This window comes from Drosophila nasuta, chromosome 3 (assembly GCF_023558535.2).
Source record: "Drosophila nasuta strain 15112-1781.00 chromosome 3, ASM2355853v1, whole genome shotgun sequence".
In the NCBI taxonomy this organism is placed as follows: Eukaryota; Metazoa; Arthropoda; class Insecta; order Diptera; family Drosophilidae; genus Drosophila; species Drosophila nasuta.
Window position 1 is genome coordinate 26,696,126 of NC_083457.1, and position 63,323 is coordinate 26,759,448.

General features: G+C 41.1%; 1 protein-coding gene across 2 annotated transcripts; it reads right to left on the reverse strand.

The window, feature by feature from the left end:
- Positions 1-783: 783 nt before the first annotated feature.
- On the reverse strand, positions 784-57,738 carry LOC132790163 (homeobox protein 13). 2 transcript variants are annotated; one of them, XM_060798613.1, is made up of 6 exons: positions 56,373-57,738; positions 30,903-31,623; positions 6,233-6,442; positions 5,906-6,135; positions 2,020-3,887; positions 784-1,933 (listed from the first exon to the last, which is right to left on the reverse strand). In XM_060798613.1, exons 1-6 carry the CDS (start codon positions 56,439-56,441, stop codon positions 1,774-1,776), a joined length of 3,258 nt encoding a protein of 1,085 aa, XP_060654596.1. In that variant the 5' UTR covers positions 56,442-57,738; the 3' UTR covers positions 784-1,773. The 2 variants fall into 2 exon arrangements, with proteins under 2 accessions (XP_060654596.1, XP_060654597.1); XM_060798614.1 differs by lacking the exons at positions 30,903-31,623; positions 56,373-57,738 and adding an exon at positions 20,066-20,093.
- Positions 57,739-63,323: the final 5,585 nt, after the last annotated feature.

Genomic DNA, 63,323 nt, shown 5'->3' on the forward strand with positions numbered 1-63,323 from the left:
GAAATGCGCGGAGCAAACTTTGGAGCTAATAAATTGTTTCATATCTCAACGCTAATATACTCATATACGCGCCTGGGCAGAGATAACTCATACGCCCGGTTGGTCGACAGGACAGCGTGGGAGCTGCTTTTTCCTTTTTAATTTTTTGCATATTTATTTCCCCTTTTGCTTATCAGCGACTAACAAAAATGAGTCTGAACGAAATAAAGCAAAGCAAAAAGTTCTGGCATATGAGAAATTGCCAAACACATTAGCCACAGCAACAGCAACCGCAGCCACAACAAGGACAGCTCCTGCAGCGACAATCGCACAGGACATGTGTAAGGTATCGCTTTCTTTTCCCCACATTTATGTAAAATAAAGTGCCAAGTGAAATGTCTATTCTAAATTTAGTTTGCAATCAATTTGCTATTTTTGGGGCCACATTATCAAATGATTGATCGCATTCGGTGCTAAACGAATTTAAATTAATATTAATATCTCCACTTAACCAAGAAGAGATTTCAATATTCGTCAAAAGTCGTTATGCACTCATTAGTTGCTAAGAAATCTAATCTTTTCTTTAATTTCATAGACTTTAAGCTGTCTCCAAGTTCGTGACGTGACATTTGTAAAGACATTTCACTACGTGCTCGTTGTCATCGAGGAAATCAAACGTAAATGCTTATCGAGCTGTCTATATCTATATACAACTATTTGACAATGCTAATTCCCGATGTCCCAATGCAGTCGCTTCCCCATTTTCCATTTTCCCCAGTGAATAGAAAGAGTTTTTTGCTCAGAGTTGACATTTAAAATTGTATTTATTTAATCATTTAATAATTGCTGGGAATACATATTATAATATAATGTTTGTATGTGTGTGTGTGTGTAGGTAATTGATGTATGTGTGTGTGTATTCATGCTTTCAATAAATTACAAGTAAATTTAATTTCATTTTATTTTCGATTGATTTTACTTAAGTGTCTAGTGGAACAATTTATTAAACATTGTTTAAGTGTAGCTATCAAAGTGAATCTATTCATTATACTCGGTAATTATTCAAACTGCTAATTTGAATTATTATTATCTCAAAAATAATTATCAACTAAAAGTTTCAGTTTTCTTTTTCAGTAATAAGAATAAAATGTGAATTTCCGAAGAATTGCAAATAGGTATTAGATACCAAGATATATTGTAGAACGGAACCCATTTAAAGGTTCTTTTTTTATTATTAATTATTTATTATTATTATTTATAGAAATACTACGCTTATTTGCTAGGCTGGAAAACGATCTAAAATAAGGCAAAATGTTTCGAAACAAGGAATTACACAATTCAAAGAAATTAGCAGAGTTCTCTCATTTAATATGCATAATAGTAAGTATTATAATAATAGTCATATATTTACACATCGGATTGGCTTTCTTTGGTTACACTTCTACGTAGCTTCGTCTTCATCTTCGAATTCAAATTCAAATAGTAGTTAAACTTATGTTTGTAGAGTGTGGATATTTATACGTTTTTTTCCTTTTTTGATTAGTTGATATTCTACAAAATATGTTCGTATATTTCTGCGATCCGTTAAATTATAGTAATGTCATCTACAACTAGGTTTCGTCTAATTTTTGCTAAATATTCCCCAAACATTCTTGGGACTGGGCTTTTAATGTTATATGTTAAACTGGGATTTGATTTTGTTGTGTCATAATACTTGGAAAGAGTTGTCTTAGGGCGAAAGGATTATGCTTATTTAGCTGCCAAGTATTTACAAAATGCTGCTAGCCGGTTGGCCTAATCCCGCTCCTCGTATTTGGGCACAAAGGAACTGAGACCACCGAGCTGGCCACACTGGCTGTTGTCATACAACGACATCTTGAGACGCTTGCACTTGGCCCGACGATTCTTGAACCAGAACTGCACATTTTTGCTCTCGAGACGCGGAAACTTTTGACTGTAGAATAGAGAAAAAGAAAAGCAATGCAAAGGAAAATTCCATTAGTGGGGTGTTGACTTTTCACTCGCGAATTTGCTACTTACCGGTAGGGCATGGTGTTCAAGTCCTCGGTGTACTTGAGGATCAGATTGTGCGAGGGATGCGTGTTCATGGCGAACCATTGCTCCAACTTGGGCACCTCCGTCACCGGATCGATGAAGGTTCGATTGCGCTTGCGTCGCTCCTCATTCGATATGCTCGACAGATTGAGTCCGGCACCGCCCATCAACGCATTCGGTTGCATGCCAGCGGCGGCTGCCGCAGCGGCCGCATGATGTGCGTGCGGATGGGCGGCGGCTGCTTGGCCAAAGGCCGGGATGTAATGACTCATGTACATGAAAGACTGCGAGAACATCGAGTTGGGGACCATGGGAAACGGCAGTTGATCCTTGTGTGGAACTACGCTGCCACCCAAGTCGGGTGATGGCGAACGAAACTCATCGAGATGGCTGGTATCGTTCTCATTGTCCTCATCGTCCTCATCCATGTCCAGGTCATCGTCCTCCTCCTTGGGTGTGCTGTGCTTCGGCGTCGAGGCGGCTTCATCGCGTTCGTTGTGACTCTGGTTATTTTCCCCATTGTTGTTGTTGTTGTTGCTGCCACTGTTGTTGTGGTTGCTGCTGTTGTTGCTGCTGCTGTTGTTGTTGTTGCTGCTGTTGTTGTTGTGTACCCCATCATTGGCATCATTGGCTGCCTCAGCATTGCCGCTGGCGTTGCCACTGCAATTGTCATTGGAGTTGTCGTTGTCATTGTCGTTGTCATGCATTTCCAACTCATCTTGAGTCTTCAGGCCAGTTGGCTTCTCATCGCGCTCCGTCACCCCATTGGCCAAGTCGCTACCAGCGCTCTTCACACGCTGTGGCTGCTGCTGCTGCTCGCTGCGATCCTCATCGTCATCATCGTCCAACATAGGCGAACTGCGATGGCGCTCGTGTGTGGTCAGCGACAACGGCAGCTGTGGCGTTGTGGGACGACTGGGCTCCTCCTCCAGTTCATCGGAGTGCTGGGACATGGTGTCAATGTCCTCGGACTTCAGGCTCATCGGACTCTTGAGATAGTCATGCGACATCGACAGATTGCCCATGCTCAACGGCTGACTTCCGGCGCTGCTGCTCGAGTTCTGACCCAACGGCGCATGCTGGCTGAGGTATCCGTTCATGGCCGCATGTCCCAAGGCAGTCATGGCATTGCCCAAGCTACCGCCACGCATCTCGGCGCGCTTCTGTGCGGCACGTGCATTCTTGAACCAGTAGACAACATTGTTGACATCGAGTGGCTTGCGACCGCGACGCGATTCCAGAGCATTCAACTGCACCACATAGGTTTGGATTTGTTGGCGCGACGGATGCGGATTCTCCTGGAACCACTTCTGTAGCTTGGGCAGCTCCATCTCCGGATCGAAGCTAGTGCGCATGCGTGTCTTCTGATTCGGATACTGTCCGCCATGCGAGGCCGCATGATGATGATGATGCATCGATGCGTGCATCGGATGCACCAGCATATTGCCATGATGCCCGGCCGCCTGGGCCTGACTAACTGCAGCATTGGGATGATGTCCCACAGCGGCAGCAGCAGCGGCTGCTTCGTTGGCCAGCAACAACGATTCGCGGCTGCCCATCGCACTCAGCGGATTGGCAGCGGCGCCAGCAGCTCCAGCGGCAGCAGCGTGAGCAGCCGCAGCAGCTGCGGCAGCCATGGCTGTGCCCACGGGAAAGTCCATTTCGCTGGGCACCACGGGCACCGCATTCGGGGCGGACATGAAGGGCAGCATCTTTGGCGTCATCGCGGACTGGGGGGAGAGTTGATTCGACCACCATTGATCGAACTTGCGACGGAGCTCATCGGAGATTTCGCCACCGGGCATTGCGTAGGTATTCTGATGGGAACTGCGACAGATCTGCGAGAGCGTCACCTGAAGGAGGAGAAAGGGAGGAAATGGAAAAAAGAATGGACATCGAATGGGATTAACTTAGAGGCCTTGATAGATAGTAAAGTGCTGTCGCCAGTCATGTTAGCTAGGTCTAAGCCCCCGGGGGTTTGCCACACACACACGCACAAACACACACACGCATTACTAAGCGGCTGTCATAAAAATCACAAGCTACAAAATGGGGGGAAATTGCAGAAAGAGAGAGAGAGGTAGAAAGAGAGTCGGGTAAGGCCCTGAAGTGGCCGGGATTTACTTAGCCATAAAATGTAGCTGACTCTGATTTGCCCTATTACGAGTACGATATCGATATACGCGATGGAGGAAGAGGGAAAAACACTGATACCACACGTTCTGCAAACTGATATTAACTTGACGCCTCGTCAGCGAACCTAACCACCTAGCTAGCCAGCTACCTAACTAGCTTGAAGCGATAAATAGATAGTCCCAAAGTCCCGAGCCAAGCGAAATGCTGATAGGCGACGACACACCAGCTTATGCGATTAAAATTGAATTTAATGTTCAGAAATAGAATCGAAATTCATTCGGTGAATGCTACGCAATGGCAATCGTAAGTATTTCTTTTTTTTGGGAGGGGGTGGGGTAAGTGTGTGGGGTTTGCTGTATACCGAATTAAATGCTCATAGATACTGCTTGCTGCTGAGTTGGCTGCTCCTCGAATAGATAGATAATGTCTCTCTGTTCTGTCGCTATCAGCTAAGGAGGCGCCCCAAATCACTTAAGCTGCTCGAAACACACGAACTGCGGTTCTGATGGGATGTCGACAGAAGGGTTGGGGGCGGGGCGGGGGGAAGTGTGTGTGTGTGTTATAGACAACTAATTGTAAATAAAATGGGTTGACGCGCAAGACGGAGGAGGAGAAGTTAGAGGCGGAGGCGGGCGCGGCAATTATTAAATTGATTTTCATATCGCGCTCGCCCCCCTTTCGCAATTTCTTGGAACACAGACCACAGAGACCCAAAGCATATTTACCACGAGACTTGCGAGAGTCACAGCTCTATAAGCACACTATGACCACAATCAATGTGATGTATGTGTGTGTGTGTGTGTGCAGAGGGAATTATCATGTGATTAGAGAAAATACTTTTGCTAATATTAATCAGGGCCCATATAAAATCAGTCGCAATATCAATTGAAGGGTATTTTGGTCGTGATTTCCGACCCATGATAGCAGACAGTGAACAACGAGTTCAGACATTGACAGACGGTGATTTATGGTAGGCAGGGATTTAACTGGACTCCTCATACGCCAGATATGTAATACTACTCGGAGTACAAAACGTATGTGGGTCATGTGGCTACCAGTTGCAACGATATCAACGCGTTTTGTAAGACTATGATCTGCCTTCAAATTGTTGCAACTATTTAATACGCAACTGTATATATATATATATATATATGTATATGTATATATGTATATACTTGAGAGTGTGCTGATGTGTGCGGCGATAAGCGCAAAGCTGATTAAAAATGAAAACTATTGCAAAAAAGGATTAGTTAAGTGAACCAAAATAAATGAACTCGGCTTAACAACATTTCTTTGTAGTCATTATCAAAACATTTTCAATGAATTTCATATGCAGACAGACAGACACAAACATTGACTGGTGTTGCTTGCTAGTCTTGAGTCGGCAGCAAGGATAACGCGGGGGTAAAGGATACGCAAAACTTTTGTTGTCAACGTGTGTGTGTGTGAGTGTGTGTGCGTGTGTTTATGCCTCAATTCACGCAAATTAGCGGTTTGGGTTTTGAGTTTACTTTTACCCCTCGTTGGCACACACACAAGTTTTAGCAAACTCTTCAAGACAAGGATAATAGCCTCGCCTCTATGTGTGTGTGTGTGTAGTGTAGTATGTAGTGTGTGTCGTAAACCGCTTATGAATCATTATAGAATTTTGTCGTCTTAGTGCAACATTTAGCGAGCCGAGCCCCGAAGTTCAAAGCGAATGTCTAATTAGCTCAACTCAATATTCGCTACTCACCTCATCCAGGGGACAGCCGGTGGAGCGCAGCAGTCCGTGCGACTGCAGGACGAGCAGCTTGAGCAGCTTGTCCTTGATCTCCCCAAAGGGAGATGTCTTCGGTCGCAAGATGACAATGCGCAGCGTTATCACCGATGTAAGCTCGCCGACAATGTCGCTAACCGGCACAGCCGGATTATCGGAGATCTGTTCCAACGGTATTGGTTTCCAGTGCTTGATGATGAGCGAGCCTAAGCACAATTAAAAGAAGGTACCAGAAGTGTGGGTATTAGTGTAAATGTTCCCAAACACGTATTATTAACTTCCGACTTCGACTCTGAGACTCACCTCTGGCTGTGTTCGCCACCTCTTGGGAGTAGCCGAGACGCTGCAGCGCCGTTTGCACTATTTCGCTCCAGGGCGTGGCCGCTGCAATGATCACGTAGCTGTCTGTCTCGATGTTCGGTCGCCGTTTCCACGGCTGGCGTGTGTCTATGGTAAGCGAGGCATGCAACGAGTGCACAGACTCCACCACGCAGTGCAGTGGAAGCGATTTCGCTGTGGAGCAAAACAAAAAAACAAAAAAGAGAGTGAAGGGGCGTTGTTAGTTGATGCGAGAGCATTTAATAATTTTCCATTTTGTTGCCGCGGTCGCTAAGTGCTTTTGAAGATTCCCAAACCCGCCCCGAACAACTCGGAACTCCACTTGGGAGGCAACTATTCAAATTAGTTGTTGCACTCACTAATACCCTACACGAATAATGATTGGGTGGCATGGGCCATAAAATATAAACTTATCTAAATGAAAGCAGTCTTTCTACTGCACTCGCGAAGTGTATTTTAATTAAAGCAGGCAAGATACCATAAAATAATAGAGTTTATTTAGGAGAGAGACTCTTAGTTTCAATGCAGTGCACAAAATATATAGATAGACTTTTAATTTAAGTGGAATACATGTATTTATCGACAAGTTTTTATTAATAAAAATATTATGAATTATGGTTCATATTATTTATCTAATGATGATGCTTTATAAGATTTAATAATCATATCTTTTTTCGTAGTAAATAAAACTGCAATAATGAAATATTGAATTTGATTGTATAAACAATTTTCTAAATTAGACAAAATCTTTATAAATTTCAAGTACACCTTATGTTCCTTTCTTGGAAGTAAATATATTTAGTTCCTTTAGTTATTTTCAATTAGTTTCAGATCATTTAACATGTTGCTGCCTTTGGCACCAATTTCTGTTTATTTTTATTGATATATACATATAATTATAAACTTTTTCAAATGTAGATCACATTAATACTATATTTTTATATATAATATTTTCCTGGAAAGCCATTGCTTACTTTATTTTTGTATAGCTTTACTTTTTGTTATATGAACTATATCATATAAATATTATTTTTATCTTTACTGTGCGTAGAATGCAATCAATCAATTTAGCTTTGAATTATGTCAGTTGTTGTTTAAGCTAATTGGCTTAACATGCCATCGAAATCAATGTAATAACAGGGTATCTAACTAATTTGTTGCCGTTGTCGAAAATGCAACTAAACTGCAACTAAACTGCCTAGCTGTATCCCTCCTTTCTCGCTCCCTCTCTTTTGTTGGTTGCAACTGTGGTTGTTGTTGTTGCTGCTGTTGCTGCAGCTGTTAATCGGTTTAGAGCTCAGTTTGGAACGCTTCAAATGGCGGCAAGTGCAAATCGGCAAATTAAAATAAGCAATTAAAACATATTTTATATATTGAGCGCCCCTCACGCACATGAGAGAGTATTTAAATAAATTATTGCTTGCTGCGGTTAGCCACAAAATGGTTTTAGCCGCTTACCCCGCCACCAAAAGCGAAATGGCCCATTCGCATTCGCATTCCCAGCCCCAGTCTCAGTCCCCCGACTATCAAGATTATGAATATGCATAGCATGCTAAATTATTACTACTATTAATGAATAATAATTGCATGACTAGTTGGCGAGTTTCCAAAGTGCAGCTCATCGGACCAGACAGCCATCGATATTAGAGTGCTCAGAATATTTTGAAGTGTGGAAATATATCTAAAAACTTCCATATTTGAGAATGCGAACATAATAATTCACCTAATGCAAACGATTGGTAAAGTATTCTTTTTTATTTTTGTGTTGTGTGTGTTCCACAACCAATTATGAACAGCTTAAAAATAATTTACCAAAAATTTCGCCAATAGCAATAGAAAATGCAAAATGCGCCCAATCCAAAGCCGAATGCAATTTCAGAAGGGGAAGGGGGTGAAGTGAGTGGCCAGGACACACGAAAAGCAAATAGGCTTAACGCCCTGCAATGTGCTGTTTCAGGGGCCAGCCATAATGGTATTATTAATTATTCCAATTATAAAAATTGTAAGCAGCAGAGATTGTCGATGGCCGATTGCCGATTGCCGCGATTCGCTTTCGCGATTGGCATTTTTGGCGCGTTTAAAACAGCGAAGAGAACGCGCCAAAAGTTCAGCGCAATTATGAGCGATTTTTGCAATAAATACACACACACAAACACACGCACACTTACATGTGTATTGATGTATTTGTTTGTGTGTTCGTGCAAATCTTTTAATTGCCATAAAATCCTCATTGGGCATTAAAACTGAATAAATCAATTGTATGAGCATATTCGCAAAAATATGTACAGCTCAAAAAAAAGAAGAAAATAATATAAAATTTACAATAATATTTGAATAAAAAGAATAAAGAATGAAATGCGGAAGAGCTACGCAATTTTAATATGATGATAGGGTATTACAATTAAAGTCAAGATATGCCGTAATCACAGTTAATTTCTCGTTAATTGATGATGCTTCTTTAAACTGGCCAACTAGTCGTATACTTGATTTAATATCATTGCTATATGCTGTTTCGTCATGTTCATTAAAGTAGCCCAGTGTTCGAATATTGTTGTGTTTTTGCGTAATAATCGCAATTACCACTTTCATCGACGAATCCTTTCGTCTGGCTCTGGCTTTGGCTTTAGCCCCGCCATTGGCATTATGTATACGCCACGTATGTCGGCCGACCAGTTATTGGCCCAAAGGTGAATTGTTGAAATGGTGGTCTGCAAAAAGCGGCCAAATAACAATGGAGCGCAAATGCTGCGTAGTGCAACCGAATAATAAACTCATTAAATCCATTATCCTGGCCCATGATTTGGGGGCTAACACAAAAGCGGATTTGCTGCCCATGCATATGTGCATATATGCAGCTCTTAATGTGTGTGTGTGTGTGTGTGTGTGAGTGAGTGTGTTTGTGCTTGTGTTGACCACTCGCACAGTGGCCACGTTGAGCTCGCTAATTGTTGCGTCACCCAGTCCCGGATTTGATGGCATTCAAAACTGTCTGTTTGCAAATGAAGAGAGGAAGGAGGAGGGAAAACATAGAGTCGACTGAAATGGGGCTGCTTTATAAATTGAACGTCTGTGCAGGCAGTGCAGCACTTAAGTGGCCCAGGACGAGGCCGCCGCGCTTATCCTTATTAGCATTATCAGTGGAAAAATAATCGAGACAGCCAAACAAATTGAATTAAAAACGTTTGAGGCATTAAATCTCAGCTTGGCAGACAGAGAGACAGACAGACAGACAAACCGAGAGACTTCGCCCTCTGTCTCGCCGCGTCTTTCGTAAGCTGACAAACGATTTGTAATGAACTCCACTTGCATAGGCTTAGACGCTGCTATCATCTTGCTGTCTGCTGTCTTTGCGTCTCATTCAATTTTCCCATTTCGCTTTCCCAGACTGCGGCTTAAGATTTATTAACCTGCGCCCAGCGTTGATGTCACTGTCGATAGCGTGAGCCGAAATATAATGAAGTTGCCAATCGACTGGAATACGCTTCGACTACCTATTTTACTTTTTCTTTGTACTCTATAAAACTGGCAATTCTGTAAACTAAGCAAAGACAATTTCAAGTGTATTTTGCAGTCGGTTTTCAGTTAAAGTTGCAGTTGCTTGGCTTGGCTTATCGCCATCTGAATTGAAAGTTCAAATAAATGGATATTTTTGATTCGCTTTGCTTGTTAGTTGCCATCCAGCTAAGCTGCTGCTGCCGAGCTCTTACGCAATGTCAAGAGATGCGGCCAATTACCAGGGCACAATCAACCCCCGATGATTTTAATCCTTGCACAACTTTTTGTGTGCATGCGAATTCAAGTGTTGTATTCAATTCAAGTTGATTTCAATTCGATGCTCTCAATAAGTGTGTGCAGAGGAGCGTGAGATACTGAGCTCGACTTTCTTCTAAGAAATTAACCAATTGGCTGACCACAATAGCCTCGGAGACAAGGACTGCAATAATTATGAATCGCCTACGCACAACATCAAAACGACTTAATCCTCACCTAGGAAAACACACACACACACTGAGAGAGAAGGGTGTGGAAGGACATCTGAAGTGACTGCTGGCAAGGATTATGTAAGTTTTACGGTTTAGTTTGCTCGAGAAAATATCTTGGCAACAAATATTTGTAGTTCTGCTTTTTTGCTTCAAGTTGACCTTAAGAGAAGGGTGGTGGAAGAGGGGGGTCAAGGCTTTGCACGGGTGGCCGAATAAATTGTGTATTGTGTTATTTATAAGGAAATGCTCATAATTTACTTATTAAAATGATTTGAGTGATTTGGGTTTGAAAATTAAAATTTTACAGAGCAAAGTTTTAATAACCGTAAAGGCCATTTGATAATATGTGTAAAGGACAACAAACAGTTAGTTGCCGGGGGGAGGGAGCGGGGGCGGGGACGGAGAGACAGAAGGGACGTGGCTTAAGCCAAGTGAACTGTTTGAATTTGCTTATCAGTGGCTGACCATTGAAATGTCTTAGTGCCAAGAGCCGCACAAAAATCTTAAGGATTTTAAAGGACTTAAGTGTCAGGCATGTTTTTGCTTTGTCTACGCGTGTGTGTGTGTGCGATTGTGTGTGTGTGTGAAAGTAAGAGTGACCGGAAATTAAGCAATAGTCTTAAGGAAATTGCCACAAGTTTTTTGGATGCCACGAAGCAGGCAATTTGATGTCTTTTCCCAAACTCCTTAAGTGTCGAAGGATGTCCGCATATATGTGTGTGTATGCGTAAATGTGTGTGTTTGCTTGTGTATGCATTTTTATTTACACTTCAACTTAAGTCCTACTTAATTGCAAACTCTTTTCCAGTAGAATTTTTAATGCATGCATTTTAATTTATAATGCCGAGCCAGCATCGGGGCTACTTAAGAACTTTCTACACACACACCCACACACACACATGTATAGACAAGGATTCACACACACAGGCACGCACACACACACAGTTACATTGGCTGGCTCATGCATCGTTTGCTGGCAGCTTCTCACACCTTTAGTTAGTTGCATATCCCTGTCTAAGTCCTGCCACTTACCCTGCCCCTTGCCCCACTTGCCCCCCGCGTGCCTTGCCACACGCTGCAAAAGAAAACATATTAAGAAGAGCTACAAAATGGAAAATCGACTTGCTTCTTCTGCCTTGAAGTCTTGAGCTGCAGGCAACAAAATGTGAGCTTGCAAAATTGCTGCAGCTTTACAAAAATATCTTATATGGAATTAATACACTCTTTATATTGAACTAGTTTAAAAATCGAATATGTAATGAAATGATAATAATATATACGAAATTAAAATCCACTTTAAATTGAACTCGCTTAGGAATCTTAAATACAATAGAATAAATATCACTTATAAACAAATTCTATTACTTTGAGTTGTCTCAAAATTTTAGAGGTAAAAGATATGCTCATTAAGTTTTTAAAAAATAGTTCAACTTGAATTTCAAATCTCATTATTAAGCTTAAACCTTAAGCTAATTATAACGAATTCTATTAGTCTAAGGTTGATATTATAGCAGACAAGCTTCAAGAAATGTCAAATGCCTTAGTCAAATATTATATATATATATATATATATATAGCTCTCTTAAAAATTGAAAATATAATAAAAGAAAATATTTTATAAAGCATAAAAATACTTCTTAAATTGCAAGACTTTTTAAAATCTGGACTGTCACATTAATGAAAGATTTGTTCATTATATTTGAAAGAAATAATTGAACTAATCATGAATTTAAAAACTCATTCTTCAATTAGTAGCTAAAAAAAAGGCTCTTTCTATATAAGAATATAAGAATACTTTCTTAGATTAATGTCATATGCCTTATGAAAAACATTATGAAATTCAGCTAATTATGTGAATTTCCCTATCGTATTTATCTACAAATTTGTCATTCTACAAAATTGCGCTTATCAATTATTATTCGGTGCTTTTTTTTATCAGTTGTCTGGATAAATTTGTTAATTCTACAATCGCATATATGCGATTTGCTTGATATTTTTTTGGTGAGTCAATGAGTCAGTCTGTGGCGTCTTTTGTGTATTTTCGTTTGGCGTATTTTCGAAAGGGCTTTCTTTGGAAAACATGTTGAAACTTTTAAGCGGATTATAATTAATGCCGCTAGGCATTTTCTTTCTCTTATCGTTTCGCTTTCGCGTTTAGCGCCCACTACATGCCACGCTGTCCCCTTTTCCCTCAACATTCCATCTCCCCTGCCACCCTTCCAGCCGCCTCCCAGTGGGGAAAAGGTAGCTTTGTTTGCTGTTTGCTGTTCTTCTCTGTTTGCAGTTTCTCAGTGTGTCAGTAACAAAAACATAACCGGAAATCAAGAAAAGTGGCCAAGTGACTCGAGAATGGATACTTCGATGCTCCGAAATAATCCTAATGAAATAAGCATGGCCCGTAGCGGTAATTTATTTAAACCCAGCCCCAAGTTTTGCACCCCAGCTGTAAAATTGGCCTCGGACTCGACTTCGTTTTTCTCCCCAAACAACACACACAGTTTTCACGCACTGAGCAAAAGGCATTTAAATTGTCTCAACTTTTCGTTTTGTTGTGTAATAAATTAATTTTTTGTCCTTAGACATGTAAAACTATGCACATGTGTGCGTCGCAATGTGTGTAGGTGTGTGTGTGTGTGTCCTGTCTTAGATTTAATCCTTTTTGTTGTTGCCCCAAACAACAACGACAACAAAGCAAAGCAAAGCAAAGCAAGTCCAAGCCACACACACACACACACACACTCCACTTCAGCCTCATCCCTGGGCTGATATGTTGATTTGGGAGGCCATCATCAGGTGAGAGGCTGGCTGCTTGGCCAGAAAAACTAAACTAGCTCCCAGCCGGAGCAGAGGAAAGGGCAGAGATAGAAAGTGAGTCCTCTGAATGGATTTTCTTAAGTGGTTCTAAGCTTTGTCTGTGAAGCAAACCAGAAAACATGCTTATACATGCGGCCAAGTGGCTGCTGCTGCTGCTTCTGCTGCTGCTGCCTCGACAGCCTCGAGTTCAAGTGCAGGAGAGCTGCCTCGAGTGAAGACTCCGGGCTCCGGCTCTAGTGGCATTAGCAGCTGCTTAAGGCACTGCAGCACTTCATTAGTTCCGACGAGGTTCGAAGACGACAGCAACAAGGACATCCGTCCTGAGACAATGGCCAACTGCGCACGATAATTGAATGCAAGCCAAGCCAAGCCAGAAACCAACTCCCCCTCTCTCCCTCCTCCCCACCTCCCCCGTTCTGCTCCCCTTCCTACACTTGAGCCCGTCGAGAGTCGACAGAAAAAGCCATGTGCAACGAAACGTGAAGGGCAAAATCACAAGAAGTTGCCAAATCCTTACAAAAGGATTATGATGTGTATTTTTGGTCAAAGCAACGTTCTTGATGAGTGCCAAACGACTTTGTTGAGAGTTGAGATTTTTCTGCATGGAAATGGCAAATGGCAAAGGGAAAAGGGCGAAACGCAAAGCGCAAAGCGATTTCAATTCCCAGTTCCCAGCAACATGAAAGTGAAGTTCATTGATTAATTGATGATTGGGACACATCATCGCATTCATTCGCCAAAACATTCTTAAAGTTGCCAATTGAAGAAATGAAATTTGCATTTACACAGATCTTGAGGCAGTTCAAAACTCAAATCAAGTAAGAAAGCTAAAGTCGAGGATGCTCGACAGTAAGATATCTGCTACACATTATGAATAAAAGGAAAACAGTGCGGTATTAGTTTTAAAGTATACCAAATTAATATATTGCAAATATATTAAAAAATACCATAGACTATATTTGGTATATCTATATAGTACATTCAAAATATACCATAGAGTGGAAAATATACCAGATTGTCAGCCAAAGCAACTAAGACCCGTAAGTTGGTATTTTTGGCCATATATTGCAAATATATTAAAAAATACCATAGACTATATTTGGTATATCTATATAGTACATTCAAAATATACCATAGAGTGGAAAATATACCAGATTATCAGCCAAAGCAACTAAGACCCGTAAGTTGGTATTTTTGCCAATACAAAAGTATTTCTTAAACAGACATGACTTTATCGTCTCGACTGTTGATATTGATCAAGAACATATATACTTTATAGGGTCGAAGATGCCTCTTTCAACAGTTATAACACCCTCTTACCCTATGGCTACCGGGTATAAATATTGTCCGATCAAAATGAGAGAATAGGAATGCAAATACACATAAAATGTAGAAAAGGATTAAAATTATGAAGCAAAGTATATGACAAACAGCACATGCAAGCTGTATGCAGTCATGTGTGATCACATCCTTACACACACACACACACACTCACACTGTAGCATTGACTTAGCCACAAGCTGAAGGCCGCAGCACAAAAGAAACGGCAAAGGCGCTCGCACAAAAGGATTTTCAATTTGTCAAAATTTTATCAAGTGGAGGACAAGCCATTGGCATTGGCTTGGCATTGGCTTGTGTTTAGTCCTTATACCAGGCAAGCAGCTCTGAGAGGGATTTAAATGTCGATAATGTCTGCAAACACAAATAACACACACACAATCGCACAATTGAGTCGGCTTGCTTGAGTTAAATGTTTGCGCAAAATGTCAAAAATCAACTCGATGTGCAGTTGAACCAGAAATAAGCGCACCAAACACAAATGTCAATGACATCCCCTTCCTCTCCTCTCCGTGTCCTGTCGTGACCCAAGCCCAACCTCAACTCCGTTGAGTGCATGTCAACTCACATTATCACACTTGCATTCTTTTCAAACAGCGAGTGCTCTTTGCCAGCTGCTCAAATCGCAGCGATCTAGAGATATGCTATTTCGTATTAAATAAAGTTTGAAGTACATAAACAAATTAAATGCATTTTACAGAATTTTGTACATCTTTGCTGTATTAAAATAAAATAATTGAAGTTCTTTAAATGAATCTTTTTGAAGATGCTTTCTTTTCTTTTACATTTCTGCTACTTAGAAATCAAATGTAATATTTGCATATATACAATATAAAATAATATCAATTTTTTTCATAAATTTCTCTTACACTTCAACTTGTTGAAAAAATAATACATTTCTCAAAAAGTGTCTTTCAGAATTCGCAACTTTTTAGATTTTCAAGTCTCATTTTCAAACTAACTTTATTAATATTCGATAAGTGAAATGAAGTTTTAAATTTCCAAAATTATCGAATAAAAAATAGATTCTTGAAGAGCATCTATTGAAATTTTTTTCAAATAGTGTTTTGTGTTTTGAAAATAGTGTTTTTTTTTAACTATAAAATAATTGATTATATTTTGAAGAATTTTCTATTTTAAAAATAAGTTCTTATCAAAATTAAATCAAATTTTTAAAATTTACTATTAAATTTAGTTGTCACTTTCATTTCTACTATTCAAACTATTTAAAGTTTATTTGTTCGTTAGTTTATTTTCTCTTTTAAAAACTGTGTTGAAATTCTTTAAAAGTATTAATTATACTTCTCGCTTTCATTTCTGCTATTTTATAAATATATTTTTATTGTGAAATGCACTATATCTGCGTTTATTTTTGAAATACGATTGCAAGTACAGTGAGTGTCAGCAGTTAAAAGTCAGTAGTCGCAGTTGCAGTTGCAGCAGTCATCGTCATCGTCACCGTCACCGTCACCGTCTTCGTCATCGCTGGTGCCACACATGGCGGCAACCTTAATCACTTTAGTTATCAATATTACTTATTTACGTTGCTCCTACTTAACGCTTAAGACGCTTTGCCTTTTATACAGCCCCAGCACAGTCCCTCGCATCTATCTCTCTCTCTCTATCTCTCTCTGTCTTCCATTCGGGGTGTGTGAGTGAATTATAGGCATATGTATGAGTGAGTGTATATGGTGCTTATAAGGTATATAGATATGTCTTGGACTGGGTGGCCCTGGCGTTGCTCTAGCATTACATTTGCGTTTAAATCTTCCTGCTTAAAGCCAAACAAAGTCACTGAAGAGAAGGGGATGGGGTTAGGGAGGGTATTCGAAAGGAGCACAACACGCGATCTGGCCCATTGATTCAATTAAGAGAGCAGCAACAGCAAAACAAAGCTACTATATAGTACTTTGTATATATGTACAGCATAAGCATAAGAAGGTGCGCTCGCTGTTTAAAGAGGAAACAGAATACGCATACGCCTAGTTGGTTATGAGACAGCGACAACGACGACGACGGCGGCGGCGGCAGCATTGATTAATATAATCCGCTTGAAGACGCCTCACGCTCGTGGCCTGGCTGCGAATTAAGTTACACCCAAGAGACAACAACAACAACGACGTCGAAGATGACGCTGCCCCGCCCCCCTCCCTCCGCCAACTGCCACCTGGCCACAGTTTTAAGTACAAGTTAATGGTGCTTATGCATATTACCCTCTCAGTCTCCCTCTCAGTGTCCCCCCCGTTCGGTTGCCATTCCAATTGCCATTCCATATCGAGGCCATTAATACCCACAACTGATTTTTCTTTTATACTTTTTTTTGTTGTGTTGTGCTCTGCTCGTTGTTAAGTATTTCGCTGTATTTTAAATCGATCCAATGGCAAAGCGTCTTTGTGTCGCTCGCTGCGAATGCGCGGCGGCTTAATCCGCTGCCAATGAACTGCGAACTGTGAGTGGAGACGCTGCTGTTGCTGTTGCTGCTGCTGCTGCTGCTGCTGAGGTCGCCAGATGAGCGGCTTTGGCTGCTTTTTGAATTTACGCTGACTGTGTGAGGGGGTGTGAGGGAGAGCGTGAGTCAGTTGGTGCCTCGCAGTTTCTTGATGCTCTCGGTTTATTAGTGCGGCAGCTCCTGCGCCTTCTTGGTTGTTGTATCGTCTCTACTCAAGCGACTGACTTGTTAGGAAGGATGTCGAGAGCTGTGGATTCCGTTGTTGGTGTCGCATTTGCCCATCCATCGTCATCGTCATCGGCATCGGCATCGGCATCATCATTGCCATTTCGCATTGGTATTTTGATATTTGGGCTTTGTCTGGTGGGGATGAAATTTGATCCTCTGCGCGGCTGCGACGTATTTGCATTAAGCGTAACCTTTTGCTGCTTTTGCTGCTGTTGCTGCTACTCGAGCAACAACCACAAAAGGCGTAAAGGGTGGCAGCGATGTCGCCAGTTGCCGATACGCTGCGCTGCCAAGGAGCTTAATTTGAGGAGGGATTTACGCTGTGGCATTATAATTCTTTCTTTCTTTCTTTCGTTCAGTTGCCTCCCGTTTTCGTTTTTTTTTTATTTTATTTCTGCCCCGGCATCTTATTGTTGGCCCTGCTTGAGCTTGAGCTTCTCGTTCTTCTCCAGTTTTTGTGTTGGATTTCGATTTTTGTTGCGCTTCACAGGGATTAAGCAAATTTCTGAACAGATTTCCATTTGCATTTTGCATTTTGTGCAGCTTGCCATTGATTAGTTCTTGGCGGATTAGTTGCATCGGGTTACGCTTTTAACCCGCAAAAGGTGCCACATTCGCATCTCTTGACACAAAGCCAAACCACAGAGGCGCACACACACACTCAAAGTGTAACCACAGACAGCTACACCACACGGCTGACAGCTTAAGTCCAAACAGTAACAAAAACTAAAGCTCGCAAAAGATACGCGCGGTTTGTCTGTCCGTCCGTCTGTCCGTCCGTCCGTCCGTCTGCTGTTTGTGTGTGGAATCCACCAACGCGGCAGCAACTTAAAATCTTAAACATTTATCCGCGCGTATTATGTGGCAACTCTGGCTAATTGCCAGGCCGCATTAAGCGTGGCCAACAAACACACAAACACACACACACAGACACAGTCTCAGATATAGATACAGGGACACAGCCACAACTAAAGCCATAGCCCCATATAGTCCATATAGCCCGTAACATTTGTTTTTGTTGTTGCTTTGTGGTGGGTCGACTTTGGGGGGAGTTGTGTGGGAGCTGCAACAGTAGTGTGCTTTAGTGTATATGTATGTGAATTGAGTGTTGGATATTTTATTTATATTTTTTTCTCTTTTTGCACCAATAAAAACAACTACAGCAATTGCTGGCGTTGTTACTCTTTGTCACTGCCATCATCAACATCAACACCATCTGCGGTATTCAATTTAAGGGGATTAACTGCTAATTTTTTGCGATTTCACTCAATGCCAGTTTGAGTATTTTTTTTCTTTCTCCTCTCCTACTATATTTTTTACACAATCTCTATGTGAGTGTGATTTCTCGCCTGCCAGCGACCAGTTGATATCAAAGAACCGCCTGTGGAGTCAACAATCCGAGTTCCTCCCCACCCAGCGGGAGAAGAACTTGAAACAGAAGCCACGAGTCGAGAATTAAATGGGCAATTGTCATGTGAGTGTATCAGGGTTGATAGTGTGGAGACTTCTATTGGATGCGAGTTAAAGTGAGAGATAAATGTTAATCTCTTAAAGGCATTAAGGATAAAGAAAATGCCATAAAATACTTATGTGAGTCTAAGCGAAAATAATAACATTGCAGGGACTTACCCCTCTTTCTCGATTGTCTTCAAGAAAAAAACCAACAATATCCCCAATACTATTATATCATTAATCTTCAATACCAAATTTGATATGCAACAATATTATAACTTAATAAACTAAACCCAAGTATCGTTTACGTTAATTAACTGTCATATTTGAAAAGAGTTCTATTTAGTATTATAATTGTCGCAATTTAAGCGATGTAACCAATTCCCAGTTTACAGTTTACAGTTTACAGTTTTCTTTTCACAGTTCTCAGTTCACAGTTTACTGGCTGTCAGATGCTTTCACTTATCATTTCAGCCTTTATTTTATTTTCACAGCCTTATTCCTGTTGAGCTTAACGTGAGTTTCTTGCTGCTGCCGTTGCTGTCGCTATTGTTGTTGCTGTGGCTTAGGACGTGGATGTGGATGTGAATGTGCCGTTAGTAAGGCGCAAAGGATGAGCGCACTTTGCTATTGCTTTGAGTGCAAAAGCGCGACGGCATTGTTGTTGCTCTAGTTGTTGCTATTGTTGCCGCATGCATTGTTGTGATTGCTCCTCTTGTTGTTGTTGTTGTTGAGCCATCTCTCGTCTGCCAGCTTTAGACTTGCTTAGTCTGCGTATGTGTGTGTGTGTGTCTCTGTGTGTGGCTGTGTGTGTGCAAGCCCCACTGGGACGCCAAACAGAAGCAGAAAACAAAATCTAGTGAACTTCATAGGGATTAGCCTGCACGAAAGCAACAGATTTAAAAGCTTTCGCTCTGCTTTTTAAGTTCATTTGTGCACTGCGTATGTATGCGAGTGTATATCTCTGTGTGTGTGTGTGTTCAAACGTGTATTTGTGTGCGAGCGTAGTCTATGCATTGTTGCTTTTGCTACTGTCCTTCTGCTCGCCTTTGTTGACAAATGCAACTTGACAGTGGTGTTGCAAATCTTGTCTGGCGACAGCAACGCAACCCATTCTCTCTCCCTCTTTCTCTCTCACTTTTTGTACACACATGCCGGTTACACATAGTCTTTACTTAGTCTTACGTTTTTAGCACACTTTGCACTTGGCATAGGTCACTTTAATGGCAGCTTGATGGAGTTAAAACTCGCGCTAGATTCAATCACTCAACACTCAGCACTAACACCAGCAACAACCAAAGCCTCAGAGTTCGAGGTGTAAACGTGCTTAACTCTGATACTAAGTTCTACCCATGCGCGCACGTTTAATCCCCATGCCCTAAAAATAATCCAATTGCACACCACCACAAGCAACAGCAACAACATCACAACAATAACAACGAACGTTTCGACCGGCGCGAGTTAAAGACGAATATTTTCAAACGGCACGAAATAAATTTCAATGGGAGAAAGAGAGCAAAATGAGAGACCAACCTTCTTCCAGCATGTTTGGCACGATACTGAAACCGAATGCGGAGCGAACGGCTCGTTTTGGCGCCCCATGTGATGAAAACATACACAGACACACGCACACTCGTGCATGGGCAAACACAGATAGCAACATGTGGCTCAGCTCTTTGCAGTAGTTGCTCTCCCAACACACACACACATACAGTGTTGGGTGAGCGCGCTCTCTCACTTCCGCTGCTGCTCCCCTCTCTCCAACCACAACTCTGCTGCTGCTGCTCTCTCTGAATGTATTTTCAGTCTCCCTTCGCATCGTTTCGTTTCGTTTCGTACGCTGTTGAGCCTGGGCCGCATTACGCTTATCAAAGTATATCTCAGGGATTATACGAAATGAATGGAATTAAGGATTAATTTCCCAAGGGATGTCATTTCGTTTTGGGATAATTCTGCGTGCGTGTCTCTCTTTATGTGTGTTGGTGTGTGTGTGTGTGTGTGTGTGTGTGTGTGTTCGGTATTGCTAACAGCTTACGCTATAATGGATTCAGGTTCGCGCTGCTGCCACAGTCACCGTTGCCGTTGCCGTCGCCATCGCCATCGCCGTGAGGTTTGGCTTGGGATATAAAAATACACCCGAGTTTATAATGCCAAAGCGGGTTATAAGACAGAGGCGGCGATAGCGCGACAACAAAATATATTATAAATCCATGCCATATATACATAGGTGTGAATAATAATAAAAAGGAAAGAAATACGAACAGGGTAAAAAATATGTAAGTAGACAAAAGATTATATTCACCTCCAAGAATGATCTTATTAAAGTATTAAATATGCATTGATTATGCTCTACTATATTTTACGGGCACCCATTCATTAAAATCCCATCACTAAACAGTTGAGTTGGCCAAATGAGGCGAATTATTGCTCATTGCCCCTGGCAAACAGAGCGTCAATGATGTGCCAACTACGCCACTGCTCATTATAATACCAAGCGATCCATAAAACGAAGAGTTAAATCCGAAATAATAATCCCGCACGAAATTAAATCCCTCGCCCACGCGGCGTCGGCGGCGACGGCAACGGCCACCAAGCGCACAAAACCCAAACCCAAAAACTGAAACGCCGCAGTTGCCGTTGCCTTCAGTCTCCACCTCGCCAGTTTTGCCTGGAAAAAAGTTAATCCCCCAGCAGCAGTCGACGACGTCGCCGTCGTCGTTGCCGTCGCAGTCGCAGTCAACGTCAACTCATCCGCCAACTCCGACTGCTTCAACTGCCAGTGGATGGCATTGCCATTGGGGGCTGTCACTGTGCGTCGCGCTGTGTGTGGCAAGTTGCCTGCTCTTCTCTTCTCCCGTCTCTCTCTCTCTCTCTCTCTCTTGCTCACCTCCTCCTACGTGGCTCAACGTGCTTTTGGGCCTCAGCGATGTTGGCAGCGCTGCCGGTTTAAGGATTAACACAGACACAAACATTGCCAGCGCACAAACACACACACTGACAAACACTCGCACACTCACACACACACATGGCGAAGTATAGCACGCAATGGGCAGAGCACAAAATCGTTGGGATTAATGCGGGATCTACTTTATTGCGAAAATATGCTCGACCCGTCCCTCCGCGCCCCTCACACTCTCCCTCCTTTGGCAGTCCAGTCGAATAGAGTTCAGTTTGAGGCACAGCAAATAATTTGGACGGACAATGGGAGAGTGAAGGGAGAGGGGGAGAGCGATGCGAGTGGACGCGTTGGCGTTCACATGGATTGTTGCGACTTAAACGAATTGGGATTACGTTGCGTATGATTCATATGAAGGCTAAAACAACAGCCAGTCGTTGGCTTTAAACACAAACAACAACAACAACAACAACATCAACTGTGGCATGTGGCATGTGGTAGCCATGTGCGTTTCCATTTATGCATGCTGCATTGGGGCATTCAAACGGATTACAGCAGAGCCAAAGCTGCTGCCCCAAACTCAAACTGTGTGTGTGCGTGACCGAGTATGTGTGTGTGTGTGTGCGTGTGTGTGTCTGTGTCTGTGTATAGCGCAAATTGAAAATGACCAAGGCAACTGCCCAATATGCTGGGGGCGCTGTGGATAATCCTCAAGGCGATCAATAAAGAGCGCCCAGCCATTGCGCATCAGTCAGACGGATAGAGTGAGGGAGAGAGAAGGAGAGGCAGGGAGAGAGAGGGAGCGAGACAGGCAGTCAGTCTAGCAGACAGTTGTAGCATGGGCTGTTTGGCATGTGATGGGATTGGCATTGGGATTAGCAGCCCAGTCTCAGAGAGCCACACAGCCACAGCCAGAGTCAGAGTCAGAGCCCGACTCAGCCATAGCCTCAACCCCTGGCTCCAGGGCTGCACCTGGCAAATACACACACACAGAGACACACACACACACACACATTACTTAGCTTGCGGCCTAATCCCAACTGCTGCCCTGAGCTCTGCCTCAGTCTCTGCCTCAGCCTCAGTCTCTGCTGCCTCTGCTCGACTCTTTCCATGCACTTCAAAAGCAAACAAGGACGAAAACAAAAGCTTAACTCGCTGGCAAAGCAGCAGCAACAGCAGAAGCAGAAGCAGCAGCAGCCACGAATTGGCAGCGTCTGCGAAACGTGAAACTTCTCTTCATTTGTGTCTGATGGGATTAGAGCTAAAGCCAGATAAAGGGATAAAGGATTTCAAATTCCAAATGCGTGCTGTTGCTGTTACTGCTGCTGCTGCTTCAACTCCTTGCTGCCCTTCGCACTCAAATAAAGTTTCAGGCCACAGTTGTTTGCTGTTGCTGCTGCTGCTGCCCGCAAAAAACCCCTGCAAACTGGCTGACAACTTTTGGCGCCAAATTCGCATGCAAAGCAGCACGAAACTCAGAGAGAGAGAGAGAGAGAGAGAGAGGGAGAGAGGCAGAGACAATCAGCTACTGGAGGACACAGACAGTTAGAGAGACAACCCTTCTGGGCCTTCTTTTACGCCTTGGGTTGAGGTCCAGGTCGGGGATAAGTCGCAAACTTGATGCTCTCTCTCTCTCTAGCTCTCGACTAATGTCCTTGGTTTTGTGGTGGTTGTTGTTATTGCTGCATTCGAGACGCAAATGATGAAGATGTGCTTTGATAATGCTCTTGTTGTCGCTATCGGATTAAAAACGTCCTTGCATCAAGTTGCACTTCGGGGGGATTAAATCAAAAACACCTGCCACACAAAGTTAATCAGCTCTGTTTATAAATAGCATAGTTACGAGTAGTTGTGAAAGTGAAATCTATTTATTAATTATATATATATATTTTTTTCGAAAGTACTTATTTTATTGATTATCACTGCGGGTGAATGACTAATCCAGGTGGACACTATCATTGTGCCGAAATAAAACTTACAATTCAGCGCATGTGAATCACATTGCGACATTAATACATTAATCGTATGTTAAACAACAAAATTTATGGCAAATCTTATCTAATAAATAAAAACCCATAACAGCCATTACTCAACGCCAATGCCAAGCGAGAAAGACGAGGGCGCGACGCAACGCCTTAAAGAACGATATCGAGTTCCATAAAACCGATCAGTTTTTCATATATATTTCACTGGAAGTGCAGACCAATTATTATACCGAGCCCACATCCAACCGACAATAAATGCAAAATATTGAAATTGAATTGGAAATCGAAATCGAAGTGGAAATGGCAAATGGCAAATGCGTCTTCATCTGCTTATTATTTGAAAGTAAACACAACAGCAAATACAGCTTGAGATATAATTGCAAATGCAAATACAAATACAAATGCAAGTAGTACAAGTGCTTGGCCAATAGGCTGTTGGCCCAATCTTAGCCTAAGCCTAAGCAGAAACACAGCAACAGCAACAACAGTTACTAATTACAAGTCTATGCCGAAACATGCTTAAGAAACCCAAAATGTAATTCCACTTGTGTATTAATACACAACACTCATACACACACACACACACACACTCACACACACCCTCGTAGCTGGCCAAAGTTATCGTAAGTGATTTATCATTATTATTGTTGCTGTTGTCGTAATACTCTATATGCTATATGACTGCAAAAGGTATTTGGGGTAACTTTTCTAAGTAGCTATATAATGAGAATTGCCTTGAGAATAGGATTTAGAGATTTACCACAATTATGATATAATAATAAAGAATATTCTGACTAAACCAATATTTTATTTATGGATTTCCACTGCGTCTAAAATACATATTTATTTTACTTTGAAGAATTAACTAATAATTAAGAAACACTGCGCGTAATATAATTACTTTTAATAAGTTTTAGGGTTTTTCATTAAATATGAAAAGTATGCTTAAACAAAGAAATTTAAATTTCACAAGGAATAAATCAATCAATTATATAAAGCAATCATATTTGATATACTGTTTATCTGATTAAATGATTAAATGATATAGCTTTAAGGTGCATTTGAAAGTTTAATACTTTAAAGTTAAATTATTCTTTCAACAGAATTTCTTAAAAGAAATAATTTAATTCCTAGCTAATACAACAAGTGAGAAAACTAATGTCGAGTCTTAAAATATACCAAATTAATATATCGAAAAAGACTAAAATATGCCGATTACTATATTTGGTATATCAATATACTACTATTTTCAAAATATACCATAGATTACAAAATATACCAGATTTTCAACTAAAGAAACTAAGCCCCGACTGCAGCAATATTTTATCCTATAACCTGTTTCCTATTTCTTGAATACCTATATTCCATTATCCCCTCAACAATTTAGAAACATATATATCGAAAACTCAATCATTATTTAACTAATTTCAGCAACTAATAGCTATTAGCTGGATATCTATTGTTTAACACTGTAATATTGTTGTTAAGCATTGGCTATTTGGTTGCTAACTGCTGGTGCCTTGAGCAGTTGTGTCAAGCACGTGGCAGAGAATGTGGCAGCAACCGAAGGATAGAGAGTGAGCTAGAGATAGAGATAGATATGGCTGGAGTAAGTATTTATTTGATTATAAGTCAGTGAGTGTTACAAGAGAAGCGAGGTCGCGGCAACACACACAGTCGAACAGACAGACAGATAGACAGACGGACGGACAGACGGATGCTTATGGCCATGGCCCAGTGCTGGCATTGGCTTTGCTTTTGGCCACATGCGTCGCTGAAGGCTTTAAGCCGTTCGTAATGCGCACTGTTGAGTTTATGCACAACACAAAAGGTGCCCAAAGGATGTGGATGTGGATGTGAATGTGAAATGTGGATGAGGTTGTTGCCAGATTCATCTAATGTTGTTTTTGTTTTAGTTCAATGCGATGCGTTGCGTTACGTTGCGATTCAATTCGATTTGCTTTTGCACAACATTTAAATCCTTAAAATTTGTAGTTTGAGCTTCTCACCCGAGCTTGAGCTCCCTCAGCCATCAGAGGATGTCAAGGGAGCAGAGTGGAGAGCGGAACCTGTCGATTTAGTTTCCTCAGAGACAGAGAGAAAATCGCAGTTGGAGTTGGGGATTGGAGAATGGCAAACAGATAAGGATTAACTGCCAGCCTGCTGAGGAGTACAAGGTACAAGTAACTGCGACAACTGCAATTTCCCCCATCCCTATCCCCCTTCCCCTTACCCGACTCTCTGCCAATGTCTCTAGTATCTGAGCGGACACAGATGCTGCTAAGAGAGTACATGATGTTGGCTTAACTCAATCAGAAGCACCTGCAACTGCAACTGCAACAGGACTTGAACTCTCCGCTTCTCTCTATCTCTTCAGCTCTTTATTCATTTTCTGCTGTTGTTGTTGCTGTTGTTGCTGCTGTTGTTCCCTAAATCCCTTTTTGCTTATAATTCGAAAATGTTGCCTCCTGTTGCTTTTGGCATATATTTGAATTTGTATCTGAATCTAAGCGCCACACACACACTCGGACGTAGTCTGCTTAGTCTGGACAGTTGGGCAACTTGCATCTAGGCGACATATTGTGCGTCTACACATCATGGGGTTATTGGGGGGTGTTTGGAGTAGGGGGTGGCACAAATCCTTTGCACAACTTGGAATTTGAGCCAGGCTGCACATGGGCCAACAAATCGGGAATGAACTGGACTCGACTAAACCGCTCTGCTGCTGTTGCTTCTCAATGCTGACTCTAATGCTGAATCGGTTGCTGGTTGTTGCTCTTCATCTCCCTCTCCCTCTTCCTATCTGTGTATAACATTTAAGCTGCCACCGCGTGCCAATCTCCACCCTCATCTCTTCCCTAGGAGGACTTTGGCTAACGGCACTCGAGAATAAGTACGCCCGCCAGATGTATCTATGTATCTGTAACTGCTTTTATATGTTAGCTCACATAACAGCAGCTAGTTTTGCGACTGATTGCGAAATTTGTGGCACAAACCGACCGCCAATCGCCTCCAGTTGCCCTTGCCACCTGCCTTTGTCAATGCAATGCTTGATTAACAACAAACTATACGACACTCGAGCAACAATTGCATCGAAATATCTTTTATTTGCCAATGAAAATTGTATTGACAGTTTCTAAGTAAAGGGGGAGATTATCAATAAAATATGGCAAGTATTCAGTAACTTCAATCTGTAGTAACTTGTCGATAACTTTTGTAAAAGGAAGATCATAAAAATCTATTGCATATCTAAAAAAAAAGGTTATATTTCTATGTAAATTTAAATACTTATTATGAAGAGTCTAAAAGATCAACAAAGATTTTGTGAAGTGTTAATTTTTTAGTTATATTTTTTAAATGATACTTATTTTATTATTTTACTACTCAGACATTTTTCCTTACTGTTAAAAAATAAAATAATAATACCAAGAATTAATAAACGTTTCTTCAATAAGTTAAGATATATTTCCTCAATTTCAAAAAGTAAAATCATTTAATTTTCTTGCCACCAATTTAATAAGCTAAACCTTAAGGCAATTGTGTGGCACAAGCTTTAAATTGAAATGAACCCAAAGCCACCCAAAAAAAGTATGTAGAGAAAGAGATTCGGGGGAGAGAGACAGCGTCAGCGACAGAGACATAAGAGTCGATCTCCGTTTGAAATATGCATAATGCGAGGATGGTTGGACGCGCATTTTTGAATCCTGAGCAGCATGCTTATGTATACAGAAAATAGCCGGGCGGCTTATGGCAGCTGGATGGCTCGATGGCAGGCTGTAGCAAGCTTCCATGCTTGCCACATGAGTGCACCAAATGTACGGTGACCCTGGCGAGTGGAGCAGCAACAGCAACAGCAACTGCAACAGCGACAAAGCTTTGCCCAAACAACAATGGCCAAAGTGGAGGTCAATTGATGACTCGCCAAGCAGAGGGAGGGGGAGCAGAGAGAGAGGAGAGAGAGAGAGGAAGAGGGAGCGGAGTAGTTGGTCATGTGGGGAGAGAGAGAGCTCTGCTCTGGTGAACGCGTTGATCCACAAACGTGTCGTTAACTAAGGCGCAGTGATTTTCAATTGCAGAACGCGACACGACAATGTTGCAGAGTGTGTGTGTGTGTGTGGCACGTGTGTGTATGTGTATGCATAAGCTTATAGGTGCCACACTGGCATACGCATCTGCTGCAACACAGCAGAGACCAGCAGAGGGGCGTGGAGGGGAAAGGGGGAGAGTGGAGAGAGCCTGCATATTGACAAGTGCGGCCGTTGGGGATTTATTAAGGCTAACGTATGAAAATTTTGCATACTAAACGCTGCATAAATCGAATCGAATCGAAATGCGAGAATAAAAATTTTCCAAAAATGAAAGCTCTGTTTGGCAACACTGTGTGTGTGTGGGAAGAGGAGGAGGGGGAAGGGGTCGCAAAGGGGGGATAAATATCGTGTTGCGTCGCTGAGCAGCTTAGGCGCAATAAACAGACGCAATAAACACACGCACATACAACAAGCCAAACAAACAAATAAACAGATTTACATATAAACTCACAACACACCCACACACACACACACACACACATACACAGTTGCAGCTGTATGAAATGACAATAATAACAACAACAACAACAACGGGGACAAGGACAAAACCAATAACCTCTCCATTCTCGACTATGCGCTTGATGCCGTTTTACTGTGAAAATCCTCAAAATACACTACAAAACACATTACACACACATGCACAGCAGAAAGAGATAGAAAGAGTTAGATAGAGAGAGAGAGAGAGTGGGAAAGAGAGATAGAAAGACATATGCTAGTGAGCCATTCACAAATTCAAACGAAATTCAAATCTAACGCACGTTTCTCACTCCTCCCAACTTCATCTTTGCCCTTCTCTTGGCTCCTACGTTTTAGCCAGCAGCTTAACAGCAACCAGGAAGAGTCTCTACAACAAGCAATGGCAAACGACAAAATACTACTTCGCACCCCATCAAATGCAAAATATGCAAATCAAGTATTAACCAATTCGAAATCTACTGCAAGCGATTAAGAACAAATCGAATTTCGATTCAAATATTTATTAGTAAAACAAGCAAGAAAGAAAATTGCCAGCATTTACTTTAAATAAATAAAACTATGGCAATTTGCAATAAAAAACTTTGCATGTAACATGATTAAATTACTAATAAAATTCTCGCACAATTTGCATAGCGCTAAATGCCGCAACAACGCAGCCATAAATTGGCCAAAATGCTGAGCAACCTGTTGAGTCAGTCTGAAAAGCAAACACTCGGAAAAAAATACACACACATACACAGACTGAAGGCGGCAGGCAGCAGGCGATTGTATTGCGTATACGCCGCGAGTGCCGACCGACCAAAGCAGCCAGGGAGCAAACATTCGTAAACTGTAACTGTCACGCCTCCTCTTGCCACTTCGACTTCCGTTTCCGTCTTTGCTTGGTGTGTGTGTGTGTGTGGGTGTGAGCTGTGTGTGTGTGTGTGCAGCCATATGGCCAAATAGCTCCACAAGTGTGTTGACGTTCATTTGGCGCCACAACAACAGCCCCCGGGTTGGCATTTAGCAGACCTTCTTCATTGTGGGTGAGTGTACGTGTCTCTCTGTCTGTGTTTGTATATGTGTGTGTTTGTGGCTGCCTCGCAGACAGAGAAAGATACTCAAAAGAGCGAAAGAGTGAGAGATAGAAGGTTCACAAAATAAACGTTATGAATGCTTCATATGCTTAATCCAGGGGATTTGGATGCATATACGATGAGTGTGTGTTGTGTTGTATGCTGTGTGTGTGTGTGTGTGTTGTTGGCTGAAGCTGAAGTTGAATCGTTTGGCTGTGCACTCGACAATCTATCTCACAGATATTCGCACAGACAGTTGACAGTCTGAGCAGCAACAGAATTGTTGCGTGAGCATCTGCAACAGTATTTGTATCTCTGTATCTGCAACTATATTTGTATCTTTAGCTGAAGCTGTAGATGTAGCTGTAGCTGTGGATTGTCAATGGAGACAGGTTCACTCTTTTGTCCCTGGCCAAACTAGTATTGATGAACTAAACAGGATTACCTTCTGCTCTCGCCTCCTCCCTTTCCTTTTGCTGCTGCTCGTAGCTACTCAAAGCTAGAAAGGGTCTGTTAAATGGGTGGCAAATCAGTTGCTCAGATGTTGATTCTCAATTGAGCCATGTTGCATGCAACATTGTATTACATATGTGCGTATAAATATCGGTTTGTGCCCTGCTTAAAGTTGCACAAATCCTTAAAGCTGAACCAGCAGCCATAATCACCAGTTACGAGTCGCAACACAAAAGGCATCGCCTTCTCATCTCATTCCACTGATATCAGCATCGCCACTGGCATTTTTATAATGATGTGGTTCCCGGCAATTATTGAGCCCTCCATAGACCGAAAGAGAGATGGAGAGGGAGAGAGAGAGAGGGAGAGAGTCGATGCGAATGCCGCTGCATAGACCGGATTAAGGGTATTTGTGCAACGGCACGGAAATAGCAAAGCGCTATCCCCTGCCCCTCTTTTGCCCTTTTCCTCACTCCTTCCCTAGCGACCGCTGGTCGGGATTTGTTATTGTGGATTTGTCTGATTTATGCAACTCTCGCTTCAATTTTGGTCTATATTTAGTTTGCACTAACAATCAAAAAGAATTTCAAATGCTAATTATGTAAATGAAATCAACTTTAAGCTGGTTTTCCATACACTTTCCGATAGTATAATTATTTAATATTCTAATCGAATTTGTAACTGATGAAATTTATAAGAAACTCATAAACACTTTGTGTATCTTTTTGTCTATTTACTTGTTTCTTTTTAAACGAGTTTGTGAATTTGAAATCTATCTTCTACAAATTTTTTTACAGCTACAACGTTTTGTAGTAGGTAAAAAATATAACGTAGGAATTCTTATCGGATTTCTATAGCAAATTTAAATTTAATACAAGTATCTCTGTTGTCTCTCCTTATATTAATAAAAAAGTTCTGAGTATCCCATACACTGATTAATTTAACGCATAACCATATCATAAAATAGAAGTAATAAAGCTACAGTCAAGTGTTATCGACATTAAGATACTCGCTACCCATTTTCAAATTCAAAATTGATCGAAAATACTAAAAACTATTGGTATATCAACATACTAACTCATTCAAAATATACCATAGAGTACAAAATGTACCAGATTGTCAACCAAAGCACTTAAAACCCGACCGCAGCAGAAGTTTTCTATCATGTAAAATTATTTCTTGAATAAGTTATTTTATCTGATCACAAAAGAACTCTGAAACTGTTTGTCAAAGCTTTTAACAAGTTGTCTAAATTCGATTAAAATGTAATTACATTATCATATGGAAATGATCTGCACACGTTTATTTAATCTGCGAGCAACTGAAAAAGATTAATTTCTAGCTAAATGAATTTTCGTCCCCATGAATATTCAATTCAATAATCGAGAATTCATAATAAATTACACAGATACTCACGATTCACTTTGCTGACATCGAAGTCGCGACGGGACTCGAGCGCCGGATGACTGAGCAGCTTTTCCGCCTGCTGCTGGGCCTGTTGCACGCCCACAGCCATGCCCAGAGCAGCTGGTGGCAGGCAGGAGATGCTGCCACGTTCCTCACGCTCACGTTCGCGTTCCCGCTCGCTCTTTGGCGTCGCTGACAACGAGGCATTCTGACTAGATGCCGCCGACGAGGCCAAGGCGCTACCGCCGCCATCGGAACCATGAAGATGCTGCTGCTGCTGTTGCTGTTGTTGCTGCTGTGATTGCTGCTGCTGCTGCTGTTGATGTTGCTGTTGCAGATGGGTCAAGGAATGGGGGCTGCCTTCAGCGGAACGACGACCAGCAGCATTCACTTGCTCCACAGCAGATTGTTGCTGCTGTTGTTGTTGCTGCTGATGCTGCTGTTGCTGTTGTTGCTGGTGATGCTGATGTTGCATCTGCAGCTGGGTGAGCTTCTCCTGCACACCCTGCAGCGAGGAGCGTCTGTGCTGCAACTGGCCAAGGCCAGAGCTGGAGTCCTCGGGGATGACGCTGTGCGGCGGCGACAGCGAGTGCTCCTTCTTGACAGCCATGTCCATGAGGCTGGCTGCGGCCGAGGGAGATTTGGCATTAACATTGGCATTCGCATTCGCATTGGCAGCGGCCACAACCGCCGCCGCATTGGCCGCTCGAGTAAGTGCCAAAGCCTGGCTCTGCAAAACAAAAAAAGTGAGAAGAGAAGAGGTTTGGATAAGTTGCTTTGAAGCTAACAATGTCGATGACAAGTACTACAAACTATTTAAGTGTCGCTTTGTTTGTCTAGCTAAGTTGTTGGCAACGATTTCACTTCATTCTTTTCGGGGCGCTAAAAATAAACACAGCAAAGAAAAGAAAAACAACCCAAATTTGCTGTATTGATTAAGTCGACAATGGGCTGCAAGGCCTCATCGATAGTGGCAGCTCAACTAAAAGAGATTCTCCTCTTCACTTGATTTCTATTGATCGTATGTGTGGTTGTATGTGTGAGTGTGGAAAAGAGCTCGTTTGGGGCGCCTCGCCGATTTGTTTGCTTTCTATAATTTAGCAAGTAATTTGGCGAATCACGAAATTGTCTTTAATGACGCGAAGCTCGCGATCCCGATCGCTGTGATGCGCTGCTTCAGCCACAGCTTTGGCGATCGTCGGAGCGTAACTAAATTAATGTTTGCAGCCATCTCACTTACTCTTCACGCTCGCCCTCTCGTTCACTTAAAGACTTTGCTTTTTTTACTTTATTCGCACTATTAATAAGCCAAAAGCATTGGAAATCGAGTGGCAATTGGCACATGGAAATCGACATCGAGATCGGTCAAAAATTGAAATCGAAGCGACGGCTTTTTTTCTTGGATAGCAGAGTTCTTTCGACTAGTAGCTACCCTAATTATATGGCAGCTACCGTTTACCGTTTACCTTCTTCTCGCTCGGCACGCAAAGAATGCCAAATTCCACACACAAGTCTTTTTTATTGTCTTTTGGGGGGAGAGAAATTATGGCATTTGAGATCTGCGGCGCTGATCGTGGGGATCAACTTAAATCAAGCCGAAGCATAACCCTTTTGCTGCCGACTTTTGCTTTTTGGCCCCTGGCGATTTTTGTCAAATGCCATTGCCAAAAAATAACACAAAAAGAATAAGCAGAAGAAGAAGCAGAATTACCCTTGAAAGAGACTAAAGCTTGGCATTAAATAGTAGCTCTTGCTTAAGGGTATAGAATGAGGCAGGCAACATCCTCTTTGGGTCGATCGATGTCTGCTTTCTACAGTAGCCGCGTCGAGTTAGCGATCAGCGACAGGCAGCAATCGATCTTATGTTATAATCATGGTCAGGCCAGGTACAAAATTCATTTACGCTTTAATCAATTTCATTTCATTTCAGAGCCTGCCCGCGTCTCCAAGTTGCAACTAAGAAGTAGACAGAGACTTGCGACTTGCGACTGCGACTGCGAGATTTTGTGCCTAAGGCAACCGCCGACAATTTGAGCTTACATTGATCTTGGCCGGGATGTTGCCAGCCTACCAAGATGCCATATTACGAGACTCTCCTCGGCTGTCTCTGTCTTCGTGTGTGTGTGTGCCACGCCCCTATTGTTGTTGGCTTCTGTTGGCCACATGTCAAAAAATTGACGAAAATTCGATCAAAATTTTAATTGATCGCCCTGCAGTGATGCTTGGTTTGCTTTTGGTCTCTCTCTCTGTCTCAAAATTGATCTCGCTGTGCGTAATTTTCGTTCAAGCGACTCTCCACTCGTGTTGTGATTATGTTAATAGAGGTAGCCTCGATTTGCCACCATCATCCTGGGAGGGTAAACGGGGAGTAGGGCATTCGTTGCGTTGGCGCTCGCTTCGATTGCAGCCGGAAACTGATTTGCCAGCGGCACATTGAACGCTGCTGCTGTTGCTGCTGCAGAGAGTTCAGCCTCTTTTGGCTTAATGGACACAACTCGTTGGCCACAGCTGATCCTGGCAAGGAATGCAAGGAGTCGCATTTAAAATGCTAATCTTTAGTCTCAAAAACTTTTGAGCATATCAGCGTGCTCCAGATCTTTGCTTCAGATGCTCCTCAGCTGGGACAAGGCACATTTTAATATTAACCTGTCAAAGGCCATAATTGACAACGATTAACTTTGTCTTTTGTTCAAGAGCCAGCACAAAAATTTACATTTTTATGGTTCAATAAAATAAATCAACGTGCACAACAAAAACGCAAAAAAAAGGAACAAAAATTACTACAAAATTGATGATGAATAAACGAAGCACAGTGGCTGCGAAAAGTAATTGCAGCACATAATAATCTCGCATTTAATAATCCTCATTAAAGCGCAAAATCACGTTGTCCAAGTAACCGAGAGAGATAGAGAGAGAGAGAGAGAGAGAGAGAGAGAGAGAGGGAGAAAGGGGGGAAGAGGAGATGGGTTTCTTGGCCAAAGTTGTTTGGAGTTGTTTGCCAGTTTGCGCTAAGAAATATCACCAGCAGCACCTCGACAGGAATCGGGGATTGAGGATCGGCGATCGGAGATCGGGGGATGTGGCCTGAACTTGTCTCGCTCGACTGTCCAAAATTAGAGGGGACCCTTTACATTTTTCGGCTGCCCAAACTACAAAATTCCAAACAACCAGCCGAACAAGCGCAGCCGCAGCTTCTGTTCAAAAAATGTAAGACTGATGATAGGCGAGAGGGTCGGGTTGGGGCGTGGCAGGAGAGCAGAAGACAAGGAGTCGCATCAATCGATGATATGATGAGCTGACGTTTGGGTTGACGTTTGCTTGTCGTCAATACGTCGCCCTAATAACACGTCGCAACAGGTAGTCCCCGGCCATCAAAGCGGACAGACGGACAGACAGACAGACGGACGGACAGACAGACTGATTCTGATTGCGACACAGATACAGGCAGATTGCGCAGATACAAATTCACGGAGAGAAAGAAAGGCGAATTGGATCCCCTTTTGTGGCTTTTCGGGAGCTGCGGAATTTCAGCAATTGCATGAAAAATATGAAATTAGTTGGCTCGATTCCCGATTCCCGATGCGATTGTTGCCCCAATGTGTGGAAAAAGTCGTCAAACTGAAACTCAAACTCAACTCCAACTCAAAAATCTGCAGAAGTCTCCTCGGCAGTCTCCAGACTCAGTCTCAGTCGGGAACTGGGTCTGCTACTGGATTTTTAATGTGTTTTAATCATCAACAGTTGCCTGACTGCCTACTGCCTACTGTCTCAGCATCAGCCTCCTCCTTCTTCTCTTTGATTTGCCCTGCGCAACAGACTAAATTGTTTTTTATTATCGACGAGGCGATTTCCATCATCTGATCCTTGCATCGTGGCACATTCCATTGGGCTATAAATCGTTTTGCCTTGGCACCATGGCGCTCCTCTTCTGCTGTTGTGTTCTCTGTCGCTCTGTCGATCTGTTGCTTGTCGCTTGGTTCCTTGTCCTTGGCAATACCATTTGATTTAGCTGCCATAGGCATTAATTGTTTTTTGTGTCATTTAATCAGTTTTCTGTTTCACGACAAACTGCGTGATGTGAATGCGAATGCGAAATGCCAGAACTGAGAAATACAAAATACAAAATGCGAAATGCCAAATGCGAAATGGAAATGAAAATGGTTATGGGAATGAGAATGGGAATTGCATATAGCAAAAATTAGTTTAGATTAGCTGAACTAACAATTTGTTGTTCGTCGTTTTCTAATTGCACATTTGTCACTTCTGGGGTTGTTGCCTGTCGTGTTGTTGTCTGTCAGTTGAGTAGGCGTCGATCGAATTGGGTTTGTGATCTTAATCGCAAGCAGTTCCCAGTGCCATTGACATTCCAGCTTGTCTGAGATTATGTCTGCTTTAGTCGCTGCTGTCTGTCTTCAAGCTTCGAGTTTCGTGTTTTGAAGTTTCGTGTTTTTGTTGTTGTTGTTGGTGGCCAATGAGCGAGGCAACGATATTGCCATTACCATTGGCTGGCTGCCGCCTGCGTTTTTGGCCTTTTGTGGCTGTAGCGTTTTTGTGATTGGGTGTTGGCCGTTTTTATGCTCTTTGGCTGCCTGTCTGTTATTAATTATCAACGTCCAAAGCACCGCGATCATCGTCATCGTCGACGTTGTCGTGGCTGTTGCTGTTTGCTGTTGCTGTCTCAACAAATTCCCAAGCGACGAGTCGACAATCTTTGGCTACAGTAGCTGCAAGCAGCTACAGTTGGGGCAAGCACCAGAATGTGGTATGTGGCATGCAGCATTCAGCATTCAGCGTTCAACATTTGGCATTCGTTGTGTGTGCTTTGTTTGTGCTTTGTGAAAATATCATTTTCGTCTGCTTGTTTTCACTTTAAGCATCAGTTTCGTGGCATTTGTTGCTGTTGCTGTCAGCTTTGCTTTGCCTTTTGGTAATTTGTATGAGATATTTGGAATTTCTTAACTTTTGCCATTTATGTGCATATGCTGTTGCTCCTGTTCCTGGCTCCTGACTCTTGGCTCCGGCTCTTGGCATGCCCTTAACGAAATTGTGATTAAGTGTTTCAATATTGAAGTGACGAAAGGTTGCCTGAGCTGGCTAACTGGCTGCCTGATTGCCAAGGAGCTCTGCTTTTGGACTCCAATTCTGTGTAGCATTCCCTCAACGATGGCGAACATCGGTGCAAAATAATTAAAAATCAGCAAGCGTTTTGTTGGCTCTCCCAACAGCTTCCACAGCTCTCTCTCTCTCTCTGTTCCTCTCTCTGTCCCGACGCCCGCACGTCTGCGAGTGCGAAAAAAACGCCATTTAAAGATGCCACAAAGCCGCAGATAAGCAGGCCCCAAATGACAGAGACAGAGATGTGGTTAAAGACAGAGCAAGCGAGAGAGATTGCTTGCTTGTGAGTGAGAGAACGAGTCAGAGATAAACCGGTTGACAATATGGTATGCGATCTGCTGTGACGATAGCCAGATAGCCAGACGCGTCTTCCAGAAGAATGTTTACCAAATTACGAGAGCTACCAACTACGCAAAAGCAACAGCAGCAGCAACAGCGACATTTAATTATATTTCATTCGATTTTATTTTACTGCCGGGTTTTTTGGTAATGCTGCACTCGACGCATTAATGATGACTTGGCCTGAATTGCAGGCATACACTCAATAATAACAATAATCATAAAGGCTGCGCACAAGGCAGCCAGTAAATCGCCAAGCAAGACGACACACACACACACTCGGCCCTTGCCTCAACTTGCAACTGGTAACTTGCAACTGCATGCTGCATGCTTGCTGATGCCATGTCCATGTCCATGTTCATCGATGTCCATGTTGAAGCCTTGATTATGCGCGCGTTCGTCGCACGTCGCCAGCTCCAATTGCTACTGTGCCGCATCCTCTACTCCTCCCAATCCCTTCTCACTCTCTCTCTTTCTCTCTCTCTGCTCTCTGTTGCTCATCTCACATGCTCGTTGCAGACTCATTATTTCTACTCGCCAGCAGAGTTGGGCATTAATTTGAGATCATTGCTACTGTCTTCGATTCAGGCAAAACATACTGAGCAACATCAGAAGCAGCAGCAGCAACAGCATACAACAGCAACAGCATCAACAGCAGCAACACCAGCAGAAGGTGTCGAGTGCTTGAAATGTTTTAAATACAAAAATTAATAAAGCTCTCTCGTGCCATAGCGCAATGTCTGTTGGCATTTTTCAATTATTACCAGAGACCAGAAAACTGGTCTCTCTCTTCTCCACTCTCCACTCGGGCAAATTATTAACTTAACACTTTGTCACATCGCGTAACTGCAAAATGAACAAACGTAATTCAATGGTATTTACACTTGGAGTAATGTAAAGACAACTAAATGATTGCACATGCAGAACTTTACAGAGAAATTGCAGTCTGAAGCAATCAGAAAGTTGCTAGTTTTCTTTGGCAGAGAAGTATTTAGAATATGATCGAGGTTATGTGCAAAATATGTAAATCAATCTAAAAAGTTAAGCTGTCAAAAATATTTGCTTGATTTGAGAATATAGAATATATAGAATATAGCTACAAATCAAACTTTATCTGTGTTTTATCTTTTTGCGCATTGCTGAATTTCACATTTTCTGTTTGTTAAAATTTCATTGCATCATTGAAAGTTGCTCAAAGATATACAATAAAATATAGAAGTCTCTTCGAAATGCATAATATTCACTATTTTAAGGTTTTTCAGCTTTACAAATTATTAACAAAATATGGACAATTTTTCATAATTTACATTTACACTAACAGTGGTGCAATTATCTGCAATGTGCAATTGTAGAGAAATATATTTCGAGCAGTAGTCCACTAACAATTGATCAAAATAATTATTGGATATTATATTTGATGATCCGATAAATGAAACAACTAAGCAGCTATTCTTGAATTAACTAAAACACTCTATAAAAAGCAAATGCGATTGTGCCATACGTTTTTTTTATTAAGTCATTTCAATTACTTGCAATGCAGATAAGTTAAAAGCTTTGGAGCAATCTGCTTTTAACGATTGTCGTATTATTTTCTATTAATATTTTGTAGAAAGCATAATACATCTTGTAACATTTTTGTTAATCGATTTAGCAGTTACCTGCAAATATTTCAATATTGCACTTAAATGCAGTGCAGTTAAGTTAAAGTACTTCGTTACATTTAAGGAACTTCATACAATTCTCTGCAATTATTCTCTTAACAAAATCGATCGACTATTTTTATAGTTTAGTTTTTCAGAAGTTTTTTATTGAAATATTGCAGTTACATGCAATGCATTAAAGGCAAAATATTTCAAGTATGTTAAATAAGTTCCATTTCGCAATCTAATCTCCGTTTCCAGCAATTACATTACTCAATGCAGGTGAATTTATCGACAGCATACTGTAGTTTATAAATAACTTGTATTTTTTCATTGCTTTGCATGTCACATTCATTTGGAGTGGCCACTAAATGATTATATCCTTTTGAATACCGACATAATTGAAAGCCTCTTCAGCAATTAGTCGCATTGCAAAAGCAACTAGTTAAGCACAAGTCGAAGCTGATCCATTGCAGTCAGTCATCGCATGTTGTCTCAATATTTGTTCGAGTCCCGTTGTCACTGCAGCAAAAGGGAACAGCTGACAGTGGCTCAAAAGGAACTTGGCCAGTCAGCCAGCCGGCTGGCAGTTAACTTTTGTCAACCTAACCAGCCAGTCAGCCAGCCATATGCATATGTAGGTGCCCTTGCCAATGCCAATTACAATTTCAAGTTCAACATGGCGGGCGGCATAATTTGCGTTGCACCCTTCGGTCTCTCGGTTTTATTTTGTATTTGTTTCTCCTTTATTCATTCCCAAACAGTCGCAGTGCCATTCTCATTCACGTTCTCATTCCCATTCCCATTCGCATTTCCTCGGGCGAAAGCGAAAACTCGAAACTCGTTCAACTGTAACTGGCTGCATTTGCGCGCCGCTAACTTTTCACATGTGATTGTGATCCTGTCGAGTGCCTCCGTTAGCCAACATCTAGCCAGGGGATGTGTCCACTTCCACTTCCACTTCCAGTTCTACTTTTGCCTCTGCTTCTTCGGCCCTCGTTTCATTTTGGCCGTGTTGCGCTTGAGGAATTCCTCGCACAAAATTATTAGTTACCCATATGCTGCTGCCAGCCTCTCTCTCTCTCTGCCTGCCCCTCTCCAATTATAAGTCAATTAAATAGGTTAGCATTTATACAAGTTAGAAAATAAAAGAAAAAGGGACACATTTTGTCAGGCCCGAATGAACAGCACTAAATTTATGAAGTTGACTCTTCTCAGGATCAACAACAACAACAGCAAAGGAGCATCCCAGCTGAAGTCACCCCTAAAACAGTTGACAGGACACTTTCCTTAAAACTCATTAATTTGATCTCTGGCAATAACGCAAACGAACACACAAAAGGAAATGACATTCACAGAGCTCGCCCCTCTATCAACCACAACATACGAAACAGGTAAAAATTTTAATTTATACAAATTAATAACATAATTGCAACAATTAAGATAAGTGCTACAAATTATAAATTTTTGAGATTTGTAGAACATTTAAAATGTTTTGTAAAAGATATAGCAAAAAGTATTCAAAATAAAAGTTGTTTTTACAACTTAATAACATAATTGACAGAATTAAAATAAAAGCTACAAATTACAGAAATGTTTTAACGTTGTATAAACTAGCATGAAAATATGAAAATATGAAAAATTAAAACCAAAAAATATTAGGCACAAGAAAATTACCAATTTTGCAAACAAATTGAACCATTTTACCATTTGTTGATTGAAATTATGAAAATTTTTTTGTAATTGAAACATTTAAATTAAAATGAAAAATATTCTCAGATATACAAATATTGCATTAATTAGAAAAATTAAAATTTAAAAAGTTTTCACAAAATATGTATAATATAAAAAATAAATGTAGAAATAAATTAATATGAGACTAATTAAACTAATGAATTTAAAAAGTTTTCATTCTAAATGTTATAAGCTCATCATTAATGCGAAGTACAATAAAATTATAATAACATATTCAATACATTTAAAAAGTTATATATTGCACCTGCATTGTTCAATGCTGATTTGAAATGTAAATTGCGATGAGGTTATGTAATAGGCTGATACGCAAAAATGAGACCAGTTACTCGTAGATTCGTATTTATTTATCAATCAATAACGCCACACTCAATAACAAAAAACTAACGCAACGCGCACTGATTGCTCAACTCTGGACAGACAGACAGACGGACAGACCGACAATCGATTGATAGATATAATGATCTGTGTGTTCCGAGTTCGTCTTCGAGATTTCATGCAAATTCTAAACTGCGCCAGAAGAAGATCGACACATGAGGCGTACATTGACAATTGTCTCATTGATCAATCATTTAAGCAAATCGAGGAGCAGCCACAGCAGCAGCAACAGCAATCAAGCGATCTGTGAGACTAATCGACACCAAGAAGGGGGCGAATTTTATGCACTAACCATAACACAGCAAGTGGCAGCAAACGATTTTAATTCAATCAAGCATTAAGATAGTCGCCAGAGGCGCCCCAAAAAAAAAGAAGTCAGCTAAAGATCGAGAGGCAAGAGCTATATAGCTATAAAGCTGTGGCATTGGGCAATTAAGTGAGTGAGAGAAAATCGTGAAAAGCGATCAACAATGCGAGCGAATATAGTAAATAAATAAATATACATATGAATGTGAACAAAAGTCGAATGAGCGCAAATATAAGTTGAGCATTTGCGTCACGAAAAATGCTCGACCTCGATTCCCTCTTTCTTTCTATGTGTGTATGTGTGTGTGTCTCTCTCTCTCTCTCTCTCTCTCTCTCTCTCTCTCTCTCTCTATCTCTATCTCTTTTTATAGCTAGAGGAGTCGCAAGAATGTTGGCATTCACACTTGGTTACTTGGTTCACTTGATTCGGCGACTGACATTTCTTTGGTCGACTAATCTGTTGGGGTCAATCGATGTTAAGTAGAATCACGAATACCAAATTAATTGATGCTGATATATGCAGCACATACCACACGCTGCCACGCTGCCACTCTGCCACACTGAGGCGCCTCAGTCTGCAGTCTCAGCTTCAGCTCGTCTCTTTTTTTTTATCGTGAGATACAGTTGATCCTCTCCTGCCCCTGCCCCTTGCAACATCTCAGCATCAGCAGGCAGATGTGTGTCAATCTGTGGTGTGGCATATTTCTAATATACAATATATGAATACTCGACTCGAGTGTATTCAGAGTGTGGTGAGTGTGAGTGTCAAACGGGTAAATAATACCCAGTTCATGTTTTGAATTAATTTTAATTGAGATTCATTTGTAAGCAATCAGTTAGATTGTTCAGTTGACGCGCTTAAGATGACGATTCTGATTCTGTTTAGCAACTGATAGCAATGGAAAGAGATAGCAGCTGAATGTGAGACAGAGATAGATAGCGAGTGATCAGCTTGATTGAATACAATTTTGTCCTTTTGCGTCATAGTTGGCTAAACTAGAAAATTGTTTGCGATATCCTTTCATGTGAACGGAAAGTTGCAACCACAATGAAATGCAATGCACAATTAAACACAGAGGTCGCAAGTCGCTGCAACTAAATGACCAACTAAATGGCCCGACTTAGTCTATGCCGATGCTTGTAATTAATAAGACACGCCAACAATCATAATTGAAACATGTCTTTTAGCGCCAAAGTGCTCGTTGTTGCAGACACACAGCGACGAGCCGAGAGCAATATCAAACAATCTGAAAAGTTAACAAGCCAAAACACAAACACCCAACAAGGCACCTGAAGGTGCCGCCCCAACTCTCTTGCAACGTGCAACGTGCAACTTGCCACAGCATTGCCATCCTCAGCGCTGCCCTCCCCCAAGGTGTGGCAAAGACAAGGGGCAGCAATTGTTTGCCTTGGCTGCCCGGCTGCATCTATTAGCTGAGCTGGCAAAATACCAGTTGCTTTGGGCCTGTTTGTTGTTTGCTTGCAACGTGCTGCCAGCCAGCAGCAATTAAGCGAGGAGAAGCGAAGAAGCAGCAACAGAAGCAGAAGCAGCAGCTACTCAAATCAAGTGAAAAACGTTTTGTAAATTTGTCAAATTGCATAAAATTAGAGATAAGATATCATTTATAACAATTAAAAGAGCGAAATGTGGCAGCAACTGCCAATTGTGGACATTTGAACAGCTGTAAAGTCGCTTCACCAACAAAAACCGGAAGCAGCCAAAAGACGAGCTCCCCTCGCACTCACTTACTTACTTCGTTGAGCACGCGACAGTGGGTAACAGGTAACAGGTAACAAGTAACAGGCAACAGCACCCGCAGTCCCGATAGCCGAGAGCCCTACTTAGATAACAAACTGCAGCAGCAACTGTGCAACAGGAACTGCAGCAGCAACTGTTGTAAGACAAGCGCTCAAGTGTAAAAAGAAAAGACGTGGGCAGCAGGACGACGATGTGTGTCAAGGACAAGCGCCAACAAGAAGCGATGGCACAGCTGCCACAGCTGCCCCAGTGGCAACACCCACAACAGCCCACAATCAGACAGACAGACGGACAGAGAGATAGAGAGAGAGAGAGAAAAGAAGCGAAAACCGCAAGCCAGGCAATTGACCGGAAGCTCTTATTAATTTGCTATTAGCGATAGACAGACAGGAAGTTAACTTAATTTGTGTGCGGCTTTCGCCAAAAAAAAAGCAGAAAAAAACAGTGCACAAAACAAAAGCGGAAAACAACAGCAGCAGAGAAAAAAAGCAAATGAAAACGAAACAAAGTCGCAGACAGAAACAGTTTCTAAACAACAGACAGGATGTGAAGGCAGACCAGACAGGACACACACACAGGACACATATGTGTGGGTGTGTGTGTGTGTGTGTGTGTGTGTGTGACATCAAAGGCGATTTCTCGATTTAGTCTCTTATCTTTTTTCTGCTGTTCTGATGTTTGATAAGCCTAATAAAGCGCTTTTTGGCCAGGCTTTTACCGTTAGCATTAGAGGCCATTGATTAGATCAGCGACAGCCACAACAGTGAGAGCAACAGCAACAGCGACAACGTCTCACTTATAGACTAGACATAGAGCAGATGTGGCGAGTAGAGCCAATTAAAATATTTGCCATTGTGATAGGTCACTTCCTGCATATGCGTAACTTGCCCCCTGTCTTGTGGCAAGCAGCTTGTACTTGCAGCAGCTAATGCAAAGTACTTCACTTTGTGCCTCGCTCATTTGTAGGCCTTTTGTTTTCACTTTTTAAGGTACGCACGCAGATCTTAGGCGTGCGATAAGGAACAAGCGAGCGAGTGCGAGTGAGGGAAAGAGATGGACAAAGTCGTTAATGATAAGAGGCAGCAAATGACGAGCAGCCCTCGCTGACGGGGGCGATTAGACAAGCGACTGAGACAACTGCAGCGTTGTCTGCACCTTTTTCAAGTTCCCGTTCTTTTTCTTTTTCCTTTTTTTTATTGCCAACAGGCAAACTCAGACAGGAAGCACGACGATGGCAGACAATGGCACACAAACTCCTGACGAGGTGCGAGCTCTCGATTTCGAGATTATCATATCAGCAAAAAAGAGAGCCAAAGACAGAGGGAGAGGGGAACGTGAGTTTTTGGGGAGTCGCATCTTGGGATGCGCACCCTTCGAACGGGAAAGACAGAACAGCAGTCGAGTCCTTGCTGGCCTACTTCTCAGACAAATGTCCTGCAACTGCTGTTGAAAGTGAAACTCGCGTGGCAGGAAGCGTCGCAGCAACGACGTGTGCCGCTTTTTGCAGCACGTGCAGCAGGCAATATTTTTTTCCAACAAATTGCCATAAAAGATGCTGCTAGTTTTTTATGTACATAGAGTTTTTTTTTGTAGGGGTAATTAGTCAAACGTTTTGCGCTCTTCCTTAAGCAATTTCCCAATTGTCAACTGTCAATTTCTGTTTAAAATAAATAAAGACATTTTGTGCGCAAAACAAATTCCAACAAATGCGAAATGTGAAATTCATTGAAAACCATTTTGAAAATAGCAAAAAAAAAGTATCTAACATATTGACAGTGTTTGGGGGCTCGTTAAATGCTGATAGGGACTCAGAGAACCATAAACTTACATAGTAGAGGAGTTGGGGAGTGAAGTTCTTCTGTGTGTGGCTGTGTGTGTTTAAAATGCGCTTAATAGTTTCAACATGTGCCGCAGACACACAATTAGGCAATAAAATTAATTCACACCAAGAAAAGCATTAAAGTGCAAGTGTGTCTCGGCGACAGCCAAAGCAGCAGCAGCAGCCAAGGTGCCACTTGCCATCAGTTTTGTCGCTGCAACATTTTCGCACGCATAACTCCAACTCAAACTTGCAACAACATGCGGCCTGTTGTCTGTTTGGTCTGTGTTGCCGCCCCATTTCATGGCGCGTGCCTTCCGAGTGAATGACAACAGTCTGTGGCCCTATCGGCTCCATAATCGGTTTCCAAGCACTTGCCTTCGTATTAGTTGCAACTGCAATTGCGATTTAATTACCTTTTTATGCTGCCACATATGCCACATTGCGCATGCCACAATGCCTAATGCCATGCACTTGAATCTCGACGAAAATACTTGCAATTAACCCAATCAATTGCCAAGCAAGCAAGCAAGCAAGAACTTGTCTCGTGTCTCGACCTGGCCGACAGACTGTCAGCAGATCGCATAAAGTCGTTTCTCGCAACTGCAGATGCAGATGCAGATATAGATACACGATGCAGATACAGCTGCAGTTGCAGTTGCAGTTGCAATTGCAGTTGGTGTGTAAGAGATACTTTTAAAGTAGCAGATACAATTGCAGTTGCAAGCAGCAAGAGCAGCAGATACATTTGCCATTGCAGATACATTTACAGCAGCTAAAGATACATTTAAAGTGCGAGATACATTTGTAGCTGCAGATCGCAACTAGCTGCCCTTTTTTTATGATTGGCTGCCGCTTTACGAGTTCAGGAAGTTGGACGCCAACAGCAAAAGCGACACGCTGTTGCAGCAGCAGCATTTAGTTAAACAAATGAGCTAAGCTGACAACACACATTTATCTAGGATTATCTATTGAGAGTGTCCTTGTCGCTGGCTGCTCTCACACCTGTTTCTCTGACCCAGTGAGCGGCGAACTCTTGCCGTCTCCCTCGCTCTCTCTCGCTCTGTTTTTTGCCGCTTTTATTTCGGTTTTTTTTAGCTGCTGCCATTTGGCCAACGCGTTGTTGCAATGTTTTTCAGCCTTGACTCTTGGCTGAATTTCCTCATGGCGTTTTTCCTCAACGTTTCCCGCTCTTTTTAGTTTTTTCGTTGCTGCTGTTGTTGTTGTTTGGTGTGTATACAATGGGTTAATGTTAACCCACACACACACACACGCACACGCACATTGGCAACTTCCCTGGCTGTGTGTCCGTTTAGCTCGATTACGCTTCCGGTTGATATGCTCTCCGCTCCCCTCCCCATCCCATCTTCCTATGCGCTTGCCTTCCCTTTGCTGTTTCTCCCCACGAAGCCAAATGCTGCTCGCTTCCTACTTTTTTGTTGTCTCCCTGGCAGCGATCCTGTGCACACGAATGACACAATTCTGTTTTGTCATCTGTCCCTGCCCCTTGCCCCTGTTCTCTCTCTCCTCAGCCGCTTGTCGGGCAAGACAAAACGCTTGAAGCAATTGCGAGTTACCGCCGTTTCCTCTCGCATTGTAGCCCATTGTCATTAGCCTGCCCCAGACTCTAAGTGTGTGTGTGTGTGTGTGTGTAATGATCGTGGCAATTAGTTGTGCAAGTATGTATGAGTGAGGTGAAGTCGTATCCATTGTGATTGCAGTGAGCTGCAAACATAAATTACGGGATAATCCGACATAAGCGCATTTCCATGATCTACTCCGGTTGCAAGTGAGTGTGAGAGCGAATAAGTGAATAACTGGCTGGCTGACTGGCTGACTGAATGAATGAGTGAATGAGTAGTGAGTGTGTCAAGCACTCGTTACAGCACTGACAACTTCCTGCCACACCAACAGCAGCAGCAACTCGAATCCAAATCGCAATCGGAATCGCACTTTGGAGTGGGAATCGACCAACTAATTAGTGTGTTTGCTTGTGTAATTTGCAAAACTAAATGGCACAACACTGACACACACTCACACACATTCACACACTTAGATTAGCTGACATTCACATGCACTTGCCCACGTTCCTTCTGCATCGCCCTTAGATTGTGCCACGCCCCTTTGCATCGCTTGTGGATTAGGTTTAGCCAACACGCAACCCGGCCGACGACACCGATAAGCTGCCGCCCCAGAGAGGCCAACATGCAACTGCAACACAGTCACAGCAACAACCACAGCAACAACAACAACAAGAACCTCTGCCAAAGGTTGCAATTTGTACAGGAATTGATTTGTTTTTGAGGGTTCGTGTCAAACACGCAATACGCTGACGACGATGACGACGATGACGACAACCATCGCTGCATTTTGCGCATTGAAGCGTTGGTGTTCGACGCCGGATCGCTTTGGCCCATCGCTGAACTCAACAAACCAAACAACAACCACTTAAGTTAGCTCACAGCTCACAGCTGACCCTGAATACCAACACCGAGAAGAGAATGTCAACGAAACAGCGCTAAAAATGCAATTGAAATTCGCACTTAAACCTAAAATTACAAAGCAAGTTTGTTGCAAGCTAACTTTAAGTTAATCAATAAGTTATCATTGAGATGTATTGGAAAATGTCCATTCCGAATTTTCATAGCTTCACAAGAGATTTTTAGTTATTCAAAAAAATTGCAAAGCAAGTTTGTTGTAAGCCTTAAGAAGAGGTTTTTAGTTATTCAAAAACTATAATAAAATTTCGCACTAAATCCAGAATTACAAAGCAAGTTTGTGCAAGCTTACTTTAAGTTAATCAATAAGTTATCATTGCGATATAATGGAAAATGTCCATTCCAAATTTTCAGAGGTTTTTAGTTATTCAAAAAATTCGCATTCAATACAAAAATTCAAAGCAACTTTGTTGTAAGTTTACTTTAAGTTAATTCATTTAGTTCCGAATTTTCATAGCTTCAGAAGAAGAGGTTTCTAGGTATTCAAAAAAATACAGTAAAAATTCGCACTGAAAACAGAATTACTAAGCAAGTTTATAGTAAGTTAATCCATAGACGATATATTGTAATTTTTGTATTTCCAAATTATAAATTGAGGTTTAAATAGGAAGTTTTACTGTTTCATTGAAATCAATTTTTATAGTTATTAAACAAGTTAAAAACTCAGTTTTGATGTTATCCTCATTAAATTGTTTACATTTTCATTATAATTAGCTATGTCAAGAAAATTTACTAACTATTGAATCGAACAAGCGCTTAGTTCTCAGAATTATGAAAATACATTTTCTGTTTCTCAAGAAATTGAATTGATTAATCCCATAATAGTTTACGTCTTATTCACTGTTTAATCTAAATCGAATGTAATGTATTTACTATAAGGGCAAGCAAGCGAGGGCGACAAACTTTACATATAAGTTTCTTTTCTTATGAAATTTAGTCTGCTTCTAAAGCCTACAATATTATTGAATTTGACCTATTTAAAAAACAAATGCAAAAAAATATTAAAAAAAAATAGTATTTCAAAAGTTATTTTGATGCCTGTTTATGGTATGAATGCAATTCTTATGCATTCTTTTATCTTTAGTTATAAAATTTGCAATACAATAGAAATTCTCACCCATAAAACTAGAAAACTAGTTTTTATAATGCACTCTTAATTGATTGCAAATCATTTTATTTTATTCATTAATTGATCTCATATCATTAGTATTTATGCATAGATCACTAATATATATAAGTATCATATACAAATAAATTCAATAAATATGTGTAGCTTACAGTTGAGCTATTGAGTCATAATCTAAATGCTTTGCACTTAATTTCGGCATGTGACCGTACGCACACCTTTTGGCCTATTATCCGACGACCCTCATCTCCTTCCCCCAAAGCACAAGCACGATCCCGATGTCGAACGCAACTGTTGGGTTGGACTATGGGGAAAAGTGATTCGGTAATTGTGTTTAATCAATCAAGCGCTGCCTTGTTTGCTTATTTGTCGGCTACACAGCATATTAAGGCACTTCATTAAGATAAAAAGTAATTTATCGAAATTGGATTTGATAAATTTACCCGAAAGCAAAAACCTAGGCCAAAGCTGTCGCCAACCCCTTCGATTCTGACCCGTAGCCCCGCTTGCCAGCGTTCCGTTCCGTTCCGGTTATCTTCGTCAGCGGCTGGTCAACATGCGCGTAATTCTCAGCGACGAGCGACGTCGCGACGATTAGATTAACCCGAAAATACAAATACATACACACACACAAATGGTATACAATTATGTGTATATCATAATGTGAACATTAAAGATATCGATGGTCGATCAGACGACGAGTAGTCGATCAGTCCCTTGGCCAGCCACACAAATACGGGCCAGTTGAAAGGTCTTCGATAAAACGCAAGTAATGAAACATGTGTCGCCTTTAGATACAGTTCCACTCCCCCAACCACCCTCCCGCGGTTTGGTGATGAGGTGGGCAGAGGGGAGACATGGAATTGATTAGATTTGGATAAAAGGCGGCCCATTATATAGATTAAAGTTGAGTTATTAACGATTTGCTGTGCATGTTTTATCGTCTTACGGCCAGTCGACACATTTTTTTTTGTCATTTTACGATTGTGATTAACGCGAAGCAAAAGCCGCGGCTTTATGACTAGTCAAAAAAAAAATAACACAAAACTAGGAAAAAAGTATGTGTAACTGCGATTAGTCGACAGACAGACAGAGAGTGAGAGCAAGAGGAAGAGAGAGAGAGAGAGAGAGAGAGAGAGAGAGCGCAGCTAAGTGGATTAGTTGTTGGGGCAACAGTAGCCACGAAAATCAAAGATCGAAGATCGAAGATCGCACATCGTCGATTGCCAAATGCCGATGGCCATTGTCAGTTTTTGCTGTGGAGCGCAATGGCCAATAAATCGTTGGTAATTTGAATCAATTTAGTTATTGACAAGCTGCTGGGTACCAACAACATCCCCCCCTCTTCGACCCCCTTGCCAAATGGCTTATTTTCCATTCTGCTTTGCGCTGCAAATTCAAAATAATCCGCTGTAAAATGTCTACACAGAGTCACCTCGCTCCATCTCCAACTCGGAATGGGAATGGGAATGTGGGGAGCACAGCTCTTGGTGCGAGATCATGGGTAATCGCTTCGCCTCGCCAGCGACTTCCTCAGCGTCTACATCAACGTCTCAGTCGCCGTCGCAGTCGGCGTTAATGTGTGACTTTTGCTATGTTTTTCAACGACATTAATTTTGTGTCGGATCTTAAGCCGGATTTAGTTAAGCAGCTCAGCGATCGCCGCTCACTGCGCATTAGGCGTTTCCACTGTCACACACACACACACACACACACACACATCATCTCTTTCTCCATCTCTCTCTTTCTCTCTACAGCTCCCTCTCTTTCACACGTTTGTGTGGCGCACATTTTGCTGCGAGCGCTTAGAAAATATAATCTCTTTTGTAGAAGCTCGCATGATCACCGCTTCATCAGCTTCAGCATTAGCTTCTACCTCAACTTCAGCTACAGCAGCAGCAGCAGCTTCACCTGTTTTTGGCCTTGGCGTTGGCGTTGACTCCTGTGACAGCAAACTGGACTTAAATGAGGTGTAGCTATGGATAGACAGGTTTAAGCACGAGCGACAACTTTAAATACCCTGCAGAAAGCGAAGAGTTTCCAACTAGGCCCTGCATCTTTATAAAAAAAAGTATTTATATTCTTTTTAAAATGTAATTTAATACACAATTTGTCAATTCGAAATTGGATTTAACTTATTACTGAAATTAGTCATGAATTTGGTTTTGAAATTATTAAGAAATACCTTGAAAATACAATTATCATCAATAAGAAATTTAATTTTACACTATCAACATTAATGAAAAAAATTAAGAGCTAAAAATAAAGCTAACAAAAATGTGAAAATTTGATTAAGCATTTGTCCATTCAAAAGCTAGAGATAAATATATACAAAAAAAATTTATAAAATTTAATTTAATTCCTTTAACTTCTTTTAAAATCATTTAAGACTTCCATTTAATAAAGAATGCAATCTTAATAAGTCTGAAAAACTTAAACAATTGATGAGTTGAAAGTTTACAAGACAAATTTAGTTGGTCATATTTGAAAGTTCGACCAATTAGTAAATTTTCTTTATCAAATTATAAAATATATTTTAAATATTTTTTTACTTTATATATTTAATAGTAGAAGTCAGGGGCAAAATCAATTTACAATTTCTCAAAACTTTACACAATGAAAGAGATTTATTTTCAAATTATGAATGACAAATTTAATCAGTCAAATCTGAAAAATGTATTCAATTAATAAAATTTCTTTTTCAAATTACAACATATAAATTTAATTAGTTAATAAAATGAATTCAATTCTTTCTAACTGAGCGAAATGATAATAAAATTTCATCTACTCAGAACTGCAATTAATTGAAGACAATTAATAAATTAATAGCTACAATTACAACGAAATTGTTTATAGTCTTGAGCTAATGGGTATCTCGCAGTCGCGTTGTAAGACTTGATGTTCAGTTGATTTCGGTTCCCTCGTTATAATGTGTCGCACATTAGTTAGCAGTTAATACTTTAAATAAGACGAGGTTACCGACATTTTGTCCATCATTGGCTGCTATTAACAAAAATATGTTGAGACTGCTGAGAGACTTGGACACAAAACTCCGTCTTCGTCTTCGTAGTCTTCGACTTCGACTTCGTCGGCGTATTAGTTTAAGCCGATTGTCGCTGTGACTTGTAGAAATCGTTTGTTGGCTGGCGGCTTATGATTTTCAACGGGACGTATTAGTAATATGCGCCGCCGACCTGCCGACTTGGCGACTTAGTCGAGCCCCTTTCGAAATTAACGAAATGAAATGTTATAAATCTTTTCATACAAACAAAAGCACACAACATATCTATATATATTATACATATATATATAGTCTGGCTTATGTAAGTTTTTTTTTGTGTTTGTGTTTGTCATCCCCCCAAAAACTTGAAATATGATCGAAAAATATCCCAGAAATGATTTGCGATATGAAAACATTGGAAAAATAGACAGCGAGGGATACACATCGAAGATCTTGTAGTATATATTTTCACTTGTCTTCGTCAAGTTTATGCAGCCCAAATAATACTATATTCCATTCAGCCCACTTGTCATAATTTTCCAACAAAATTAAGTCAAATTTATGCGATTGTCTCTGTGTAGCAGTCTCGGATTTGGATGCGATACGTGTGTATATAAATAAATGCAGAGGGGAGAAAGAAAGAAGGAAAAAAACCCAAGAGATAGATATGCTCGCATGAAGAGGCCAAATCCACTAATTAAGCGAGATAGGTGACAATGCGTCGGTGGATAAATATGGGAGGGACAGCAAACTGGGAATTTGGGAGGGAAATGCGCAGATTGTAAATGTTATTCATGTTTCGTTTTCATGTTCGTTTTTCTTTTTTCGGTATGCTGATTAAGCTGCTTAATAAATGTGTTTAAAAATACATAATGGCAGAGCTGACAGCTTTTTTTTGTTCCTGAATTCTGTGATTGACTACGAGTCGAAGCGGTGTGTGCCAAGAAATATGAAAGAGTACTCAGGCATTAGCTGATGATCACTTGTGGAAATTGCTTTCATTGATAATGTGCGCACAGAGTTCCAAGGAAGCAATCTCTAGATCAAGAGGCAACCATATTAATTTCCCCCGAACACGTCATTTGCCCCCATTTTATCGCTGCTCGATTGCTCGATTGCTCGATTGCTCGGATGTGCGATGTGCCTTAAGCTACAAAGCCTGAACCGCACTTATCGCAATGTCTTACAAATCGTTTTATCATTGTGTCATTAGCTGCGAAACAAAATTGTTTTACGATAGCTGCACCACAAACCCAAAACAGACGCGACAACTCTCTCGACTCTTGACTATGCAGTGAGTACAAAACTGGAAAAAAAGGTAAAAAGGTAGACAACAATAACAACAGCGATACACACACATTTGTTGATTATCAGAGGGCGGCATATTTGAAAAGATCGCGAGTGAAGTGAAATAGTAGAAAACATGCCACAGAAATTGATTTAAAGCCATTTTGATTCGAGCCGGCAATGCCAAACTTACAGACAACTTGACAAGTTGTAATTAACTTAACGCGTTTCTTGCGCTTCGATATCAAAATTGATTTTCGTCAACCGATCGATATACTATATATAGTATAGTACTACTTAAAGTTTATATACACTGTGCGGATGACTAAGATTGACTTTACATTCGATATGCATAATTTGTGTAAAGAGATTATGGCAAAACGATCGATCGAGCGATCTATATGAAAGCCCAGCCCAGTAACATTATTGTGAACTTCAAATCCAATCTCCAAGTCCAGTTTCAGATCCAGTTTAAGCAAGAGAGCGAGAGAGAAAGAGCGAGACAGAGATGCCAAGCAACTTATGGTAATAATGATTATAAATTATTATAATCCAATCGGCTTTGAATAATTAATACATTTTTAAATCGCATACGCAAACTCCGCAGCACATAATCGGACCGTAAAAAGGCGCTGAACCCACCGCAAGTTGTCCCCCCCTTCCATCCTCTCCACTCCCCTCGATCTACCACAAAGTGGGAGCCGAGAAAGCGTAGAATGAAATGCTAAAAATGTGTTACAATCAAAAGAAAAGCAAAAGCGGCTAAAAGATCTGTGTCTCTCGACTGTCTGTCGCTTGTCGAGCTGCAAGAGTGTGTGTATTAGCGTGTGTGTGTGTGTGAGTGTGAAAGGAACACGCCTAAGCCCTGATAAATGCTTCGTTGTGGAAGTCGAAGTCGCAGTCAATGCGGCAGCAGTAAGAGTTTAAAAAGGTGTTAGACCTGACACACACACACTCACACGTGATTCACACTCACACTTGCAGAAAAGAAAGCCAAGACAACAATAAAGTGAGCAGCCAGAGCTAGTCGGGGGCGGAGGCGCAAACAAAGAGGCGTGCCAACAACAACAACAACCGACAGAAAGAGACAGAGGCAAAGCAAAGCAAAGCAGCGGGATGACAAACAGTTTGGACATTTATGAGCGGCATTTAATGGACATTTGACTACCGGAATTTACCAAAAACGAGCTGGCAAGGTGAAAAGGGGAGCTTGCTGCATTCATTCATGAAATGATTCGATGCGCAGTCGATTATTGATTAGCTCAAATACGGAAATGACGCGTTCGCTCGTTTGCTCGCTAAGCAGGAAATCAAATAGGACAGGAGCAAAGAGCTATGAGATTAGCCCTAGAAAGAGATCATTAAATTGCCGCTGTCATCGCATAGAATCAATACAGCTAATCTGGCTAAAAATGAATGAAATGAAACGAAATGAATTCAATTCAATTCAAAAGTCCTATCTATGAAAAAGGTGATATAACTACAAAGCGAAACGCATGTCATTATCATTGTGTCTCTTTGGGTTTTTTTTGTTGGTTGTTTGTCTGATTATTCGATATTGGCGTCGAAGCTGAGAAATTATCACAACAATAAAACTAAATGCTTTATAATTAGTTGCAAAATCAAAAGAAGCTACGACAACTCCGACCGACGTTATACCGACAGATAGAGTAGCCTCCAAGTGTAATAGGTGTTTTCGTAGGAAAAAAAAAACAGAAAAAGAAAACAACAACAACAAGAAAATAGAAAATGATTTGTTATAGTTTTTGATTCGTGAATCGAGATTCTTTTGATTTGTTATTGTTTTATTCGTTTTGGGTTCTTTGAAACTTGTGTCCATTTAGTTATTTATAAGCAGCGATTGGAACACGCTCACAAATTAAATAAAAAATAAAAAAAAACCAACGAAACAGAACTCAATACACATATAAAGACCTACATACCTAAAGCTTTATTATCTGTGTGCCATATGGGGGGACTCGAACTTAGTCTTATCTTAATCCCATTCACCGATTCACTAAGCGTATGCGTCGAACACATAAAACTGTCAAAAAATATAAACGCCAAGAAAACTAAAAAAGAATTCTTGCCGCAGCTAACATTTTTTGTCGTAGACTGTAGACTTGGCATGATTTAAGCAAGAAGACAATGCCGATAAGTCGAGGAATGCTATAGATGTGTATGTGTAAGTGTGTGTGTGTGTGTGTCTTGATATCGACAGCGGTAACATTCAGTTAATGCGTTGATTTATTTAATATATAAAATAACCAAACAGTATTATTTTTGTTGTTGTTTTTGTTTTGCTTTCTGTTTGGTTTTTTCCATTTTCGGAAATCATAAAATAGAGACAGAAATCAAATGAGGGCCACACTTGTAAATCCATCCCATAGATTTGCCCACTGACTAATGCGACCATATGCCATCAGTGGGCAGGGGGCAGGGGTGGCGGTAAGGGTTGACTGACAAACCTCAACCAGATAAATAATAATTACACTCACACGACATAATCAATTATGCCTGCTAATAAACGCCCGGACACATGTAGTCTGTCACTGCGAGAGTGTGTGTGAGTATACCACTGTGTGTGTGCGGGATCCACAGTGTGCGTTGCACTAATCACGCCAGCATGTTCATAATCAATTTTATCGCACTTATTTGGATTAATTGCGATATCAATGACAGGGTGACGGAGCGCTGCCAACATCAACTTCGACAGCGACGTAAACGTCAAACGCAGTTCCAGAGTTCCCAACTATTCCCGATAAAAGCAACAACGATGACGCTATGCGCAACACTCAACTACATATATCTCTATATAGTACATTTAAAGTTACAGTTACAGTTACAACGCTGTTATCGCATTTATCGGGCCATATCTAAGTGGAGAGAGAGAGAGAGAGGGCGACGCAACGTCAGCAGCAACATCATCACCTTATGCCCAAATTAGCAATAAGCAAAGTCGCAACTCGAGGGATTATCTTATCGCAGCTAAAAGCTTTTCGATGTGGCGGCACTTGGATATAGGCCGCTCCGCCAGCTGGCAGAGATTAGGACTCGCGAGGGGTGCGCCAAGGTAGGGCATGCCCCGACTTGGCCAAGACGCCTCCACCCATATACCTACCATACCAAAGCAATTAGCCAACGATCCCAAATAGGCAAATACACATAAGCCAGCAAACACACACGCACATACAATCTATTTGCACCCACCTTATGTACATAGCGACCCCCAATTCCCTACTCCCCTCCACCTTCAGAGAAATACAATCAGCACCAGCCCCACTTCGCTTATCTGCTGCTCCAATCTCAACTCTAAACACGCTGCCACGCAGCCGATAAGGATTATCTCTTAATCTGCATAAATACTCGTAGCAAAAAAAAAAAAAAAAAATGAGTAAAAGAAAATTCATCTGTGTATAAACAAGGCTTTTTATCACAACGAACCCGACCAGGTTGCAGTCATTCTATACGCCTATTTGTGATTTCCTAATACCAGATGTTGCTACGTTTCCTGAATACCCTGCAAAAACTTCTGAACTTCTTTCGACAAACCGTTTTTAACAACTTTATTTACTAAAGTATAATAAACATAAACCCATTTATTAGCCACTATTATCAATTTATCATTAGTATTTATTTAAAATCCCAAATTAAAAAAGGTTGAAAACGTTTTCATGCTAAAAACTAAGGAGATAAAATTATGTTCTTATAATAAACAACATAATTTGATCTTCACCAATCTTTGTCTCTGTATTATAATATTTATTAATATTAATTTGATCTATAATTAATCATAGCCAATCTTTGCCTTTGTATTATAATAATTCATTTGTTCACAAATTTCATATGCAAGTTTTTTACTTCAATGCAATAATAGAAAAAATTTTATATTTGCAAAACTCTCTGAAGGTTTTAATAAAATCGTATAATTAACTTTTAAAAAACTTCAATAAATTTAAAAACAAATTAAAAATTATATAAAATTGAACAAATTTCCCAAGTTTCTAATTTCATTAAAAATGGATAGTTATAAATTCGATCTTGATGATCTATTTTTAGATCTTCAGCTGATCTTTACCAAGTCTTTTTACAATTATCATTTCCTAGCCATGAAAACGTAATTTCCCGCAACACATTACAGATAATTTAATCTGCGCTAATTCTGAAATTTTCTAAATCGATTTAAAAGCGATTGTAGCGCATATCGAGTTCGTTTAGAACGCGCACTTGTCGCTCTTGTTTGCTTAGACTGATTCAGATGTGTACAGGGAGAAGAAGCAGGCTCGTTGCTGGTTGCTTTTAGTGCTCAACGGTGACTAACTCGGCATAACATGGCAACCCATTGAAATGCTTCACGTCTGATCTGAGCCAAAACTAACTGCGAAGTGTTTAGCGTCTAGACTGAAGGCGACGGTATTTCAGATCCGACTTAATAGAGTTGTTAAAGAGGAAAACTCACCTGCTGTCCGGCATTGGCAGCTACCCAGGCCTCGGCAAAGGTTTCCATGGCGCTTTGAAAGTCCATCATGGAAATTGACAATGATCGTTGGATCGTTTTCGGTTTAAGAATTTTCGGTTTGCTCTTGCGAGTTCTCAGTGTTCACTCGGATCGATGATTGTTGCAGACCCTTGAGGTTTTATTTATATATGATTTGCGTCAAGTTTGGCGCGTTTGGCATTAATTAATTAGTCTTGCTTGGTAGCAATAATTAAAATGTTGCTATAAATTTATTATTGCTGTAATGTTATAATTTGCGATAAGACTAAAGCACGCTTTGATTTTCCGATTACCGGTTGGTTTCTCACACAGTGTTTTACTTTTTTATTGCCACGACGGAGACGCAAATTAGACACAATCACAATCAAACACAAGCACTTGCAGTTGGTGTTGGAGTCGGAGTCGGAGTTGGAGTCGAAGTCGCTGTTTGCCGGAACGGATTCGATGCAGTTGTTCTCTTGCAGTTGTGCTGCTGCACTTCTCGACGCGACATCATTAGCACTGGCGGCACGGGCACGCCATAAAAAACGCGCTTGAAATCTTAGTATATCAGTAGCTAACGTTCAGCCTCGCTGAAGAAAAAACAGGACGAGGAACAGAAGGAGGAGCGTGTCAAAAGTCGAGCCAACCGACGGCGATAAGAAGCCCAAAGTGATCCTCTCGTTGAAACGCGACACAAGCAACCACTCGAGCTTCCAACAATTGAAGAACTGAACGTCTGAACTCGCCGCGAACTTAAAGAGATATCGAGATATCGTAGGGAATATGCAAGTCGATATATAGTTGTGTGTGTTGTGGTCTATTGCCAGAGAGATTCTCTGATTGACTGATTGCCACTTTGGGTTTTGAGTGCGCAAGAATTGATTCGTTGTTATTCGTTATGCGTTCTACGTTATTCGTTGTTTGTATTGGTGTTTGCATTTAGTATTACTCTTGTTGCTGTTGTTGTTGTTGTTTTTGTTATTGTTAGTATTGTTGTTGTGCTTGTGATAAGCGCAGCCTGTTGTGATTTTTTGTTTACTTTGTTCGCTTGATTTTGATTTGTTTTCTCTTTTATTGTTTGACTGCCTTTTTCGGCTCTAGTTGGTCATATACGTTTTTATTTAAGTGTGTGTGTGTGTTAAGTATCTCGTACTCGACTGTCCATTATACGGATTGTCAATAACTAATAACAACAGCACTGCAAACAATTTCGTCGCCTGCTCTTTCACTGTTTGCTGCTGCTGCGGCTTCAATTACTACGCTACAGTATGATTCTAATGCTGACTGCTGAACGGACGCGCGTCAAGACATCCTTCCACAGCACAAGTTGTCGCACAACTGAAAAATTCTTTCGCATTCGCACTGACACACACCACACCAGACACACACACACACACTTACAGGCAGCACACATACAAAGCACCGGCCCGCCCCGGCCGGCACTCGGCTCGCGACGTCAGCCGTTCGTTTCCGTCTCTGTTCATTTGCTGCTTGCCTTTTGCGTGTGTGTGCGTCACCACACGAACAACGTACACGTCAAACGATTCGCTCTCGCGCTCTCTCTGAATAGTCGTCGTGCGCTCTCTCGGTTCACGTTGTGTGTGTGAAAATAGTAGCAAAACTGCAGATGGTTTGAAATAAATTAAACTGAATTGAATGAATTGACTTTGAAATTAATATTTTAATCTTTGCTACCATCCTAGATTTTAAGTGTTATCAATTTTTAGTGCCCAGTTAAAAAAACATAATATGACATATCTTTTTATTTAATAATATATTTAATGTAATATAAAACAATAAATTTATATACATTTAATACATCCATAATACTCCTCAGCTAAACCAACGCTTCAGTCACCTTAGAGGATCGCTTGTTACTATTCTGCAAGTAGTACTGCAAATAGTAGTAGAAATAGTAGTAGAGAGAGCCATTTAATTTGCTTGTGCTTGTATTTATGTGTGTGACCAAAACAAAACACGCACACATTCACAGCGATGAGCGTGAGAGCGAGAGGGCAACACGGAGAGCAACAAACAGTGCTGCTGCTAGCAAAGAGAGAGCCGCCTCACACACAAACAGTCACACACGTAGAAACTGGGGTAAACCTGTTCCGGCGCAGAATTGCACTTGTCTCACAACTTAGACTCCCCCACCCACCTGCCAGACATCTAGCCACCCTCCCCACACAAACACACACACACACACACTCATATCCAATGCACGATGGCTCGTTGTTCGGCTGCGCGTTTCTTTTACTTTTTGTGCGCTGTAGCGAAATTCAATGGATTTGCTGCAAATTCGGGTGGAATTATGCCACACACACTCGTGCACTCGCACACATACATACACAGACACAGAGACATGCTGAGTTATTGCAGAGAGTGGGCGTGGGCGTGGGCCATTCGGCTAAGCGGTTTCAGCGAGTGCGAGTGCGATGCGAGAATACTTTCGCGCCTGTGCCTGGGATGAAAGAGTAAATCGGCAGCGCTTATTATTATTATGTCGTTATGGGGAGCCGAACAGCAGAGGGCAGAGAACAGAAGCAGAAGCACAGTAGCAACACCCACTCCGCACTTAGCACCTCGACGAATGGAAATGGATGGCGATTATGTGTATGTGTATCACTGTGTGCCTGTGTGGGTGTCTGTATATTTGGTTCGTGCAAATGGCACGAAGTGACCACTTGTCGGTGTCGGAGACGGAGACAGAGACCTGACGGCAGATAAGAGCGCAGATAATGCGCGCGCATTACATGTGATTAGGTGTTCGGGGAGCTGGGTTTAGCCAACCGCCGCGAAGGATGCCGACGCCGAGTAACGAGTACATGCTACGGTAAATAGGAACTCGCACTCGCACTCGCTGTTCCTCAGGATACATACGAGATATGTACATATAGAGTAGTACCCTCAACTGGGTGGAGTTTCAGCGTGTTATAATTACACATAGCTGCATTAACACTATCAAGGCATTAAATCAGCTGTTCCCATATGTAATATACACAAATATATAAAAGATAGCAATACTAACTATATATGGAAATGGAAGCGGTCGAAGCTTTTTGCAATTGGCACAGATAATCATCTGGCTCAACAAAAAAAAAATGTCTTGTATTTCTTTTTATCATCTTCCTTATCCGCCTTCTTACAGCACATTTTTAGTGTACGCTCTCCCTATCCCACTTTGCTCTTTTTTTTTCGATGCCACTCTCGCTCACTCACACACACTCAAGACTCACGTTTACTTCGGCAATACTCACACACACACACACACAAGCACTCACTATTCGGGAAGCTCTCGCTCTCTCCCTTTCGCTCTCGTCAGTGATGTGCCAGAGCGAGATAACCCATAAAAAAATTTCGAGCAAAGCAAGATGAGCAAAGTGTAAACGTAAACGAAAAACACAACAACAACATCGACAACGGCACAACGACAACATCAGCAAAAATACACACAAAATAAACATATAAAAAGCGCCGGCAAACCAGTTCGGATAGACTCCGCCCTCGGCGTACGCTGATTGGCTAAGCTTTGCCTTTGCCCAAGACTTCATCTTTTTTTTTTTGTATTTGTATTTGTACTTGTTGTTGTTGCTGTTGTTATTGCCCCGAGTGCTTGCGCTGCTTTCCTAAGTTGTTGTTCCTTAGTTGGCTGCGGTTTTATCGCCTCCGACGTCGACGACGACGTCGACGTCTTTCCACTTAGTTAACAGCCTCACAGGGCCCCCAACCAACCCACCAAAGTCACCCATCGATGCCACGAGGCCAAGGCAGATGCCACGCTGTGCCACAACTGCTCTTGGGCAGGGCTTTACCAAATTTTCATGCTTGAAATCTGCGCTGTTCCTAGAATATGTAATGGAATGTATGTATCTCTAGTCTAATGTAATTTCAGATACTTTTCGGTAAACCATTGTACATGTTATTAGGTTTTTTATCTCTAAATACTATTAAGTATTGGATATTGAAATATAATATATTGCATTGAGAAAGATATGTAGTAAAAAAATTATTATTTGACTTATAATAATTAATCTTCATAGAAGTTGAATCTACACTTTAAATAAAAACAAAAATACGGTAAAATATGTTACAAAGATTATATCATCTTTAAATAAATCGAATAGAATTTAATTTCTCCATGATAATGGTTATGATATATGTTATTGCGAATTGGCTTATAATTTCGAATTGTGTATAATTGTATAGCTTATTATCGCCTTTTACAATTTAAGTTGTATGAATTAAATTACTTAATTTTAAAATATTATTAAAATACTGAATTAATCTTTAGTTCTTTATGTATTATACTATTTTCATTGAAACAGTTAAATGAATTTATGTAATCTTATTTAATATTGATAAACTTTGAACTACGTATGTACATAATTATTTGTATGATATCTAAATAATAATAAGGAGCATATTACATACTTTCTGTTAAGTCAAACTATAAAAATATTTATTTTAACATATTTTAGTTACATTAAAATTTGTTTATTAGACAAGATTGATAGTGAAAAATAAGTTGAATAAGTGTTAAATATAAAATGGTTCGAATTTAAAATGTTAGGCTCTGCTTCATAAATAAGTAAATTTATGCGGTTGATTAGAAACCTACATATATATTTCACCTGATGTGTAATCATCAGCGACATCATTTATTCAAAAATGAAAAAGGAAAACATGCAAAAAGGACTTCACATGCTGTGCGACCCAAGGAAAAATCAATAATTTTATTAAAGTTATTTCGGCGGCTGCTGTTTGCTTTTTATTATACGGTTCTTTTTCTGGTGCGCGAGACAAACAGGAGCCAAAGTGTGTGGCATGATGGGGAGGGAGGCGGAGAGGTCGGCGATGGGGCAAGGACAACAACCGCGACACAGTGTGTGAGCCAGCGGCGAGTGCAAAGGGCATTTGAGTACTGGTAACGTGTGGAAATGTTCAACTTTAAGCAGACGGACAGCACTGTCAACCGGACTGGGAAAAGGACTCGAGGCTGGAACTAGAATGCGTCGCATCGCGTCGCGTCGCATCGCGATCCTCCAGGCTGATGATGTCCAGCCAACTTGGGTGGGCCTAACTATAAAGTGCGCGGTTGGCTGACGTGGCCTCTCCACTTATTATTGTTATTACTCAATGTGCCACCATCAGCCGCATAAACGGTCGTTGCCGTCAACTTGTTCGTCAGCATCCTCATCATCATCGTCGTGGTAGCCATAATGCCATCAAGGCTGCCAGCAGGAAAGCAGGACATCAGACAAGCCCTCTTTCAGGGCGAGTGTGCTCATCGTTGTCATCGTCATCGTCATCATCATCGTCATTGTCGTTGTTAGCATAATGACAAAAGGACATTCATTAAGTTTTTGATTTCTGATTTTATTGTTGATTAAACGCACTGCCAACATAATGGGTAATGGGTAATGCTGAGAAGGATACACCAATGCCAACGCCGACACCAACGCCATCCAACACCATCCTTTGTCCTTTCTATCGCACTGAGCACTTCCGGCGAGAGCGTCAACTTGACGTTTCCGCTTTTCGGGTGATGTGTCCCCAGTCAGAGCAGCTTCTGCAACCTCCCCCTCCTTTCCAGTTGTCCTGGCTTATCACCCAGCAGGAGGGGGACAGGGAGGTAACTAATGATACTGCAATTGCTGGGCATGCAAATAAAACTTAGACCAAGTTGGCTATGTAATATGTATCTGCTCAGATACTCGTACATATGTTGGCCAACAGCCAACCAACTTGAGTTGCCAGCACTTCGATTAAGACCACAGCCAAACTATATAAGTGTGCGTACGTGTGTGTGTGTGTGGACTGACAGCATTATCCTTGTCAGGGATCTGCTCCAGAGTGTGTGCATATGTACACATAGCTGAAACTGAAGAGCTGCCATTCGCTTGGCTCAAGTATTGACATTGCCAATGTTGCCCCGGAAATTCGAAGGCGAGGCGAGGCAAGGGAGTTGCCTGCGGCTGGGGGTGTGGCAAGGGGGGAAGTTGAGCATATAGCCTGGCGGTGCCATTGGAGCTCTCGCTGAGCTCTCGCTTTTGCTGCCGACGTCGACGCCTCCAATGCGCCTGCGCTGATTTTGGGTTTTACTTGATTTTTATATTCCTCGCTTTTTTCGGTGTATATACCAGGGAGCTATATCTACGCGTAAGTGTGTGTGTGTGTGCTTTATATAAAGAAAACTGGAGGGAGAGAACGAAGGACAATTTTCCAAATATTTTATACAACTTTAATCTTTTATTAAGCTTATGATAATGCAAACCACTTAATAATAAAAGAAAACGCGAATTTCAAATTCATTTTTACTTTTCAGATTATGTAATACAAGTTATTTTTAAATTTCTTGGAAATGGAAAAATTATAGCTTACAAAGTAACGAACATTTTCAATTCATAGAACTGTTTTTCAGAAAATATTGTAATTTTTAATTTATAGAATTCATTTCACAAATTATTGCTATCTTTATGATATGAAATGAAAAAATATAATTTAAGAAAAGTTTTTAGGCTTAACATTTTAATTTATCATATAAATATTAATCATATAATAAGTTCAATATTATATTATTCAGAGCTATACACTCTACATTATTAAATTTAAGAATTTAACTTTTTAAAAATAAAATCAACAAAAATCCTGATACTAAAAAAAAAACTTAAAACATATTTAACGCAAACATATGCTGTATTTTAAGTTTTCTTTGAGAATTTAACTTTTTAAAAGATATAAAAAAATTCTTAGAAAACAAATCTCATGAAAATATGTATTGAAAAATTTGCAATATAAAATTTGAAATATTTTATCATTTTGTTTCTCTTTTTGAAACTTTCATTTATTGTCAATATCATAGTATATTTTTGTCTCTCTTTTTTTTGTCTATTTTAACAATAAGTAAATTGTATAATTAATATCAAATTA

Bases quoted from the DNA above. Each gene is read 5' to 3' on its own strand.
- LOC132790163 (XM_060798613.1), bottom strand. From the start codon at position 56,441: ATGATGGACTTTCAAAGCGCCATGGAAACCTTTGCCGAGGCCTGGGTA. The intron at 6,443-30,902 runs GTGAGTATCTGT...TTTGCTCCACAG, and splicing joins CGATGTCAGCAAAGTGAATC to CGAAATCGCTTCCACTGCAC. The intron at 1,934-2,019 runs GTAAGTAGCAAA...TCTATTCTACAG, and splicing joins TTGAACACCATGCCCTACCG to TCAAAAGTTTCCGCGTCTCG.